Genomic DNA, 72,089 nt, shown 5'->3' with positions numbered 1-72,089 from the left:
GGTGGATCTTTTAGGTCTATTATAAGAGAAGCACAAAAAGAAAAAGTCTTTAGGAGATTTGCATATAGTACGTGTGTTGTCTTTATGTACCCATATTTGAGTGGGAAAGCTCCAACATGTTCCAGCTGATTCCTGTTGAGAATCTCGGTGTGTCTGCTAGTGCTGAATGTCTTCATACCTGCCAAGTTATAGTCACTGAGATACATGCAACATGTCATTTATGCTTCCACATATACATTGTGTTTTTGCCTATTTTTGGTATTTCATTATTGATTGACATGGCCCTCTACTGAAGTTCCTGTTGGTATTCCTGATTGTGATCCTTTGCTGTCTTAACACGAGACAGTTTCCTCATTTGCCATTAGCCTCAAGACTTGCTCTGAATTTTGAATCACTCATTAAAGCTGGTAAATGTCTATTTTGCAAGTTGAAAAGGATAACCATTATAACATTTAGTGGAATTCCCAATTCTCCCTAATAATACATTGCCTTACTATTTTATCTTTGTGCTTTTATTCTAAAGTAGAGTTAGCACAAACCCACACTGATGTGGCCACTGAGTGCCGCCCATGAGCAATCAGCCTATAAGCATTTCTACTATCAGTTGTGAACAAAAATATATTTCTTTAAATTTAAATATTGTTTATGCAAAATATTTTTAACATATTTAATTCATATGGAAATCATTTGTCTTTCAAATATAACTACTGTTATAAGATTACAAGAGACTGGAGAAGGGCTTTGCTAAATCACAGAAAAGCCAGGCAAATAAATGATAAATGTGTATTGCATTTTTTTAAACTATATTTCATTAAAAATTGTTTAATAGTTTAAATTTTGAGTCGGTCCATCCTTTTGATGTGTATGATGAACCAGCCTCTGGAATTCTGACCCTTTTACATACAATACTACTACCTATAAAGCAGCCATTGCCCGGCAAACAGGTGTGACTGTGTGCTTTCTCTGACCACACAGTAATTTGTATACCTGGACTCGCGGAGGGAAACCAGTCTTGTATGAGGAGTTGAATTTAATTTGTGTTGTTTTTTTTTTAGTACAGACTGGATCCTCCTCTACCAGGGAAACTCTGGATTATTTCTGTGGCGTTTTCTGCCGCTTGTTTAGCTTTAGACATTTTTTTAGATACTTATTTTTTACTTACATTCTTGCAAGTATGCAACAGGGTTAGTACTCCTTTATTGGTGTGGTATATCTTCAGATGTGCATGCGTTTATTAAGGATACTAGGAATTAAAGCAACATGAAACCCAAAATTGTTCTTTGTTTCATGATTCAAATAGTGCATATGATTTCAATCAACTTTCCAATTTTACTTATTTTATCCAATTCGCTTAATTCTCGTGGTATCCTTTTTTGAAGAAGCAGCTATGCACTACTGGGAGACTATCTGAAGACATCAGTTGAACCAATGAAAATAATTTTTGTGCAGCCACCAATTAGCAGCTACCTCCCAGTAATGCATTGCTGTTCATGAGCCTATCTAGATATGCTTTCTTTCATGTAATTGGCAAGAGTCCATGAGATAGTGACGTATGGGACATACAATCCTACCAGGAGGGGCAAAGTTTCCCAAACCTCAAAATGCCTATAAATACACCCCTCACCACACCCACAATTCAGTTTTACAAACTTTGCCTCCTATGGAGGTGGTGAAGTAAGTTTGTGCTAAGATTTCTACGTTGATATGCGCTTCTCAGCATTGTTGAAGCCCGATTCCTCTCAGAGTACAGCGAATGTCAGAGAGACGTGAAGGGAGTATCACTTATTGAATACGATGATTTCCCTAACGGGGGTCTATTTCATAGGTTCTCTGTTATCGGTCGTAGAGATTCATCTCCTACCTCCCTTTTCAGATAGACGATATACTCTCAATTTACCATTACCTCTACTGATAACTGTTTCAGAACTGGTTTGGCTATCTGCTATATGTGGATGGGTGTCTTTTGGTAAGTATGTTTTTTATTACTTAAGACACCTCAGCTATGGTTTGGCACTTTATGCATTTATATAAAGTTCTAAATATATGTGTTGTACTTATATTTGCCATGAGTCAGGTTCATGTATTTCCTTCTGAAGACTGTCAGTTTCATATTTGGGAAATATAAACATCTTTTAAAGAAATTTTTTTCTTACCTGGGGTTTAGTCTTTTTTCAATTGACTACTTCTTGCAAATTGCGGGCGGCATTAGGCCCGTGGGTGCGTCCAATGCTAAACTTTATTGCGTCATTCTTGGCGCGAAAATATTTTTGGCGCGGAAAAATATGTCTATGACGCAACTTCGTCATTTCCGGCGTCATACTTGATGCCGAGACCTTTCACACAGTTGCGTCATTAGTGACGCGAGTGTGTCATTTCCGGTTAACTTTTTCATTATTTCAATACCCCATTGATGTTTGCCTCTTGCTTTTTTCTCTATCAGAGGCCTATGCTATTTGCATTTTTTCCCATTCCTGAAACTGTCATATAAGGAAATAGATAATTTTGCTTTATATGTTGTTTTTTTCTCTTACATTTTGCAAGATGTCTCAATCTGATCCTGCCTCACAAGTTTCTGCTGGAACGTTGCTGCCTGACATCGGTTCTACCAAAGCTAAGTGCATTTGTTGTAAAATTGTAGAAATTATTTCGCCGAATGTCATTTGTAATAGTTGTCATGATAAACTTTTACATGCAGATAGTGTATCCATCAGTAATAGTACATTGCCAGTTGCAGTTCCTTCAACTTCTAATGTGCATGATATACCTGTAAATTTTAAATAATTTGTTTTTGATTCTATCTTGAAGGCTTTGTCTGCATTTCCACCTTCTAATAAACGTAAAAGGTCTTTTAAAACTTCTCATTTAGTTGATGAATTTTCAAATGACCAACAACATAATAATTTATCTTCTTCTGATGAGGATCTATCTGATACAGAAGATCCTTCCTCAGACATTGACACTGACAAATCTACTTTTTTATTTAAAATAGAGTATATGCGTTCTTTATTTAAAGAAGTGTTAATTACTTTGGATATTGAGGTAACCAGTCCTCTTGACGTTCAGTCTAATAAACGTTTAAATGCTGTTTTTAAACCTCCTGTGGTTTCTCCAGGGTTTTTTTCCTATTCCTGAGGCTATTTCTGATATGATTTCTAAGGAATGGAATAAGCCAGGTACTTCTTTTATTCCTTCTTCAAGGTTTAAAAAATGGTATCCTTTACCAGCAAAATCTATAGAGTTTTGGGAAAAAATCCCCAAAGTTGATGGGGCTATTTCTACTTTTGCTAAACGTACCACTATTGCTATGGAAGATAGTACTTCCTTTAAGGATCCTTTAGATAGGAAGCTTGAATCTTATCTAAGGAAGGCCTATTTATATTCAGGTAATTTTCTTAGACCTGCAATTTCTTTGGCTGATGTTGCAGCTGCATCAACTTTCTGGTTGGAGAATTTAGCGCAACAGGAATTGGATTCTGACTTATCTAGCATTATTCGCTTACTGCAATATGCTAATCATTTTATTTGTGATGCCATTTTTGATATTATCAAAATTGATGTTAGATCCATGTCTTTAGCTATATTAGCTAGAAGAGCTTTGTGGTTTAAATCTTGGAATGCTGATATGACATCTAAATCTAGATTACTATCTCTTTCTTTCCAAGGTAATAATTTATTTGGTTCTCAGTTGGATTCTATTATTTCAACTGTCACTGGGGGAAAGGGAGTTTTTCTGCCTCAGGATAAAAAACCTAAGGGTAAATCTAAGGCTTCTAACCGCTTTCGTTCCTTTCATCAGAATAAGGAACAAAAACTCAATCCTCCCCCAAGGAATCTGCTTCCAATTGGAAGCCTTCCTCAAATTGGAATAAATCCAAGCCATTTAGGAAACCAAAGTCAGCCTCTAAGTCCACATGAAGGTGCGGCCCTCATTCCAGCTCAGCTGGTAGGGGGCAGATTAAGGTTTTTCAAGGATATTTGGATAAAATCTGTCCAAAATCAATGGATTCAGAGCATTGTCTCTCAAGGGTATCGAATAGGATTCAGAGTAAGACCTCCTGTGAGAAGATTTTTTCTCTCACGTATCCCAGCAAATCCAGTAAAAGCTCAGGCTTTCCTGAAGTGTGTTTCAGACCTGGAGTCTTCAGGGGTAATCATGTCAGTTCCTCTTCAGGAACAAGGTTTGGGGTTTTATTCAAATCTATTCATTGTCCCAAAGAAGGAAAATTTATTCAGACCAGTTCTGGATCTGAAAATTTTGAATCATTATGTAAGAGTACCAACTTTCAAGATGGTGACTATAAGGACTATTCTGCCTTTTGTTCAGCGAGGACATTATATGTCCACAATAGACTTGCAGGATGCATACCTTCATATTCCGATTCATCCAGAACATTATCATTTTCTGAGATTCTCTTTTCTAAACAAGCATTACCAATTTGTTGCTCTTCCATTTGGCCTAGCAACAGCTCAAAGAATCTTTTTGAAGGTTCTGGGTGCCCTACTCTCTGTAATCAGAGAACAGGGTATTGCGGTGTTTCCTTATTTGGATGATATCTTGGTACTAGCTCAGTCTTTACATACTGAAGAATCTCACACAAATCAACTAGTGTTGTTTCTTCGGAAACATGGTTGGAGGATCAATTTACCAAAAAGTTTCTTGATTCCTCAGACAAGGGTCACCTTTTTAGGCTTCCAGATAGATTCAGTGTCCATGACTCTGTCTCTAACAGACAAGAGATGTTTAAAATTGGTTGCAGCCTGCTGGCACCTTCAGTCTCAGTCATTCCCTTCAGTGGCTATGTGCATGGAAGTTTTAGGTCTCATGACTGCAGCATTGGATGCAATCCCCTTTGCTCATTTTCACATGAGACCTCTACAGCTTTGTATGCTGAATCAATGGTGCAGGGATTATACAAAGATATCACAATTAATATCCTTAAATCCCAATGTACGACACTTTCTGACATGGTGGATAGATCACCATTGTTTAGTTCAAGGGGCTTCTTTTGTTCGGCCAACCTGGACTGTGATCACAACAGATGCGAGTCTTTCAGGTTGGGGAGCTGTTTGGGGATCTCTGACAGCACAAGGGGTTTGGAAATCTCAAGAGGCAAGATTACCAATAAATATTTTAGAACTCTGTGCAATTCTCAGAGCTCTTCAGTTTTGGCCTCTGTTAAAGAGAGAACCGTTAATTTGTTTTCAGACAGACAATATTACAACAGTGGCATATGTCAATCATCAGGGTGGGACTCCCAGTCTCCAAGCTATGAAAGAAGTATCTCTGATATTTACTAGGTGGAATCCAGCTCCTGTCTAATCTCTGTGGTACATATCCCAGGTGTAGACAATTGGGAGGCGGATTATCTCAGCCGCCAGACTTTACATCCAGGGGAGTGGTCTCTCCATCCAGAAGTATTTTCTCAGATTGTTCAGATGTGGGGTCTTCCAGAGATAGATCTCATGGCCTCTCATCTAAACAATAAACTTCCCAGATACCTGTCCAGGTCCAGGGATGTTCAGGCGGAAGTAGTGGATGCGCTGACACTTCCTTGGTGTTATCATCCTGCTTACATTTTCCCGCCTCTAGTTCTCCTTCCAAGAGTGATTTCCAAAATCATCATGGAACAATCATTTGTGTTGCTGGTGGCTCCAGCATGGCCACACAGGTTTTGATATGCGGATCTGGTTTGGATGTCCAGTTGCCCGCCTTGGCCACTTCCATTACGGCCAGACCTACTATCTCAAGGTCCGTTTTTCTATCAGGATCTCAAATCATTAAATTTGAAGGTATGGAAATTGAATGCTTAGTACTAAGTCATAGAGGTTTCTCTGACTCAGTGATTAATACTATGTTACAAGCTCGTAAATCTATCTCTAGAAAGATTTATTATAGAGTTTGGAAGACTTACATTTCATGGTGTTCTTCTCATAAATTCTCCTGGCATTCTTTTAGAATTCCTAGAATTTTACAGTTTCTTCAGGATGGTTTGGATAAGGGTTTGTCTGCAAGTTCCTTGAAAGGACAAATCTCCGCTCTTTCTGTTTTATTTCACAGAAAGATTGCTATACTTCCTGATATACACTGTTTTGTACATGCTTTAATTCGTATTAAGCCTGTTATTAAATCAATTTCTCCTCCTTGGAGTCTTAATTTGGTTCTGAAAGCTTTACAGGCTTCTCTATTTGAACCTATGCATTCTTTGGACATTAAACTACTTTCTTGGAAAGTGTTGTTCCTTTTGGCCATCTCTTCTGCTAGAAGAGTTTCTGAGCTATCTGCTCTTTCTTGTGAGTCTCCTTTTCTGATTTTTCATCAGGATAAGGCAGTTTTGCGGACTTCTTTTAAATTTTTACCTAAGGTTGTGAATTCTAACAACATTAGTAGAGAAATTGTTGTCCCTTCCTTGTGTCCTAATCCTAAGAATTCTTTGGAAAGATCCTTACATTCTTTGGATGTGGTAAGAGCTTTGAAATATTATGTGGAAGCTACTAAAGATTTCAGGAAGACTTCCAGTCTATTTGTTTTATTTTCTGGTCCTAGGAAAATGTCAGAAGGCTTCTGCTATTTCCTTGGCTTCTTGGTTGAAACTTTTGATTCATCAAGCTTATTTGGAGTCGGGTCAGGCCCCGCCTCAGAGAATTACAGCTCATTCTACTAGATCAGTCTCCACTTCGTGGGCTTTTAAGAATGAAGCTTCAGTTGATCAGATTTGCAAAGCGGCAACTTGGTCCTCTTTGCATACATTTACTATATTCTACCGTTTTGATGTATTTGCTTCTTCGGAAGCAGTTTTTGGTAGAAAAGTTCTTCAGGCAGCTGTTTCAGTTTGATTCTTCTGCTTTTGATTTAAGTTGTTTTCTTTCAATTATGAAAATAAACTTATTTTTGGTTTGTGGATTAATTTTTTCAGCGGAAAATGGCTGTTTTTATTTCATTCCCTCCCTCTCTAGTGACTCTTGAGTGGAGATCCACATCTTGGGTATTGCTATCCCATACGTCACTAGCTCATGGACTCTTGCCAATTACATGAAAGAAAACATAATTATGTAAGAACTTACCTAATAAATTAATTTCTTTCATATTGGCAAGAGTCCATGAGGCCCACCCTTTTTATGGTGGTTATGATTTTTTGTATAAAGCACAATTTTTTCCAAATTTCCTTTGTTGATGCTTTCTACTCCTTTCTTTATCACCCCACTGCTTGGCTATTCGTTAAACTGAATTGTGGGTGTGGTGAGGGGTGTATTTATAGGCATTTTGAGGTTTGGGAAACTTTGCCCCTCCTGGTAGGATTGTATATCCCATACGTCACTAGCTCATGGACTCTTGCCAATATGAAAGAAATAAATTTATCAGGTAAGTTCTTACATAAATTATGTTTTTCAACTAAGGATATAAAGAGAATGAAGCAATTTAGATAATAAGTAAACTGGAAAGTCTAAATCATGGGCCATAGCTGTTTGCAAGAACTTTAATCCCAGAGGGGGCTGCAATTTTTCCTTACTTTATAACTAAGGGGTGGTGCTTTACATTTAATAACTTGGAACCTGTATTCCACTTTTATTAAATTAATACTTCAATTTTATGGAAATAAGTACAATATAGGGATGTATGGTATATGCACAGCAGGAGGACCTGCTGTCTATGTGCTACATTCAACTAAAGAGGCTTGCGATTCCATTAACAGAACCTTACTGAGACCAAAAAAACTTGTACTCGTGCGCAAGCATATTCTCAAGTGATAAAAATATAAAAATATGAATATTTCACATTCCAATGTTCTTCACATAACAGAATATGTTCTATTTATTCTTAAATACTTATTTATATATACAGTATATCTGATTTTTTTTGCACAAATGCATATCTATAACTATATAGATGATTATATTTAGGTGTAGATATTTACAGATATACAGGAATATCTATTTAAAAATACATGATAGAACATATTCTTATATGTGCAGAACATTGGAATGTTAAATATTTACAGTAAATACACAATATAACACTTTATTTAATATGAATATTGCATAAATATGCTTTTTCATGTTTTCCTCTACTTAACTGCAAAGGGCTCCAGTGCAATTATATACAGTATATATATGTCTATAAATGTCTATAATAAATGTATACATAGTGTTCATGAGTTTATATACCCTGGCAGAATTTATGATTTCTTCGCCATTTTTCAGAGAATATGAATGATAACACAAAACAATTTCTTTCACTCATGGTTAGTGTTTGGCTGAAGCCATTTATTATCAATTAACTGTGTTTACTCTTTTTAAATCATAATAACAACATAAACTACCCAAATGACCCTTATCAAAAGTTTACATACCCCAGTTCTTAATACCGTGTATTGCCCCCTTTAACATCAATGACAGCTTGAAGTCTTTTGTGGTATTTGTGGATGAGGCTCTTTATCTTCTCAGATGGTAAAGCTGCCCATTCTTCCTGGCAAATAGGCTGAAATTTTAGTTGGTCTACCTGACCGTTGTTTGGTTTCAACAGAACCCTTCATTTTCCACTTCTTGATTAGAGTTTGAACACAGCTGATTTGCATTCTCAATTCCTTGGATATCTTTTTATATCCCTTTCCTGTTTTATACAGTTCAACTACCTTTTCCCGCAGATCCTTTGACAATTCATTTGCTTTCCCCATGACTCAGAATCCAGAAACGTCAGTGCAGCACTGGATGAAAGATGCAAGGGTCTGTCAGGAGTCCAGAAACTCATTGACCTTTTATACACACACACTAGTTACAAGCAATCAGATCACAGGTGAGGATGGTTACCTTTAATAGCCATTCAAACCCCTTTGTGTCAACTTGTGTGCATGTTATCAGGCCAAAATCACCAGGGTATGTAAACTTTTGATCAGGGTCATTTGGGTAGTTTCTGTTGTCATTATGATTTAAAAGAGTAAACACAGTTGATTGATAATAAATGGCTTCAGCCAAACACTTACCATGAGTGAAAGAAATATTTTTGTGTTATCATTCATATTCTCTGAAAAAATGGCCAAGAAATCATAAATTCTGCGAGGGTATATAAACTGTATGTATTTATGTGTTTATATATGTCTGTAAATACATATATATATATACACACATATAAATATATATAAATACATATGTACACACATATAAACATATATAAACTGGTAAACTGCTAATACATAGATATCTTTAGACATGTATATTTATGTATCTCAATGTTAAAGCCCTTTCCCTGTCTTTTTTTTTTACCCGAGACCTCATATCTTTAAACCCTCATAACTTTTTTTGTGCAATATTTTTTAAAAAAATATTTATTATCAGATTGTGTTATTATGTACTTTCTTTCCAATGGCATGGAGAGTCCACAAATCCATTCCAATTACTAGTGGGAATTCAACTCCTGGCCACCAGGAGGAGGCAAAGAACACCCCAGCAGAGCTGTTAAGTATCACTCCTACTTCCCATAAATCCCCATTCATTCTTTGCCTTGTACATCGGGAGGATTTGCGCAGAAAGTGTCTGAAGATATTTAATCCTTTAATGGGTACTTTTCCTTGCAAGCAAGGGATGGGGTCATGCTGTGTCCATGTGATCCTCTTTAGTAAGAGTAATAGTGGCTTTAGCAGTTAGAAGACAAGGAGGTAGTCCTTGCTTAACTTTTAACATTTATGCTACCCCTTGATAGAAAACCAGGGTTGGTTACTCTGTTTTTATTTTCCTACAGAGGTTGGCTGAGTCTGTCATACCTGAGGAGCTGTTCCTACCCTGCAGCTGGATCCACAGGTAAGTGCTCTTGCCTTCTAGTTTTAAAGGACAGCACTTTAGGGGTTAATTCCTCAGTGGACTTGGATTGGGACATATTTATCCCTTTATGTAGGGATTTAATTTAAGGGCAGCACTGCAGGCACTGTAGCTGTTAGGAGCATAAGGGGTTAATGTTATTTTCACTTGAGTTGAGGCTGGCTTATGAGAGGGGCTAAGTGTGAGGCAGAATGGGGCTCAAGACACTTTATTTAGCCCTATTGTTGTTTTGTGGAAATCATGAATATCATTTTAAATATTGTAAGCGCATCGACGGGTGGAAAGTAACTTGCACGCTTTTCCTTTTTATGGCAAGTTTACTTCTAAGTGCCGATCACGTGATATCGCTCCGCTCGTCTGCTTCAGCCTTTCATATGCCGGCTTGGACAGTGGAGCTTCGTCTAAGCTGCTTATTTTACGGAGAGGGTGTCTGACGATACAGATCGTCTATGGTCACTATTATTCAGCAATTACATCCGGAGTTACTAGTGGGACCTCCTGGTCACCGGAGCGGTATGTCTCCTCAGCTAGGCTGAGGATATAGCGGTGCAAGGGTCTGTTTCTTCTAGACTCTTTTTTTTTTGTTTTAGTACCTTTGACAAATTTATTTAGTCTTCATCTGCACTTTTGTGCAGTAGTTAATATATTGTTTTAGTCTAGTGGTAATTGCCTTTATCCGGTAATTCAGAGACTCTAGTTCAATCCCCAATAGGATTTTAAGGGCATATTATATTATATATTTTCCACATGCTTAACCCCTTAATGACAACTGACGTACCAGGTACGTCATGCATTAACAAGCAGTTAATGACAATGGACGTACCTGGTACGTCAGTTGTCTAACAGAGTGCTGGAAGTGATCACCATCACTTCCAGCAGCTCTGAGGGTATTGCAGTGATGCCTCGATATGGAGGCATCCTGCAATACCCCTTTACAAGACTCCGATGCAGAGAGAGCCACTCTGTGGCCCTCTCTGCACCGGTAGTGATGGTGCCGATGGTGCCTTTGACCGGTGGGAGGAGGGAGCGTGTGCGCGCGTGCACGATGCGCGCACGCGTGCACGATGCGCGCGTGCACATGCACGGGTGTGCGTGTGCATGTGGGCGCGCGTGCACGTGGGCGCGCGTGCACGTGGGCGCGCGTGCACGTGCACATGCGCACATTAGCCACACTGACACCAATGAAAAAGTAAGGGGAAAAAAAAGTTTTTTTTTTTTTTTTTATATTTAAAAGGATCTGTGAGGGGGAGGGGGTGGGGGTATTGTGGGGGGGCTGCTACACTACAGAAATAATTAAACACAAATAAAAAAATAAATACAATTAAAATAAGTTTGGTTTGTGGGACCAAACTGGGTACTGGCAGACAGCTGCCAGTACCCAAGATGGCGGTAATTAGGTAGGGGAGAGGGTTAGAGAGCTGGAGGGGGGGATCAGGGAGGTTGGTGCTAAGGCAGGGGTCCATCACAACTAAAATATTTTATAATTTTTATTTAAAAAAAAAAAAAAACCTCTTTTATTTAGTACTGGCAGACTTTCTGCCAGTACTTAAGATGGCGGTAACAATTGTGGGGTGGGGGAGGGAAGAGAGCTGTTTGGGAGGGATCAGGGGGTGGGATGTGTCAGGTGGGAGGCTGATCTCTAAAATTAACCCTGCAAGCTCCCTACAAGCTACCTAATTTAACCCCTTCACTGCTGGGCATAATTCACGTGTGGTGCGCAGCAGCATTTAGCGGCCTTCTAATTACCAAAAAGCAACGCCAAAGCCATATAAATCTGCTATTTCTGAACAAAGGGGATCCCAGAGAAGCTTTTACAACAATTTCTGCCATAATTGCACAAGCTGTTTGTAAATAATTTCAGTGAGAAACCTAAAATTGTGAAAAATGTAAAGTTTTTTTTTTTATTTGCTCGCATTTGGCGGTGAAATGGTGGCATAAAATATACCAAAATGGGCCTAGATCAATACTTGGGGTTGTCTACTACACTACACTAAAGCTAAAATTAACCCTACAAGCTCCCTACAAGCTCCCTAATTAACCCCTTCACTCCTGGGCATAAAACATGTGTGGTGCGCAGCGGCATTTAGCGGCCTTCTAATTACCAAAAAGCAACCACAAAGCCATATAAGTCTGTTATTTCTGAAAAAGGGGATCCCAGAGAAGCATTTACAACCATTTGTGCCATAATTGCAGAAGCTGTTTGTAAATAATTTCAGTGGGAAACCTAAAGTTTGTGACAAAATTTGTGAAAAAAGTGAACTTTTTTTTTTTTTTTTATCGCATTTGGCGGTGAAATGGTGGCATGAAATATACCAAAATGGGCCTAGATCAATACTTTGGGATGTCTTCTAAAAAAAAATATATACATATCAAGGGATATTCAGGGATTCCTGACAGATATCAGTGTTCTAATGTAACTAGCGCTAATTTTGAAAAAAAGTGGTTTGGAAATAGCAAAGTGCTACTTGTATTTATTGCCCTATAAATTGCAAAAAAAGCAAAGAACATGTAAACATTGGGTATTTCTAAACTCAGGACAAAATTTGGAAACTATTTAGCATGGGTGTTTTTTGGTGATTGTAGATGTGTAACAGATTTTGGGGGTCAAAGTTAGAAAAAGTGTGTTTTTTTCCATTTTTTCCTCATATTTTATCATTTTTTTTTTAGTAAATTATAAGATATGATGAAAATAATGGTATCTTTAGAAAGTCCATTTAATGACGAGAAAAACGGTATATAATATGTGTGGGTACAGTAAACGAGTAAGAGGAAAATTACAGCTAAACGCAAACACTGCAGAAATGTAAAAATAGCCATTGTCATTAAGGGTAAGAAAATTGAAAAATGGTCCGGTCATTAAGGGGTTAAAGGGACACTAAACCCAATTTTTTTCTTTCATGATTCAGATAGAGCATTCAATTTTAAACAACTTTCTAATTTACTCCTATTATCAATTTTTCTTTGTTCTCTTGCTATCTTTATTTAAAAAACAGTAATGTGATGCATAGGAGCCGGCCCACTTTTGGTTGAGAACCTGGGTTATGCTTTCTTATTGGTGGGTAAATGTAAGCCTCCAATAAGCAAGCACTATCCCTGGTGCTGAACCTAAAATGGGCTGGCTGCTAAGATTTACATTCCTGCTTTTAAAATAAAGATAGCAAGAGAACAAAGAAAATTTGATAATAGGAGTAAATTAGAAAGTTGCTTAAAATTGCATGCTCTATCTGAATCATGAAAGAAAATTTTTTGGGTTCAGTGTCCCTTTAAATAAAACGTTATTGTCTAGGGACAAAGATACCCCTTCTGAGCCATATGTCTCTCAGGATAATGTTGTCAGTTCCATGCCTCAACTTTCTCCTCAAACGTCCCAAGCTTTAGCAGTTTCACATGCAGTGTGCCCTGCGGTTCCTCTCAACAAGCTCCTGGGGGTGTTTATTTACCAGGAGGTTTTGCTGCGTGAAACAACTTCTGTGGTTTCTGCAGCCTTATCAACCTTCCCTATTGCTGGTAAGAGAAAGAGGAAATCTAAGAACATATCTCATACAAAGAGTTCTGACTCCACTAAGTCTGCGTTAGTCAGCCTCTCTCAGTTATCTGAGGAGGATCATTCCTCAGTGGCTTCTGAGGGAGTGATCTCTGACTCTGAGACTGCGGTGGCTAGTACAGCAGATCCAGAGGAGGTTAATTGTAGATTTAAGCTGGAGCACATCTGGTTACTTTTGAAGGAGGTCCTAGTTACCTTGGAGGACTGCGACTCTACTGTCGCTGAGGCTCCTAAGAAGTCTAATAAACTTAACAGAGTGTTTGATGTCATACCTTCATCTGTAGAGGTATTTCCAGTTCTAGATCGTATGTCATATTATAGCTCAAGAATGGGAGAAGCTGGGGATTCCTTTTTTCCCATCCCCTGTTTTTAAGAAAAACATAATTTATGTAAGAATTTACCTGATAAATTAATTTCATATTGGCAAGAGTCCATGAGCTAGTGACGTATGGGATATACATTCCTACCAGGAGGGGCAAAGTTTCCCAAACCTCAAATGCCTATAAATACACCCCCCACCAAACCCACAATTCAGTTTAACGAATAGCCAAGAAGTGGGGTGATAAGAAGGAGCGAAAGCATCAACAAGGAATTGGAATAATTGTGCTTTATACAAACAAATCATAACCACCACAAAAAGGGTGGACCTCATGGACTCTTGCCAATATGAAAGAAATTAATTTATCAGGTAAATTCTTACATAAATTATGTTTTCTTTCATGTAATTGGCAAGAGTCCATGAGCTAGTGACATATGGGATAGCAAATACCCAAGATGTGGAACTCCACGCAAGAGTCACTAGAGGGGGAGGGATAAAAATAAAGACAGCCAATTCCGCTGAAAAAAGAATCCACAACCCAAATCAAAAGTTTTAATCTTTATAATGAAAAAAACTGAAGAGCAGAAGAATCAAACTGAAACAGCTGCCTGAAGAACTTTTCTACCAAAAACTGCTTCTGAAGAAGAGAAAACATCAAAATGGTAGAATTTAGTAAAAGTATGCAAAGAAGACCAAGTTGCTGCTTTCCAAATCTGATCAACAGAAGCTTAATTCTTAAAAGCCCAGGAAGTGGAAACTGACCTAGTAGAATGAGCTGTAATCCTCTGAGGCGGGGATTTACCCGACTCCAAATAAGCATGATGAATGAAAAGCTTTAACCAAGACGCCAAAGAAATGGCAGAAGCCTTCTGACCTTTCCTAGAACCAGAAAAGATAACAAATAGACTTGAAGTCTTTCTGAAATCTTTAGTAGATTCAACATAGTATTTTAAAGCTCTTACCACATCCAAATAATGTAAAGATCTTTCCAAAGAATTCTTAGGATTAGGACACAACAAAGGGACAACAATTTCTCTACTAATGTTGTTGGAATTCACAACTTTAGGTAAAAATTTAAATAAAGTCTGCAAAACCGCCTTATCCTGATGAAAAATCAGAAAGGGAGACTCAAAAGAAAGATAATTCAGAAACTCTTCTAGCAGAAAAGAGAGATGGCCAAAAGGAACAATACTTTCCAAGAAAGTAATTTAATGTCCAGAGAATGCATAGGCTCAAATGGAGGAGCCTGTAAAGCCCTCAAAACCAAATTAAGACTTCAAGGTGGAGAAATTGGCTTAATGACAGGCTTGATACGAACCAAAGCATGTACAAAACAATAAATATCAGGAAGATTAGCAATTTTTCTGTGAAACAGAACAGAAAGAGCAGAGATTTGTCCTTTCAAGGAACTTGCAGACAAACCATCCTGAAGAAACTGTAAAATTCTAGGAATTCTAAAAGAATGCCAAGAGAATTTATGAGAACACCACGAAATGTAAGTCAACCAAACTTGGTAATAAATCTTTCTAGACAGAGATTTGCGAGCCTGCAACATAGTATTAATCACTGAGTCAGAGAAACCTCTATGACTAAGCGCTAGGCGTTCAATCTCCATACCTTCAAATTTAATGATTTGAGATCCTGATGGAAAAATGGACCTTGAGATAGAAGGTCTGGCCTTAACGTAAGTGGCCAAGGTTGGCAACTGGACATCCGAACAATATCCGCATACCAAAACCTGTGTAGCCATGCTGGAGCCACCAGCAGTACAAATGAACGCTCCATTATGATTTTGGAAATCACTCTTGGAAGAAGAACTAGAGGCGGAAAGATATAAGCAGGTTGATAATTCCAAGGAAGTGACAACGCATCCACTGCTTCCACCTGAGGATCCCTGGACAGATACCTGGGAAGTTTCTTGTTTAGATGAGAAGCCATCAGATCTATTTCTGGAAGCTCCCACATCTGAACAATCTGAAGAAACACATCTGGGTGAAGAGACCATTCTCCCGGATGTAAAGTCTGACGACTGAGATAATCCGCTTCCCAATTGTCTATACCTGGGATATGGACCACAGAGATTAGACAGGAGCTGGATTCCGCCCATGCAAGTATCAGAGATACTTCTTTCATAGCTTGAGGACTGTGAGTCACGGTTGTGACATTGTCTGTCTGAAAACAAATAAACGGTTCTCTCTTCAAAATTCCAAAATATTGATTGGTAATCTCGCCTCTTGAGATTTCCAAACCCCCTGCACTGTCAGAGATCCCCAGACAGCTCCCCAACCTGAAAGACTTGCATTTGTTGTAATCACAGTCGAGGTTGGACGAACAAAAGAGGCCCCCTGAACCAAACAATGGTGATCTAACCACCAAGTCAGATATAGTCGAATATTGGGATTTAAGGATATTAATTGTGATATCTTTGTATAATCCCTGCACCATTGGCGCAGCATACAAAGCTGAAGAGGTCTCATGTGAAAACGAGCAAACGGGATCGCGTCCGATGCTGCAGTCATGAGACCTAAAACCTCCATGCACATAGCTACTGAAGGGAATGACTGAGACTGAAGGTTCCAACAAGCTGAAACCAATTTCAGACGTCTTTTGTCTGTTAGAGACAAAGTCATGGATACTGAATCTATTTGGAATCCTAAAAAGGTTACCCTTGTCTGAGGAATCAATGAACTTTTTGGTAAATTGATCCTCCAACCATGTCTTTGAAGAAACAACACTAGTTGATTCTTGTGAGATTCTGCAGAATGTAAAGACTGAGCAAGTACCAAGATATCGTCCAAATAAGGAAACACCACAATACCCCGCTCTCTGATTACAGAGAGTAGGGCACCGAGAACCTTTGAAAAGATCCTTGGAGCTGTTGCTAGGCTTAAAGGAAGAGCAACAAATTGGTAATGCTTGTCTAGAAAAGAGAATCTCAGGAACTGATAGTGATATGGATGAATCGGAATATGAAGATATGCATCCTGTAAGTCTATTGTGGTCATATAATGCCCTTGCTGAACAAAAGGCAGAATAGTCCTTATAGTCACCATTTTGAATGTTGGTATTCTTACATAATGATTCAAAATTTTTAGATCCAGAACTGGTGTGAAAGAATTCTCTTTCTTTGGAACAATGAACAGATTTGAATAAAACCCCAGACCCCGTTCCGGATATGGAACTGGCACAATTACCCCAGAAAACTCCAGGTCTGAAACACACTTCAGGAAAGCCTGAGCCTTTACTGGGTTTACTGGAATGCGTGAGAGAAAGAAACTTCTCACAGGCGGTCTTACCTTGAAACCTATTCTGTACCCTTGAGAAACAATGTTCTGGAACCAATGATTTTGGATTGAATTGATCTAAACATCTTTGAAAAATCTTAGTCTGCCCCCTACCAGTTGCGCTGGAATGAGGGCTGCACCTTCATGAGGACTTGGGGGCTGATTTTGATTTTCTAAAAGGCTTGGATTTATTCCAGACTGGAGAAGGCTTCCAATTGGAAACCGTTCCTTTAGGGGAAGGGTCAGGTTTCTGTTCCTTATTCTGACGAAAGGAACGAAAACGGTTAGCAGCCCTAAATTTACCCTTAGATTTTTTATCCTGAGGCAAAAAGGCTCCCTTCCCCCCAGTGACAGTTGAAATAATAGAATCCAACTGAGAACCAAATAATGTATTACCTTGGAAAGAAAGAGATAGCAACGTTGACTTAGAAGTCATATCCGCATTCCAAGATTTAAGCCATAAAGCTCTTGTAGCTAAAATAACTAAAGACATATACCTGATATCAATTCTAATGATATCAAAAATGGCATCACAAATGAAATTATTAGCATGTTGAATTAGCTTAACAATGCTATACACATTAGGATCTGGTACTTGTTGCGCTAAAGTTTCCAACCAAAAAGTTGAAGCCGCAGCAACATCAGCCAAAGAAATAGCAGGCCTAAGAAGATGACCTGAACATAAATAAGCCTTCCTTAGATAAGATTCAAGCTTCCTATCTAAAGGATCTTTAAAAGAAGTACTATCTGCCGTAGGAATAGTAGTACGCTTTGCAAGAGTAGAGATAGCCCCATCAACTTTGGGGATCTTTTCCCAAAACTCCAATCTATCAGCCGGCAAAGGGTACAGTCTCTTAAACCTTGAAGAAGGAGTAAATGAAGTACCCAGACTATTCCATTCCCTAGAAATTACATCTGAAATAGCATCAGGAACTGGAAAAACCTCTGGAATAACTACATGAGGTTTAAAAACCGAATTTAAACAGAATTCGAAACAAATTCTCTCACATTAACAGGAATATCCTGAACATTAGATGTTGAAGGAACAACAATAGGTAATGGATTACTACTAATGGAAATATTGTCTGCTTTTAAAAGTTTATCATGACAACTAACACAAACTACAGCCGGAGGAACAGTTACCACAAGTTTACAACAAATGCACTTAGCTTTGGTAGAACCGACATCAGGCAGCAGCATTCCAGAAGTAGATTCTGAGACAGGGTCAGATTGAGACATCTTGCAATATGTAATAGAAAAAACAACATATAAAGCAAAATTATCAATTTCCTTATATGACAGTTTCAGGAATGGGAAAAAATGCAAACAGAATAAGCCTCTGGAAACCAGAAGCAAAAAGAAATAATGACTTAAATAATGTCAAAAATCTGGCGCCAAGTATGACGCCCACAACTGACAAAATATTTTTTTGTGCCAAAAACGTCTGCAACAAACACGAGCGTCATAGATGACGCAACTACGTGAAAACTCTCGGCGCCAACTAAGACGCTGGAAATTACATAATTACGTCAACAAACGTAATTCTCGCGCCAAAAATTACGCAATAAATTATAGCATTTTGCGCTCCCGCGAGCCTAACAGCCCGCAATTTAGAAAAGAAAGTCAATTTGAAAAATTTTCAGGTAAGAAATAATTTTTTCATATGCATTTCCCAAAATGAAACTGACAGTCTGTAAGAAGGAAATATACTGATTAACCTGAATCATATATTTAGAACTTTACATATAAAGTGCCAAACCATAGCTGAGAGTGTCATAAATAAAAGAAAACATACTTACCAAAAGACACTCATCTACATAAAGTAGATAGCCAAACCAGTACTGAAACGAGAATCAGTAGAGGTAATGGTATATAAGAGTCTATCGTCGATCTGAAAAGGGAGGTAGGAGATGAATCTCTACGACCTATAACAGAGAGCCTATGAAATAGATCCCCATTAGGATGACCATTGCATTCAATAGGTAATACTCCCTTCACATCCCTCTGTCATTCACTGCACTCTGAGAGGAACCGGGCTTCAGCATGCTGAGAAGCGCATATCTATGACATGAAGAGTCCACGAACTTGGAAAAAGTATGCAAGAGGACCATGTTGCTGCCTTGCAAATCTGTTCCACAGAAACTTAATTCTTGAAAACTCAAAATGAGGAGACAGACATAGTGGAATGAGCGGTAATTCTCTCAGGAGGCTGCTGTCCAGCAGTCTCACAAGCCAAACGAATCAAACTTCTCAACCAGAGGGACAGAGAAGTAGTAGTGGCCTTCTGACTCTTACGCTTTCCAGAGAAAACAACAAACAGGGCATAAGAAAGCCGAAAATAGCTTGAAAGTAAACTTTAGAGCCCGCACAACATCCAAGTTATGTAAAAGACTTTCCTTATGAGAAAAAGGATTAGGACGAAAAGAAGGAACAACAATTTCCTGATTAATGTTTCGATCTAACACTACCTTAGGGAGAAACCCCAAATTAGCACAAAGGAGCGCCTTATCTGCATGACAGATAAGGAACGGGAAATCACACTTCTGAGCTGAAAGCTCAGAACTCTGCGAGCGGAAGAAAAAGCAAGGAGAAACAAAAACCTTCCAAGATAACACTCTTATAGCAACAACATGCGTTGGCTCAAGCGGAGCCTGCTGCAAAACTTTAAGAACCAGATGAAAGCTCCAAGGAGGAGCAACAGGATTAAACACAGGCCTGAGTCTGACCAGGGCCTGAACAAAAACTGGAACATCTGGTAAATCTGCCAGACGTTTGTGCAAAAGAATAGACAGAGCAGAAATCTGACACTTCAGAGTACTGACTGACCAACCTTTCACCAGGCCATCCTGAGGAAAAGCAAATTTGGGGAATCCTCACCCGGCTCCAGGAGAAACCCTTAGATTCACACCAATAAGGTATTAACGCCATACCCTATGGTAAACCCTGCGAATAACTGGCTTGCTGACCTGAAGCATAGTATCAAAGACCGCCTCAGAAAAACCATGTCTAGACAGGACTAGGCGTGCAATATCCAAGCAGTCAGCTTCAGACAATCTAGATCTGGATGGAGGAAAGGATAACCTCCAAGGTGGAAGAGATGACAACTTCACCAGATCTGCGAACCAGTTCCTGCGAGTCCAGACAGGAGCTATAAGAATCACTGACGCTCTCTCCTGTTTAATACCAGCAATGACTCGAGGAAAGAGAGCAAACGGGGGAAAAAGGAATGCTAGACCAAAGTCAAAGGAACCACCCGAGCATCTATCAGAGCGGCCTGAGGATCTCTTGACCCTGACATGAACATTGGAAGCTTGGCGTTTTGTGAAAAAACAGAATTTATGTTTACCTGATAAATTTCTTTCTCCAACGGTGTGTCCGGTCCACGGCGTCATCCTTACTTGTGGGATATTCTCTTCCCCAACAGGAAATGGCAAAGAGCCCAGCAAAGCTGGTCACATGATCCCTCCTAGGCTCCGCCTACCCCAGTCATTCGACCGACGTTAAGGAGGAATAATAGCATAGGAGAAACCATATGGTACCGTGGTGACTGTAGTTAAAGAAAATAAATTATCAGACCTGATTAAAAAACCAGGGCGGGCCGTGGACCGGACACACCGTTGGAGAAAGAAATTTATCAGGTAAACATAAATTCTGTTTTCTCCAACATAGGTGTGTCCGGTCCACGGCGTCATCCTTACTTGTGGGAACCAATACCAAAGCTTTAGGACACGGATGAAGGGAGGGAGCAAATCAGGTCACCTAAATGGAAGGCACCACGGCTTGCAAAACCTTTCTCCCAAAAATAGCCTCAGAAGAAGCAAAAGTATCAAACTTGTAAAATTTGGTAAAAGTGTGCAGTGAAGACCAAGTCGCTGCCCTACATATCTGATCAACAGAAGCCTCGTTCTTGAAGGCCCATGTGGAAGCCACAGCCCTAGTGGAATGAGCCGTGATTCTTTCGGGAGGCTGCCGTCCGGCAGTCTCGTAAGCCAATCTGATGATGCTTTTAATCCAAAAAGAGAGAGAGGTAGAAGTTGCTTTTTGACCTCTCCTTTTACCTGAATAAACAACAAACAGGGAAGATGTTTGTCTAAAATCCTTTGTAGCATCTAAATAGAATTTTAGAGCGCGAACAACATCCAAATTGTGCAACAAGCGTTCCTTCTTTGAAACTGGTTTCGGACACAGAGAAGGTACGATAATCTCCTGGTTAATGTTTTTGTTAGAAACAACTTTTGGAAGAAAACCAGGTTTAGTACGTAAAACCACCTTATCTGCATGGAACACCAGATAAGGAGGAGAACACTGCAGAGCAGATAATTCTGAAACTCTTCTAGCAGAAGAAATTGCAACTAAAAACAAAACTTTCCAAGATAATAACTTAATATCAACGGAATGTAAGGGTTCAAACGGAACCCCCTGAAGAACTGAAAGAACTAGATTGAGACTCCAAGGAGGAGTCAAAGGTTTGTAAACAGGCTTGATTCTAACCAGAGCCTGAACAAAGGCTTGAACATCTGGCACAGCTGCCAGTTTTTTGTGAAGTAACACCGACAAGGCAGAAATCTGTCCCTTCAGGGAACTTGCCGATAATCCTTTTCCCAATCCTTCTTGAAGGAAGGATAGAATCCTAGGAATCTTAACCTTGTCCCAAGGGAATCCTTTAGATTCACACCAACAGATATATTTTTTCCAAATTTTGTGGTAAATCTTTCTAGTTACAGGCTTTCTGGCCTGAACAAGAGTATCGATAACAGAATCTGAGAAACCTCGCTTCGATAAAATCAAGCGTTCAATCTCCAAGCAGTCAGCTGGAGTGAAACCAGATTCGGATGTTCGAACGGACCCTGAACAAGAAGGTCTCGTCTCAAAGGTAGCTTCCAAGGTGGAGCCGATGACATATTCACCAGATCTGCATACCAAGTCCTGCGTGGCCACGCAGGAGCTATCAAGATCACCGACGCCCTCTCCTGATTGATCCTGGCTACCAGCCTGGGGATGAGAGGAAACGGCGGGAACACATAAGCTAGTTTGAAGGTCCAAGGTGCTACTAGTGCATCCACTAGAGCCGCCTTGGGATCCCTGGATCTGGACCCGTAGCAAGGAACTTTGAAGTTCTGACGAGAGGCCATCAGATCCATGTCTGGAATGCCCCAAAGTTGAGTGACTTGGGCAAAGATTTCCGGATGGAGTTCCCACTCCCCCGGATGCAATGTCTGACGACTCAGAAAATCCGCTTCCCAATTTTCCACTCCCGGGATGTGGATAGCAGACAGGTGGCAGGAGTGAGACTCCGCCCATAGAACAATCTTGGTCACTTCTTCCATCGCTAGGGAACTCCTTGTTCCCCCCTGATGGTTGATGTACGCAACAGTCGTCATGTTGTCTGATTGAAACCGTATGAACTTGGTCCTCGCTAGCTGAGGCCAAGCCTTGAGAGCATTGAATATCGCTCTCAGTTCCAGAATATTTATCGGTAGAAGAGATTCTTCCCGAGACCAAAGACCCTGAGCTTTCAGGGATCCCCAGACCGCGCCCCAGCCCATCAGACTGGCGTCGGTCGTGACAATGACCCACTCTGGTCTGTGGAATGTCATCCCTCGTGACAGGTTGTCCAGGGACAGCCACCAACGGAGTGAGTCTCTGGTCCTCTGATTTACTTGTATCTTTGGAGACAAGTCTGTATAGTCCCCATTCCACTGACTGAGCATGCACAGTTGTAATGGTCTTAGATGAATGCGCGCAAAAGGAACTATGTCCATTGTCGCTACCATCAACCCGATCACTTCCATGCACTGAGCTACGGAAGGAAGAGGAACGGAATGAAGTATTCGACAAGAGTCCAGAAGCTTTGTCTTTCTGGCCTCTGTTAGAAAAATCCTCATTTCTGAGGAGTCTATAATTGTTCCCAAGAAGGGAACCCTTGTTGACGGGGATAGAGAACTCTTTTCCACGTTCACTTTCCAGCCGTGCGATCTGAGAAAGGCCAGGACGATGTCCGTGTGAGCCTTTGCTCGAGGGAGGGACGACGCTTGAATCAGAATGTCGTCCAGGTAAGGTACAACTGCAATGCCCCTTGGTCTTAGCACAGCTAGAAGGGACCCTAGTACCTTTGTGAAAATCCTTGGAGCAGTGGCTAATCCGAAAGGAAGCGCCACGAACTGGTAATGTTTGTCCAGGAATGCAAACCTTAGGAACCGATGATGTTCCTTGTGGATAGGAATATGTAGATACGCATCCTTTAAATCCACCGTGGTCATGAATTGACCTTCCTGGATGGAAGGAAGGATAGTTCGAATGGTTTCCATCTTGAAAGATGGGACCTTGAGAAATTTGTTTAAGATCTTGAGATCTAGGATTGGTCTGAACGTTCCCTCTTTTTTGGGAACTATGAACAGATTGGAGTAGAACCCCATCCCTTGTTCTCTCAATGGAACAGGATGAATCACTCCCATTTTTAACAGGTCTTCTACACAATGTAAGAACGCCTGTCTTTTTATGTGGTCTGAAGACAACTGAGACCTGTGGAACCTTCCCCTTGGGGGAAGTCCCTTGAATTCCAGAAGATAACCCTGGGAGACTATTTCTAGCGCCCAAGGATCCAGAACATCTCTTGCCCAAGCCTGAGCGAAGAGAGAGAGTCTGCCCCCCACCAGATCCGGTCCCGGATCGGGGGCCGATATTTCATGCTGTCTTGGTAGCAGTGGCAGGTTTCTTTGCCTGCTTTCCCTTGTTCCAGCCTTGCATTGGTCTCCAAGCTGGCTTGGCCTGAGAAGTATTACCCTCTTGCTTAGAGGACGTAGCACCTTGGGCTGGTCCGTTTTTACGAAAGGGACGAAAATTAGGTCTATTTTTTGCCTTGAAAGGCCGATCCTGAGGAAGGGCATGGCCCTTACCCCCAGTGATATCAGAGATAATCTCTTTCAAGTCAGGACCAAACAGCGTTTTCCCCTTGAAAGGAATGTTTAGTAGCATGTTCTTGGAAGACGCATCAGCCGACCAAGATTTCAACCAAAGCGCTCTGCGCGCCACAATAGCAAACCCAGAATTCTTAGCCGCTAACTTAGCCAATTGCAAAGAGGCGTCTAGAGTGAAAGAATTAGCCAATTTGAGAGCATTGACTCTGTCCATAATCTCCTCATAAGGAGGAGAGTCACTATCGAGCACCTTAATCAGTTCATCAAACCAGAAATATGCGGCTGTAGTGACAGGGACAATGCATGAAATGGGTTGTAGAAGGTAACCCTGCTGAACAAACATCTTTTTAAGCAAACCTTCTAATTTTTTATCCATAGGATCTTTGAAAGCACAACTATCCTCTATGGGAATAGTGGTGCGTTTGTTTAAAGTAGAAACCGCTCCCTCGACCTTGGGGACTGACTGCCATAAGTCCTTTCTGGGGTCGACCATAGGAAACAATTTTTTAAATATGGGGGGAGGGACGAAAGGAATACCGGGCCTTTCCCATTCTTTATTAACAATGTCCGCCACCCGCTTGGGTATAGGAAAAGCTTCTGGGAGCCCCGGCACCTCTAGGAACTTGTCCATTTTACATAGTTTCTCTGGGATGACCAAATTTTCACAATCATCCAGAGTGGATAATACCTCCTTAAGCAAAATGCGGAGATGTTCCAATTTAAATTTAAAAGTAATCACATCAGATTCAGCCTGCTGAGAAATGTTCCCTAAATCAGTAATTTCTCCCTCAGACAAAACCTCCCTGGCTCCCTCAGATTGGGTTAGGGGCCCTTCAGAGATATTAATATCAGCGTCGTCATGCTCTTCAGTAACTAAAACAGAGCATCCACGCTTACGCTGACAAGGGTTCATTTTGGCTAAAATGTTTTTGACAGAATTATCCATTACAGCCGTTAATTGTTGCATAGTAAGGAGTATTGGCGCGCTAGATGTACTAGGGGCCTCCTGAGTGGGCAAGACTCGTGTAGACGAAGGAGGGAATGATGCAGTACCATGCTTACTCCGCTCACTTGAGGAATCATCTTGGGCATCATTGTCATTATCACATAAATCACATTTATTTAAATGAATAGGAATTCTGGCTTCCCCACATTCAGAACACAGTCTATCTGGTAGTTCAGACATGTTAAACAGGCATAAACTTGATAAGAAAGTACAAAAAACGTTTTGAAATAAAACCGTTACTGTCACTTTAAATTTTAAACTGAACACACTTTATTACTGCAATTGCGAAAAAACATGAAGGAATTGTTCAAAATTCACCAAACTTTCACCACAGTGTCTTAAAGCCTTGAAAATATTGCACACCAATTTTGGAAGCTTTAACCCTTAAAATAACGGAACCGGAGCCGTTTTAAGCTTTAACCCCTTTACAGTCCCTGGTATCTGCTTTGCTGAGACCCAACCAAACCCAAGGGGAATACGATACCAAATGATGCCTTCAGAAGTCTTTTATCAGTATCAGAGCTCCTCTCACATGCGACTGCATGCCATGCCTCTCAAAAACAAGTGCGCAACACCGGCGCGAAAATGAGACTCTGCCTATGCTTTGGGAAAGCCCCTAAAGAATAAGGTGTCTAAAACAGTGCCTGCCGATATAATTATATCAAAATACCCAGAATAAATGATTCCTCAAGGCTAAATAAGTGTTAATATCAATCGATTTAGCCCAAAAAATGTCTACAGTCTAAATAAGCCCTTGTGAAGCCCTTATTTACAATCGTAATAAACATGGCTTACCGGATCCCATAGGGAAAATGACAGCTTCCAGCATTACATCGTCTTGTTAGAATGTGTCATACCTCAAGCAGCAAAGGACTGCAAACTGTTCCCCCAACTGAAGTTAATGCTCTCAACAGTCCTGTGTGGAACAGCCATGGATTTTAGTTACGGTTGCTAAAATCATTTTCCTCATACAAACAGAATTCTTCATCTCTTTTCTGTTTCTGAGTAAATAGTACGTACCAGCACTATTTGAAAATAACAAACTCTTGATTGAATAATGAAAAACTACAGTTAAACACTAAAAAACTCTAAGCCATCTCCGTGGAGATGTTGCCTGTACAACGGCAAAGAGAATGACTGGGGTAGGCGGAGCCTAGGAGGGATCATGTGACCAGCTTTGCTGGGCTCTTTGCCATTTCCTGTTGGGGAAGAGAATATCCCACAAGTAAGGATGACGCCGTGGACCGGACACACCTATGTTGGAGAAATAGACTCCACTGCCCATAAAATCCCATACATGTGTCTATTGAAAGGGATAGGCACTAATCCCCACTAGAGATCTTTACCTTAATCTATAAGTGCTGTCCTCCCGCCTGGAAGGTAAAAAGGCACTTACCTGTTCTGTAGTAGGGCAGGAGCACTTCTAGGTGTGATAGATTTCCACATCTATCAGGGACCTGTAGTGAAAAAAACCCTCTGGTTTTCTGTAATAGGGGTAGCAAAATGTTAGAAGTTTAAGCAAAGACTACCTCGCCGTCTTCTAACTGCTAAAAGCCACCACTAGTCTTACTAAAGAGATTGACGTGGACACAGCTAGACCTCAATCCTTGCTTACAGGGAAGAGTACCCATAAAATGATAAATATCTTCAGACACCAACTTCGCACAACCTCCATTGACAGAGGCAAAGAGAATGACTAGGGATTATGGGTAAGGGAAGTTACACTTAACAGCTTTGCTGGGGTGCTCTTTGCCACCTCCTGCTAGCCAGGAGATTAATATCCCACTAGTAATTGGAATGACGTTGTGGGCTCTCCATGTCATAGGAAATAAATTGAGTTTGAAATAAAAAAAACACCTATTTTTTTTTAGCAGACTGGGTACTGGCAGACAGCTGCCAGTACCCATAATCGTGGCAAATATGTAGAGGGGGAGGGTTAGAGAGCTGTTTGGGGGGATCAGGGAGGTTGGGGCTGAGGAGGAGATCCAGCACTGCATTATATATATAAAAAAAACAAAATATGTAAAACCCCCCCCCCCCATTTATTTTAGTACTGGCAGACTTAAGAGGGCGGTGACAATTGTGAGGTGGGGGGTGGAAGAGCTGTTTGAGGGGGGTCAGGACGGGATCAGGGGGTGGGATGTGTCAGGTGGGAGGCTTATTTCTACACTAAAGCTAAAATTAACCCTACAAGCTACCTAATTAACCCCTTCACTGCTGGGCATAATACAAGTGTGGTGCGCAGCAGCATTTAGCGGACTTCTAATTACCAAAAAGCAATGCCAAAGCCATATATGTCTGCTATTTCTGAACAAAAGGGATCTCAGAGAAGCATTTACAACCATTTGTGTCATAATTGCACAAGCTGTTTGTAAATAATTTTAGTGAGAAACCCAAAGTTAGTGAAAAAGTTAAAGATTTTTTTTTATTTGATCAAATTTGGCGGTGAAAAGGTGACATGAAATATACCAAAATGAGCCTAGATCAATACTTCCGGTTGTCTACTAAAAAAAAGAATATATACTTTTTAAGTGTTATTCCGGGATTCCTGACAGATATCAGTGTTCCAATATAACTATCGCTAATTTTTTTTTAAAAATGGTTTGGAAATAGCAAAGTGCTACTTGTACTTATTGTCCTATAACTTGCAGAAAAAGCAAAGAACATGTAAATATTAGGTATTTCTAAACTCAGGACAAAATGTAGAAACTATTTAGCATGTGTGTTTTTTGGTGGTTGTAGATGTGTAACAGATTTTGAGGGTCCAAGTTAGAAAAAGTGTGTTTTTTTTAATTGTTTCATCATATTTTATAATTAGTAAATGATAAGATACTAGTCCTAAAGCCCGTTTACACTGGCCATTTTTTGCAGTAGAGGTCCCACCCCTTGCTCTCTCCCTCTTTTGCTCTCCCTCTCTCTTTTTTTCTCTCTATTCCTCTCTTTTGCGCTCTCTCTCCCCCTCTCTTTTGTTCTCTCTCTCCCCCCTCTCTTTTGCGCTCTCTCTCCCCCCTCGGCTCTCTCTCCCCCCTCTTTTGCTCTCTCTCCCCCTCTCCCCTGTTGCTTTCTCTTCCCCTCTCTTTTGCTCTCTCTCTCCCCCCTCTTTTACTCTCTCTCCCCTCTTGCTTTCTCTCCCTCTCTCTTTTGCATCCTCCCCCCCCTCTCTTTTGCGCTCTCTCTCCCCCCTCTTTTGCGCTCTCTCTCCCTCTTTTGCTCTCTCTCCCCCCTCTTTTGCTCTCTCTCCCCCCTCTTTTGCTCTCTCTCCCCCCCTCTTTTGCTCTCACTCCCCCCTCTTTTGCTCTCACTCCCCCCTCTTTTGCTCTCACTCCCCCCTCTTTTGCTCTCACTCCCCTCTCTTTTGCTCTCACTCCCCTCTCTTTTGCTCTCACTCCCCTCTCTTTCTCCTCTTTTGTTCTCTATCCCCCCTCTTTTGCTCTCCTTCCCCTCTCTTTTGTTCTCTCTCTCCTCTCTTTTGCTCTTTCACCCACCTCTTTTTCTTCCCCCCTCTCTCTGTTGCTCTCTCTCTCTCACGGCCATGGCCGCTCCCGACGGCCCCCGCCGCGCCCGCCCCCATCCCAGTCACGCCCAGCCCTGCCATACCCGGTTGCCCCACCCCCATCATGCCTACAGTTCTCGCAGCAGACAGGTTCATTTGTTGAAGGCCAGGTGTGTTTGTCCTCACGCAGTCTCTACTGCGCATGGCAGCTTTGGACAAACACACTTGGCCTTTTATATTATACGATGATGAAAATAATGGTATCTTTACCATTTAATGGCAAGAAAAACGGTATAAACTCCCCCCTCTCTTTTGCTCTCTCTCTCTCCCCCTCTCTTTTGCGCTCTCTCCACCCTCTCTTTTGCTCTCTCCCCCCCCCTCTATTTTGCGCGCTCTCCCCCCTCTCTTTTGCTCTCTCCCCCCTTTTTTACTCTCTCTCTCCCCCCTCTTTTGCTCTCTCCCTTCTGTTGCTTTCTCTCCCCCTCTCTTTTGCTTTCTCTCCCCTCTCTTTTGCACTCTCTCTCTCCCCCCTCTTTTGCTCTCTCTCCCCCCTCTTTTGCACTCTCTCTCTCCCTCCTCTTTTGCTCTCTCTCCCCTCTCTTTTGCTCTCTCTCCCCCCTCTCTTTTGCTCTCTCCCCCCCTCTTTTGCTCTCACTCCCCTCTCTTTTGCTCTCTCCCTCTCTCTTTTGCTCTCTCTCGCCTCTCTTTTGCTCTCTCTCTCTCCCCTCTTTTGCTCTCCTTCCCCTATCTTTTGCTCTCTCTCCCTTCTCTTTTGTTCTCTCTCCCTTCTCTTTTGCTCTCTCTCCCATCTCTTTTTCTCTCTTCCCCCTCTCTGTTGCTCTTTCTCTTACGGCCATGGCCGCTCCCGCCCGGCCCCAGCCACGTCCGCCCCCGTCACGCCCGGTCGGCCCTGCCCCCATCATGCCTACAGTTCTCACAGCGGACAGGTTCGTTTGTTGAAGGCCAGGTGTGTTTGTCCTTGCGCAGTCTCTACTGCGCCTGACAGCTTTGGACAAACACACTTGGCCTTTTATATTATACGATGAAGAAAATAATGGTATCTTTACCATTTAATGGCAAGAGAAACGGTATATAATATGTGTGGGTACAGTAAATGAGTAAGACGAAAATTACAGCTAAAGACAAACACCGCAGAAATGTAAAAATAGCCCTATTGAAAAATGGTCTGGTCACTAAAGGGTTAAAAGGATACTAAACCAATTTTTTTCTTTCTTGATTCAGATAGAGCGTGTCATTTTAAGCAGCTTTCTAGTTTACTCCTATTATCAAATTTTCTTCGTTCTCTTGTGATCTTTATTTGAAAAGCACAAATGTAAAGCTTAGGAGCCGGCCCAATTTAGGTTCAGCAAGAGAACTGTTAAGGGACAGAGAGCTCTAAAGAGGGGGGGGGCTAGAGAGAGCAGAAGAGGTGGGATAGAGAGAGACAGCAAAAGAGACAGAGGGAGAGAGACAGCAAAAGAGAGGGGGGAGAGACAGCAAAAGAGAGGGGGGGAGAGAGACAGCAAAAGAGACAGAGGGAGAGATACAGCAAAAGAGACAGAGGGAGAGAGACAGCAAAAGAGAGGGGGGAGAGAGACAGCAAAAGAGAGGGGGGAGAGAGACAGCAAAAGAGAGGGGGGAGAGAGACAGCAAAAGAGAGGGGGGAGAGAGACAGCAAAAGAGAGGGGGGAGAGAGACAGCAAAAGAGAGGAGGGAGAGATACAGCAAAAGAGAGGGGGGAGAGACAGCAAAAGAGAGGGGGGAGAGAGACAGCAAAAGAGAGGGGGAGAGAGACAGCAAAAGAGAGGAGGGGGAGAGAGACAGCAAAAGAGAGGGGGGAGAAAGACAGCAAAAGAGAGGGGAGAGAGAGACAGCAAAAGAGAGGGGGGAGAGAGCACACAAGAGAGGGGGGAGAGAGACGGCTAAAGAGAGGGGGGAGAGAGACGGCTAAAGAGAGGGGGGAGAGAGACGGCTAAAGAGAGGGGGGGGAGAGACAGCTAAAGAGAGGGGGGAGAGAGACAGCTAAAGAGAGGGGGGAGAGAGACAGCTAAAGAGAGGGGGAGAGAGACAGCTAAAGAGAGGGGGGAGAGAGACAGCTAAAGAGAGGGGGAGAGAGACAGCTAAAGAGAGGGGGGAGAGAGACAGCTAAAGAGAGGGGGAGAGAGACAGCTAAAGAGAGGGGGGAGAGAGAGAGCAAAAGAGAGAGGGGAGAGAGAGAGAGAGCAAAAGAGAGGGGGAAGAGAGAGCAAAAGAGAGGGGGGAGAGAGAGAGCAAAAGAGAGGGTGGAGAGAGAGAGCAAAAGAGAGGGGGAGAGAGAGAGCAAAAGAGAGGGAGGAGAGAGAGAGTAAAAGAGAGGGAGGAGAGAGTAAAAGAGAGGGGAGAAAGAGAGAGCAAAAGAGAGCAAAGAGAGGGGGGATAGAGAGAAAGCAAGGGGTGGGACCGCTGTACTGCAAAAAATGGCCAGTATACACGGGCTTTAGGACTAGTACATTAATAAAATAAAGGGAAAAAAAGCTGCTTTAGTCTCTTCGATTTTCTATGTGATCTTAGAGCTTATATTGGCGCTGATTAGTGCACTGGCTTGCTTTTTGTATCAGGATAGCGTAAAAGAGTATACAAACTATTCACACTCTGAGATCGGCACCTGGTGTAATTTATAGGTACTGATCTCAGTGTTTTTATAATTATAAAAATAATAATACACAGTAATAATAATAATATTGACTTTCATGCCCCTTTAATTCTCAATTGAAATGGCATGTCAATTGTAAGCATTAAGGCGAGCAGGTCCAGTAATCCCTTCGTATATGTCTGTATAATTATGTCCTGTTTTTTTACGTCAGCAGAAAACATTGGGTTATTATAAAGCATAATAATAACAATAATAATAATCATAATGAGATCTCTTCTATTGATAATTCATGCTATGGGCCTATGAACTAAAATATAGAGATCTTGTTCTAAATCATGGATACAACTTAGATAAACTCACAAATACTTATTTATATACAGGCCTATGCAGAGGCTTCAGTGAGCCAAGAATATTATTTAAAATATCAAGAGATATCTTCCCCTTTGACTGTTTTGAAGATGCATAAAATAAAATCAGAATTGAAAAATTGTTTATCTTTACATAGAATGTATACATATACAATGACTTCTGCATTGCCACCCAAGTGATAAATTATACATATAGTGCAACAAGTATCTGGCATCAAGACTCAAAATCCAGTTTCAAAAAGGGATTTATTGGCAATATATAAAATAAAATAGAGCTTCTATCAAACATACATTATATACACTTAAAGGGATGATAAGTTCCAGTTCTCTTTCACCTGCAACAGGTTGGATTTTCCCGATCTACTACAGAAATATCCAGCTAGCGGTTCCTGAGGACTGGAATAAGCCTCCCAGTTATACAGCAATAAATTACCACCATTAACACCTCTTCTGTTAAATGCAATAATTTAGCAATAAATAAGAGTCCTGTTTTACTGTGATACATCACTCACAACGAGAAGAAACTCCTCTAGACAACATCAGGCAAGAAGCAGACAAAGACTTCTCCAACCTCACTGTCCAATGAGGTGGAACATGAAAGGCTGTACCAAAGGGTTATGCTGAGGTATTGATACTGTAGCTTTCAATCAGATACGTTAGAACATTTACTTCACTAATATGTTAGAACACTGTCCAGAGAATTAAAAGATTGATTGGAAAAACACTTTTGCTTGTCAGAAAATGTTTCCCCAGGAATTAAGTATTTTGCAAAAAAAAAGCAAACAGAAAAAAATAATAAATAAATAAATAGGGGGGCTGTTTTTGTCTTCCCACTCACATCACTCTTTCTTGGATGTTCCTGCCTCATTGCCTCAAAGTCCTGGCTCAGAGTGTTCCCCAACCCCTTATCCTTGCATTGTGTATGTGTGCATGAATCCAGTTTACCTACAAACCCCAGCTAGAACCATCACTGGTCCCATTCACATACATGAAAAGTGCTAACCTTCTACTTTAAAATATCCCTAAATAAAGATTAACAACAAATCAGTACAGATCATTTACAACTTGGTGTAAATGTGGAACGTTTGATTATTGTATATTATTTTTGGGAGTTTGCAATATCCCTATCCATGTATGCACAGTGTGTCTTAGGTCACTATTACAGATAGGGACACTACTACTACTTTTACGTTTTCAAATAAAACAATAAAAGAAAAAAAAATACCTATTATTTTTACAGAAACAGCACATGTACAAAAAAGAGGTTTGGCTAGAGAAGCCGTATTGGAATCTGATAAGCGTACAATGTAATGTTTGGCACAAAGGTACACAGAAGCGGTCAAAGAGGTAAAAAGAGTCACAACACAACACAGTGACCCACAATTAGGATATCAACCTGAAGTTATCACATTTTACACTGGACCACGACAAGCAGCAACTCCAGACATCACAACACTACACACACTGAGCAACAAGTGGCACAATCTGATGTCACCAAGATACTCACACTGACCCACAGCAAGCAGAAAACTTGGACATACAGACCATAAGAAGGACCATTGCCTGACATCACAATACCACATACATTGACCCCTGACAAGCAGCACCGACTGATGTCACAAGAGTATGCACAGTCCCACAACAAGCAGCATAACTTAACACACTTGATCATCAAAAGCAGCAACTCCTCACATCACAACACTGCACATGGTGACCCACAGTAAACATCGCACAACACTACACACCCCAATTCACTATATGTAGCTCAGTCTGCTATCACAACACCACACACTGATCCAAATTAAGGAGTAGCCGCTGACGTTACTGCACACACTGTTTCACAACAAAGAGCTCCACATAAAAGGAGACTCCCAGTTCATTCACTATGGAGCCTTTAAAGGAAGAAGCCAGTGGTGGTGGAGAAAGTCACATACATTCCTTCCTTTTACAAGTTATTAAGCCTTCCCTGAATGACTCACAGTGGTGTAACCCAGAATAATCTTAAACACCAAGCAGAAGACCCAAAGTTCATAAATCCTATCACTGGTGGCAAAGGTGGTCTTTCCATAAGCTGAGGAACCTCAAACCAGGCTAATGCTCATGATCTTGGTTGCTTGTGTTTTTGGGATGTTTTAAAGTTGTTTCCAGTCTATCACCACACTATGTATGAGTGTCTGTTTTGGATTTGACTATTGTTATGACACTGGTAGCAGCCACCTTGCCTGGGGTGAGCGGTCCAAAACCAGGTGTGTAGGGTCCTCGCTGAGGAGCTATAGGGCTGCGTGCTACAGTCCTGGCAAAGTTCTGCAGTGCCTCATACTTTGAGCGGAGGGAGTCCAGTTCTAGTCGCATGTTGGCGTTCTCAGATGCAAGTTTCTCTACTTCCTGCTGCAGCTCCACTTTTTGCTTCTCCAGCTCCTCTTTTTGCGTCACACGTTTTACACGGCAGCTAGCTGCATAACCACGATTTTTTAGTGTTCGCCGACGTTGCTTGAGCTGAATTATCTCTTCTTTGGAAAGTCCACGGAGATGCTGGTTTAGCTCCCGCACAGACATGGTGACCAGTTCGTCATCAGTAAGACTTGTGCCATTCTCCCCCGGTTCCCTCTTTACCTATAAAAAGTAGAGAAAGTGTGAAAGAGTATGGTTCCAGAAAGGTCCTAAACCACAAACACAGCTATAAATAAAATCAATGCTTTGGGTGAATGCATTACAATTCAAAGGACCTCATTGTGGAGTGATGTTTTTGTTGACATAAAGAAAATAAAAGAAATTGGGTACGAAAAAGAAAAACCTGTAGGAATGCAGGTTTTAAAATGGAAGAGTGCCGCAAGCCTCGGTATGGTATTTGTCCTCAGAAATAAAGAGTAGGCTGTAGAATTTAGGGTGATGTCATGTTTGACACATTCCAAATAAGGTCTGATCTAATCTAAGCAATCGCTGTGTACCATGTTGCAAGGTTACTAAAGCTATAAAAAATGCAGTATGCAATAACATCCTTTTAAAGGTAAGAGGGGCTTTAGTGGGCTATGAATTCAAAATTAAATGATAAAGAAAAACAGTTTAAGGTGCACTCTCTCATTTTAACGTCTTGCTCTCTTTACTGATAATGAGCCAGATTACAAACATAGCGCTATTTAACGCTCCAGCTCGAGCATTAACTCTGCTACAAGTAAGCTTTTTTGCGCGCGTCATGTTGCACTTGTATTATGAGTTGAAAGTAAACCGTTTTTCGCTCGCGCGCTAATCCAACGCATGTAAAAAGCCGAACTTACAATATCGCGCACATGATGACCTATTCCCCCTACTTGCGCACAAACTCGATCTCATATTCTCAAGGGAGCTTACCCAACATAAAAATTTGAATAGTTTACATTCCAATGTCCTTCACATAAAATATATGTTCTATTTATTCATAAATAAATATTTCTACAGATATCAGATGTTTTTTGGTACAATATATATCTATACATGAGCATATATAGGTATAGATATATACAGATATATAGGAATATCCATTTAGAAATACTTTGACATTCCAATGTTCTGCACATATTCTAATATTTACAGTAAATACACATTATAACCTGAGACCTCATATTTTTGAGCTGTTATAATTTTTTTGTGCAATATTTTTTTTAAATAATTTTTATTACATGGTGTTATTATGAGTGTAACTATACTTTGTAGTGTATTTTTAAAGTCTTGTGTGACACTATTTGTTTCGTGTAACAGTTAACCAGAGCTCTGAGGATGCGCTAAACCGACACACGTTAACTTCAATTGAAAACAAAAGGGTTTGCAGCCTATATAGAGAAGTGCGGGGTTTATACACTGTTGCAGTAAGTTCAATTGAGCTCAAGCGATCACACCAGTGATAAACCCCTTATCGGTCACGCATAACTTAGCACTCCACTCGTAATCTAGCCCAATATGTACTATAACTATTTAATGTTGCTTTGGTGCTACAGGGGCAGATGGGTGATAGCCTATGTGCTTCAAGGGGAGATGTAATGGCCTACGTTCTGCAAGGGGAGAGGTGATGGCCTACGTGCTGCAGGGGGAGAGGTGATGGCCTAAATACTGCAGGGGGAGAGTCGATGGCCTACGTGCTGCAGGGGGAGAGATGATGACCTACGTGCTGCAGGGGGAGAGATGATGGCCTATGTGCCTCAAGGGGAGAGGTGATGACCTATGTGCTGCAGGGGGAGAGATGATGACCTACGTGCTGCAGAGGGAGAGATGATGGCCTACGTGCTGCAGAGGGAGAGAGGCTACGTGCTGCAGGGGGAGAGATGATGGCCTACGTGCTGCAGGGGGAGAGATGATGGCCTATGTGCCTCAAGGGGAGAGGTAATAACCTACGCGCTGCAGGGGGAGAGATGATGACCTATGTGCTGCAGGGGGAGAGGTGATGGCCAACGTGCTGCAGGGGGAGAGGTTATGGCCTACATGCTGCAGGGGGAGAGGTTATGACCTACATGCTGCAGGGGGAGAGTGGATGGCCTACATACTGCAGGGGGAGAGATGATGACCTACGTGCTGCAGGGGGAGAGATGATGGCCTATGTGCCTCAAGGGGAGAGTTGATGACCTACGTGCTCCAGGGGGAGAGATGATGAACTACGTGCTGCAAAAGGAGAGATGATGGCCTACATGCTGCAAAGGGAGAGATGATGGCCTACGTGCTGCAAAGGGAGAGATGATGGCCTACGTGCTGCAGGGGGAGAGATGATGGCCTATGTGCCTCAAGGGGAGAGGTAATGACCTACGTGCTGCAGGGGGAGAGATGATGACCTACGTGCTGCAGAGGGAGAGATCATGGCCTACGTGCTGTAGGGGGAGAGATGATGGCCTATGTGCTGCAGGGGAAGAGATGATGGCCTACGTGCTGCAGGGGAAGAGATGATGGCCTACGTGCTGCAGGGGAAGAGATGATGGCCTACGTGCTGCAGGGGAAGAGATGATGGCCTACGTGCTGCAGGGGGAGAGATGATGGCCTATGTGCCTCAAGGGGAGAGGTGATGACCTACGTGCTGCAGGGGGAGAGATGATGGCCTATGTGCCTCAAGGGGAGAGGTGATGACCTACGTGCTGCAGGGGGAGAGATGATGACCTACGTGCTGCAGAGGGAGAGATGATGGCCTACGTGCTGCAGGGGGAGAGATGATGGCCTATGTGCCTCAAGGGGAGAGGTAATAACCTACGTGCTGCAGGGGGAGAGATGATGACCTACGTGCTGTAGGGGGAGAGATGATGGCCTATGTGCTGTAGGGGAAGAGATGATGGCCTATGTGCTGTAGGGGAAGAGATGATGGCCTACGTGCTGCAGGGGAAGAGATGATGGCCTACGTGCTGCAGGGGGAGAGGTGATGGCCTACGTGCTGCAGGGGGAGAGGTGATGGCCTACATGCTGCAGGGGGAGAGTGGGTGGCCTACGTGCTGCATGGGGAGAAGTGATGGCCTACGTGCTGTAGGGGGAGAGATGATGGCCTACATGCTGCAGGGGGAGAGGTGATGGCCTACGTGCTGTAGGGGGAGAGATGATGGCCTACGTGCTGTAGGGGGAGAGATGATGGCCTACGTGCTGCAGGGGGAGAGGTTATGACCTACGTGCTGCAGGGAGAGAGGTTATGGCCTACATGCTGAAGGGGGAAAGGTTATGGCCTACGTGCTGTAGGGTGAGAGATGATGGCCTACATGCTGTAGGGGGAGAGATGATGGCCTACATGCTGCAGGGGGAGAGGTGATGGCCTACATGCTGTATGGGGAGAGATGATGGCCTACGTGCTGTAGGGGGAGAGATGATGGCCTACGTGCTGCAGGGAGAGAGGTTATGACCTACGTGCTGCAGGGGGAGAGGTTATGGCTTACATGCTGAAGGGGGAGAGGTTATGGCCTACGTGCTGTAGGGGGAGAGATGATGGCCTACGTGCTGTAGGGGGAGAGATGATGGCCTACGTGCTGTAGAGGGAGAGGTTATGGCCTACATGCTGCAGGGGAAAGTGGATGGCCTCTGTGCTGCATGGGGAGAGGTGATGGGCTACGTGCTGATGCAAAGTGAGGGACAATAGCCTAGAAGTTTCAGAGTGAGAGGGGATGGCCTAGGTGCTGTGGGATATGGGATGATAGCCTAGGTGCTATAAAGTGAGAGGTGATAACCTAGGTGCTGCAGAGTATGGGGTGGTGGCCTAGGTGCTGTAAAGTGAAAGGTGAAGGCCTAGGTGCTGTAGGGTGAGGGGTGATGGCCTAGGTACTGCAGTGTGAGAAGTGATAGCCTAGGTGCTACAGGGTTTGAGGTAATGGCCTAGGTTCTGCAGGGTGAGAAGTGATAGCCTAGGTGCTAAAGGGTTTGAGGTAATGGCCTAGGTTCTGCAGGGTAAGAATTGATAGCCTAGGTGCTACTGGGTTTGAGGTAATGGCCTAGGTTCTGCAGGGTAAGAAGTGATAGCCTAGGTGCTACTGTGTTTGAGGTAATTGCCTAGGTTCTGCAGGGTGAGAAGTGATATCCTAGGTGCTACTGGGTTTGAGGTAATGGCCTAGGTTCTGCAGGGTAAGAAGTGATAGTGTAGGTGCTACTGGGTTTGAGGTAATGGCCTAGGTTCCGCAGGGCAAGAAGTGATAGCCTAGGTGCTACTGGGTTTGAGGTAATGGCCTAGGTTCTGCAGGGTAAGAAGTGATAGCCTAGGTGCTACTGGGTTTGAGGTAATGGCCTAGGTTCTGCAGGGTAAGAAGTGATAGCCTAGGTGCTACTGGGTTTGAGGTAATGGCCTAGGTTCTGCAGGGTGAGAAGTGATAGCCTAGGTGCTACTGGGTTTTGGGTTCTTGCCTAGTTCTCCTTGGGAAGAATCACCCTCTTTATCTATACAAGTAGAGAAAGAGTGAAAGAGAATGGTTCCAGAAAGGTGCTGAACCACAAACACAACTATCAATGGAATCTATGCTTTGGGTGAATTAATGGCCTATGTTCCACGGGGTGAGAGGTGATAACCTAGGTGCTACTGGGTTTGGGGTGATGCCCTAAGTTATGTGAGTTGATGACCTATGGGCTGTAGGGTAAGGGGTGATGGCCTAGATGCTGCAGAGTGAGGGACAATGGCCTAGGTCCTATAGAGGGAGGGGTGATGGCCTCTGTACTGCAGGGTGAAGGGTGATGGCCTAGGTGCAGCTTGAGGGGTGGTGGTCTAGATGCTGCAGAGTGAGGGACAAAAGCCTATGTGCTACTGTAGGGTAAAAGGGATGGGCCAAGGCACCATGGGAGTGATGGCCTAGATGCTGCAGGGTGAGAAATTATGGGTTTAGTACTGCAGCATTAGAGGTGATGGCATGAGTGCTACAGAGTAAGGGGTAATGGCCTAGGTGCTTCAAGGTAAGGGATTATAGCCTAGATGCTATAGGGTTAAGGGTAATAGTTTAGGAGCTACAGAGTGAGAGGTAATTGCCTTGGTGCTACAGGCTAAGAGATAATGGCCTACATACTGCAGGGTGAGTGTTAATAGTCTAGGTGCTATAGGGTAAAGGGTAATAGCCTAGGTGCTGCAGTGTGAGGGACAACGGCCTAGGTGCTATAGAGGGAGGGGTGATGGCTTAGGCTCTGTAGGGTGAGAGGTTATGGGCCAGGTTCTGCAGGGTGAAGGGTAATGGCCTAGGTGCTGCAGAGTGAGGGACAATAGCTTACATGCTACTGCAGGGTAAAGGGTGATAGCCTAGGTGCTGCAGAGTGATGGACAACGGCCTAGGTGCTGTAAGGTGATAGGTGATTGCCTAGGTGCTACTGGGAATGTGGTGATGGCCTAGGTGCTGCAGGATGAGAGTGCTGCAGCGTGAGGAGTGATGGCCTATGTGCTGCAGGGTAAGGGACAACCACTTGCAGGGTGAGAGGTGATAGCCTAAGTGCTACAGAGGATGGGGGTCATGGCCTAGTTTCTGCAGCTTGAGAGATGATGGGCTAGATGCTACAAGGGTAGAGGTAATGGCCTGAGTGTTACAGAGAGAGGGTAATGGTCTAGGTGAAGCTTGACAAAGGCTCAGTGTGAACTGAAATGCGTTGCCGGATCTACTTTCTGCGTGTCTAGTGAGAGACACCATACTTTGGAGAATGTTCACACAGCTGAGGGCTGATTCCAGGAAGTGCAGGAGAGCGGAGCTCGGTGGCTTTCTCCCGTGCACACACCATCTGGATCCCAGAGCTGTTCTTTAGAGGTATATACACTCCCTCGTTTACGATACACATAACTCGGAGCTCCTGAGTATAAACAGAAGGTACAAGTAACTGTTCTGTTTTGCGCTGCATATACTACCCTCTCAATCCTTGGGAGTATATATCTTTTGTGCTTTGAAGATTGTTCATTTGATCATTGTTACATTGTGGGACTGGCACATATTTGCACATTTATGTTGCCTGGAAACTAATTTGGGACTTTATTACTATTTACTCTGGCTGCAGCAGAGTTCAAATAGTAGTTTGAATTTATGCTACTCTGATTTTTATCTCTTTTGTACTCCCTTATTCTGCTCATGTAATACTACTGCTACATTCAAAGTGTGTGACATTTAAAAGTGTGTGATATTTAAAAGTGTGTGATATTTTTAGATACACTTTATGTCTTCACTATTTTAAATAAATATATACTTTTTATATAATTATATGTATCTTTTATCTCTATACATAACAATTGTTTTATACATATATATGCACATATAGAGACATTACTTTCTTTAGACTAGCCTTTTAGGCGCCCACTTTCTTTGATTTATCTTGTTCTGTTTTGTAAGGTTTTAGGGACCTTACAGATTGTGGTGCAGGTCTCTAATATATATTTGTAGCACAAGTGGTGCAACTTCTTTATCCTAATGGCCTAGGTACTGCAGGGTAAGGGATAATAGCCTAGGTGCTATAGGGTAAAGTGTAGTAGCTTAGGAGCTGCAGGGTGAGGGTTGATGGCCTATGTGCTACAGGGTGAGAGGTAATTACCTTGGTGCTATAGGGTAAAGGCATACATACTGCAGGGTAAGTGGGCCTAGCCTAGGTGCTTTAGGGTATAGGTAAATAGCCTAGGTGCTGCAGAGTGATAGACAACGGCTTAGGTGCTACAGAGGGAGGGGTGATGGCCTAGGTACTGCAGGATGAAGGGTGATGGCCTAGGTGCAGCTTCAGGGGGAGTAGTGGTGGCCTAGGTGCGGCAGAAAGATGGACAATAGCCTGCGTGCTGCTGCAGGGTGAAAGGTGATGGCCTAGGTGCTGGAGAATGAGGTACAATAGCCTATGTGCTACTGCAGGATAAATGTTGATGGCAAGACTACTGGGTGAAAAGTGAAAGTCTGGGTGCTGAAGAGTGAGGATCAATGGCCTAGGTGCTGTAAGGTGAGAGGTGATGGCCTAGGTGCTGTAAGGTGAGAGGTGATGGCCTAGGTGCTGTAAGGTGAGAGGTGATGGCCTAGGTGCTGTAAGGTGAGAGGTGATGGCCTAGGTGCTGTAAGGTGAGAGGTGATGGCCTAGGTGCTGTAAGGTGAGAGGTGATGGCCTAGGTGCTGTAAGGTGAGAGGTGATGTCCTAGGTGCTGTAAGGTGAGAGGTGATGTCCTAGGTGCTGTAAGGTGAGAGGTGATGGCCTAGGTGCTGTAAGGTGAGAGGTGATGGCCTAGGTGCTGTAAGGTGAGAGGTGATGGCCTAGGTGCTGTAAGGTGAGAGGTGATGGCCTAGGTGCTGTAAGGTGAGAGGTGATGGCCTAGGTGCTGTAAGGTGAGAGGTGATGGCCTAGGTGCTGTAAGGTGAGAGGTGATGGCCTAGGTGCTGTAAGGTGAGAGGTGATGGCCTAGGTGCTGCAGGGTAAGGGACAACCACCTGCAGGGTGAGAGGTGATAGCCTAGGTGCTACAGAGGATGGGGGTGATGCCTAGGTGCTTCAGGGTAAGGGACAATAGCCTAGGTGCTATAGGAAAAAGGGAAGTAGCTTAGGAGCTGCAGGGTGAGGGCCTAGGTGTTACTGGGTGAGAGGTAATGCCCTACAATCTGCAAGGAAAGTAGAAATAGCCAAGGTGCAATAAGATGAGGGGTGATGGCCTAGGTGCTAAAGGCTGAGAGGTAATTGCCTTGGTGCTACAGGGTAAGAGGTGATGACCTATGTGCTGCAGGGTAAGAGGTGATGACCTATGTGATACAGGGTAAGAGGTGATGACCTATGTGATACAGGGTAAGAGGTGATGACCTATGTGATACAGGGTAAGAGGTGATGACCTATGTGATACAGGGTAAGAGGTGATGACCTATGTGATACAGGGTAAGAGGTGATGACCTATGTGCTGCAGGGTAAGAGGTGATGACCTATGTGCTGCAGGGTAAGAGGTGATGACCTATGTGCTGCAGGGGAAGAGGTGATGACCTATGTGCTGCAGGGGAAGAGGTGATGACCTATGTGCTGCAGGGGAAGAGGTGATGACCTATGTGCTGCAGGGGAAGAGGTGATGACCTATGTGCTACAGGGCAAGAGGTGATGACCTATGTGCTACAGGGTAAGAGGTAATAGCCTAGGTGCTGCAGGGGAAAAGGTAATAGCCTAGGTCTGCAGGGGAAGAGGTAATAGCCTAGGTGAAGCAGAGTGATGATCTGGGGTTGCATAAATGGAGTTAACTGCCTGGGAACCACAGAATGGAATATGGCTCTTTACCTTCAAAGCTTTGCTGTTTCCTTTACTGAGAGTCGTCATAACCCGAGAGCCTTGAGTTAGCAAGCTGTAGAGAGGGAAAGAAATTCAGTGTCAGAGTATCTCCCACACCACGACACTTAGGGCTTCCCAGGAACAGCTATTTCCTTTAGCACTCAAACTGATAATACACACTGAACTAACCTCACACTCTATAGCAGCAGCCCAATCACAAGCTACAGGGACACAACTTTAAAAATAATCTGGGAGGGGAAGAAGAGCAAACCAGACGAGTCATGCTGAGTCAGCAGAGAGTGTATCAGAGAGCAGCATACGGCATCCTAACTGTTTGTGTGTGTAACAATACTGATCTATATATAATCTGAAAAAAAGAGTTCTGACTGGGCATATCTCATTTCTAAACACATTATTTATATATATTTATATATACATACACACACACATATATATATATATAAATACACACACACATACACAAAAATACATACAGACCTATAAAGAAAGAAATTATTGCTGTTATGCATCCACAAAACAGTAGATAAAATATAAAGTAAACAAAATAGTAATTTACTAGCACTGCATATAAAGAGCTAGGTCTTAATCAGCACTAGGATACTTTAGCCAACGTGGTAAATGTAAGTGCACATAGATGTATGATATATTTCTGATCGTGCATGTGAAGCATAACTAGATATTCTCAATGCACCAGCACTGAGCAAGTGCTGTGTTTAAAATGCTGGTGCATGGTGCATACTTAAATACACTTTTGAAACAGCTATAACTTTTATTAGAAGCATTTTCGCTAATGCATGTATATTACAAAAATGCTTCTATTCAAAACTGAAATACATCTATGTGGATTCCAGTTTTGGCTGGAATGTCCCTTTAAATACTAACCTATTATCATGTAAAAAATCATTCAGTAAAGGTTCCCTTACTGGGGATATACCTTGTCACCCAGTACTACCATTGCAGCAATACAATCTGATTCAGCACTGTGACGTGCTGTGTATGCATTTTAACCTAAACACTGTGCTACTGAGGTTGCACCTCATCATCTATCACAAATACTACACCACAACAAAAATACACATAAACACTAGCGCAGGTGTGTTAATGCTATTTATGTCTACATAACAAAGTAATATAAGAGGTCAGGCACTGCATAAGAAGGTCTAACAACACATCTTTTTACCCAGCACTTTTTTGATCTTGCGATGTAACAATTATTTGTTGTATACAGTATGTGGCAATGCTGCTTAAAGGCACAGTAAACTTTTTTTTTTCTGCAAAGCAATTACAAATTCCTACCAGCAACTTTTCCAGAACTCTTTCTAAATTATGTTTTTACATAATACATAAGCTACCTTGCCCCCCTTAAGAAATCCTTTATAATTTTTTTTTTTTCTTTTCAGTTTGAAACAGGTGGACGGTACATTCAATCAGAGGCCGTTTTGCCTACCCCTTAAAGGGACATGATACCCAAATGTTGAAGCACTTGAAAGTTATGCAGAACATCTGTAAGGAAGATAATTACCTCAAAATGTCCTAAGTATTCACACCGCATTGTAAAGGGACTTTAAGCAGCCAACCAATATACTAGTCCCAGGACTTGCAAAGGAGTTTAAAGGGACATTCTAGTCAAAATTAAACTTACATGATTCAGATAGGGTATGCAATTTAAAACAACTTTCCAATTTACTTTTATAATCAAATTTGCTTTCTTCTCTTGGTGGTCTTTTTGAAAAGCTAAACCTAGCTAGGCTCAAACTGATTTCTAAACCGTTCAAACCTGCCTCGTAGCTCAGAGCATTTTAAAAGTTTTTCAGTTAGACAGTACTAGCTCATGTGTGTCATATAAATAACATTGTGCTAACTCCTGTGAAGTTATTTAGGAGTCTGCACTGATTGGCTAAACGGCATGTCTGTCAAAAGCACTGAGATAAGGGGGCAGTCTGCAGAGGCTTAGATACAAGGTAATCACAGAGGTAAAAAGTGTATTTATATAACTGTGTTTGTGCAAAACTGGGTAATAGGTAATAAAGGGATTATCTATCTTTTTAAACAATAACATTTTTCAAGTAGACTGTCCCTTTAAGGAAGTTTACTATGAAATCTCACACGATTTCAGTGAAACCTCATGAGATCACAGCGAAGCTTAGCATGACCTCAGCACTGCTGATGCTGGTTGGTTATTTTTTTTTTTTTTTTTTTTTCAACTTGCAGCTGGACAGCAGCTGAAGTATAACTGTTAAGTGAGCACTTGTACTTGTAAGCTGAAGAAACTGTGAGGTAAAATATCTTCCTTTTTTACATAGAGATGCTCAGGTGAAATTTTCTCGTCAGCTTTTTACAGCTATGCTGCATCACTTTCAAGTGATTTAGCATATGCGTATTATGTCCCTTTAAAGTGAAGGTAAAGTTTTTCGTTTTTGCAGCCTGTATTCTATTCCTCATCTAATATATAGTATGATCGCAACTTTTTTCAAATTTTTTTTTATATATATTATTGTTATAAATACACTTTATATTTACATTCCCGGCCGTTCCTAGCTCCGCCCTCCATGTATTCCCGGATAATAGCCTTTATTACGTACAGAGCGGTCCCACCCGCTCTGTACGTACTTCAAATGCGCGTTCCCGATTGCCGGAACAATTGCGCATGCGCACCATTCTCCATACAATCGATTTGCGCCTGCGTGACCCAAAAAATGTTATGCGTCAATCGTTACAACATAGTATTCAATGACTAGCTATTCATTCATTACTATGTTGTAAGCGAATTGTGAACGCTGCAAGGGCCCGATCCGATATGCAGCGTCGCCCGCAAATGCCGGCGACGCTGAAATTTGCGCTGGTTTGGTATCCTATATACGGCGTAACCTAGAAGTTACGCTCGTATATTTCTGCCGTCGCCCGTAGTTTTTTTGGGCCATAGGCAGGTATACCAAACCAGCGCAGTTTGGTATCCAATATACAGCGTAAGGACTTAAAGGCGAAAATGGAGAAATCTTACTCCATTTTCACCTCGCCACAAAAAGCAGCCGTAGTAAGCCTTACGCTGTCTATTGGAGCCCCGTAACTCCCTAAACTAGCTACAAAATAAACCTAACACCTAACGCATGCGCAATGTCTATCTACCTGTCAACCGCGATCCCCCACCGCAATCCCTAATAAAATATTTAACCCCTAAACCGCCGCTCCCGGACCCCGCCGCCACCTACATTAACTACCCCTAATGTGATCCCCCTACACCGTCGCCAACAATATTAAACTACCCCCTAAAGTGAGCCCCTTACACCGCCGCCATCTACCTTACCTACCCACTAAAGTGAGCCCCTTACACCGCCGCCATCTACCTTACCTACCCCCTAATGTGAGCTCCTACCCCGCCGCCATCTATTTTAAAATTATTAACCCCTAATTTAATCCCCCTACCCCGCCGCCACCTATATTAAATTAATTAACCCCTAATCTAATCCCCCTACCCCGCCGCCAGCTATATTAAATTATTTAACCCCTAAAATACTAAACTATCCCTACCACTAAACCCAAGTCTAACCCTAAAAATAGCCCTGAAAAGGGCCTTTTGCGTGGCATTACCCCAAAGTAACAGCTCTATTGCCAGCCCTTAAAAGGGCTTTTGCGGGGCTTTGCCCCAAAGAATTCAGCTCTTTTACCAGCCCTTAAAAGGGCTTTTGGCGGGGCTTTGTCACAAAGTAAACTGCTCTTTTGCATCTAATCTAAATCCCCCTACACCGCGGCCACCTATAATAAATGTATTACCCCCTAATCTAATCCCCCTACACCGGCCCTACCTATAATAAATGTATTAACCCCTAATTTAATCCCCCTACACCGCCGCCGCCTATATTAAACACATTAACCCCTAATCTAATCACCCTACACCAAACGCCAGCTACATTAACTATATTAACCCTAATTATATTAGGGTTAATATAGTTAATATCGTTATTATATTATCTATATATTAAGTATAATAACCCTATCTAACTCTAACATCCCTAACTAAACTCTTATTAAAATAAATCTAATATTAATATTATTAATGAAAATATTCCTATTTAAATCTAAATACTTACCTATAAAATAAACCCTAAGATAGCTACAATGTAATTAAAGGGCTATAATACCCAAATGTTTAAACACTTGAAAGTGATGCAGTATAGCTGTAAAAAGCTGACTAGAAAATATCACCTGAACATCTCTATGTAAAAAAGAAAGATATTTTACCTCAAAAGTTCCTCAGTAGCCACCTCCCATTGTAAAGGATTTCTAAGCAGCATTTTAGTGTGTCTGTCCTAGGACAGCAGAAGGGATGAACATTGTGCACTCTCATATTATTTCACCAATCAGGTAAAGGAAGCTTACTATGAAATCTCATGAGAGTTAAGTCAAATCTCATGAGATCACAGTAAGAGTTCATGACCTCAGCACTGCTGATGCTGATTGGCTGCTGTTCATTTCTTCATATATATTTTTTTTTTTTACCTGCAGCTGGGAGCAGCTGAGTATAACTTTTTACACAGAACTTACTCTGCTGAGATGAGGAGATTGTGAGGTAAAATATCTTCCTTTTTTACATAGAGATGCTCAGGTGATATTTTCCTGTCAGCTTTTTACAGTTATACTGCATCAGATTCAAGTGATTTAGCATATGAGTATTATGTCCCTTTAATAATTAGATTGTAGCTATTTTAGGGTTTATATTTATTTTAAAGGTAACTTGGTATTTATTTTAACTAGGTACAATAGCTATTAAATAGTTAATAACTATTTAATAGCTACCTAGTTAAAATAATTACCAATTTACCTGTAAAATAAATCCTAACCTAAGTTACAAATACACCTACACTATCAATAAATTAAATAAACTACAAATATCTAAACTAAAATACAATAAAATAATCTAAACTAAATTACACAAAAAAACAAACACTAATTTACAAAAAATTAAAAAAAATTACAAGATTTTTAAGCTAATTACACCTATTCTAAGCCCCCTAATAAAATAATAAAGCTCCCAAAATAAAAAAATTTCCCTGCCCTATTCTAAATTAAAAAAAGTTAGCTCTTTTACCTTACCAGCCCTTAAAAGGGCCTTTTGCGGGGCATGCCCCAAAGAAAACTGCTCTTTTGCCTGAAAAAAAACCCACAATACCACCCCCCAACATTACAACCCACCACCCACATACCCCTAATCTAACCCAAACCCCCCCTTAAATAAACCTAACACTACCCCCCTGAAGATCTCCCTACCTTGTATTCACCCAGCCGAGCAGAACTCTTCATCCAATCCGGGCGATGTCTTCAATCAAGCTGCAGAGAAGTCTTCTTCCATCCGGCGATGTCTTCAAGCAAGCGGCAGAGAGTCTTCTTCCATCCGGTGATGTCTTCAAGCAAAGCAGCATCTTCAATCTTCTTTCTTCGCTCCTCCGCCGCGGAGCATCCATCCGGCATGACGACTTCCCGACGAATGAGGTTCCTTTAAATGACGTCATCCAAGATGGCGTCCGTCGAATTCCGATTGGCTGATAGGATTCTATCAGCCAATCGGAATTAAGGTAGAGAAATCTGATTGGCTGATTGAATCAGCCAATCAGATTCACTTGAATCTGACTGGCTGATTCAATCAGATTTCTCTACCTTAATTCCGATTGGCTGATAGAATCCTATCAGCCAATCGGCATTCGACGGACGCCATCTTGGATGATGTCATTTAAAGGTACCTCATTCCTCGTTTAGTCTTCGTGCCGGATGGATGCTCCGCGGCGGAGGAGCGAAGAAAGAAGATTGAAGATGCCGCTTTGCTTGAAGACATCGCCGGATGGAAGAAGAGTTCACTGCCGCTTGATTGGACATCGTCCGGATCAGATGAAGAGTTCTGCCCGGCTGGGTGAATACAAGGTAGGGAGATCTTCAGGGGGGTAGTGTTAGGTTTATTTAAGGGGGGTTTGGGTGGGTTTAGAATAGGGGTATGTGGGTGGTGGGTTGTAATGTTGGGGGGTGGTATTGTGTTTATCTTTACAGGCAAAAGAGCAGTTTTCTTTGGGGGGGCTTTATTATTTTATTAGGGGGCTTAGAATAGGTGTAATTAGCTTAAAAATCTTGTAATATTTTTTTTATTTTTTGTAATTTAGTGTTTGTTTTTTTGGTAATTTAGTTTAGTTTAATTTATTGTATTTTAGTTTAGATATTTGTAGTTTATTTAATTTATTGATAGCATAGGTGTATTTGTAACTTAGGTTAGGATTTATTTTACAGGTACATTAGTAATTATTTTAACTAGGTAGCGATTAAATAGTAAATAACTATTTAATAGCTATTGTACCTAGTTAAAATAAATACAAAGTTGCCTGTAAAATAAATATAAACCCTAAAATCGCTACAATGTAATTATTCGTTATATTGTAGCTATATTAGGGTTTATTTTATAGGTAAGTATTTAGATTTAAATAGGAATATTTTAATTAATAATATTAATATTAATTAGATCTATTTTAATAAGAATTTAGTTAGGGATGTTAGAGTTAGATAGGGTTATTATACTTAATATATATATAATATAATAACTATATTAACCCTAATATAATTAGGGTTAATATAGTTAGTATAGCTGGCGGCGGTGTAGGGGGATTAAATTAGGGGTTAATATTTTTAAAATAGATGGCGACGGGGTAGGTAAGATAGATGGCGGCGGGGTAGATGGGGTAGATGTCGGCGGGGTAGATGGGGTAGATGTCGGCGGGGTAGATGGGGTAGATGTCGGCGGGGTAGATGTCGGCGGGGTAGATGGCGGCGGGGTAGCTAAGGTAGATGGCGGCGGTTTAGGGGTTAATAACTTTATTAGGTAGCGGCGGGGTCCGGGAGCGGCGGTTTAGGGGTTAAACACTTTATTAGGGATCGCGGACCGCGGTTGACAGGTAGATAGACATTGCGCATGCGTTAGGTGTTCGGAATTGTTTGCGCATGCGCTACATGTGAACGAGCATGGATTGTCAATGACGATTTGTTAGGGAACGCATGCGCAGTTTGATCGCGTTACGTGTGCAAAAAGGGGCTGGACGCCACGGGGTATGAGCTAAAATTCGTTAAGGGCAATGTCAATCAAATTAGATACGAGGGACAAGATGGCGGGCGGAGGAAGAAAGTAAGCGAAGTAGGGTTTTAAATCCTTCGATTATGGTTTTAGTCTTTAATTATAAAAAATGATGAATTAAACTAACGTTTATTTTAGGTAATTAACAAGATGAGGAAGAGTGGTGAACGTGACTTGACATTCACTTTAACTAGAGCTCTCTCCTGCTGCTCCGCTTTACGTGCAACTAATCCTCAAAGACAGGGTAACTCGGGGCTGCAGCAGCGCACGCTAGTTACAGTCAGTCAAACTTATGGGAGTCGGAAGCTGGATACAGGTAAGAATATGTGATAGCTTCCTACATTGCATAAAATGAAATAAAATAAGTTTAATTTGCCTTTAAAAGTGTATTTAAAGGGAGACTGAAAACATTTTTTTTCTTTAATGATTCAGATAGAGCATGAAATTTTAATCAACTTTCTAATTTACTCCTATTATCAATTTTTCTTCGTTCTCTTGCTATCTTTATTTTAAAAGCAGGAATGTAAATCTTAGCAGCTAGCCCATTTTAGGTTCAGCACCATGGATAGCACTTGCTTATTGGAGGCTTACATTTACCCACCAATAAGCAAGCATAACCCAGGTTCTCAACCAAAAATGGGCCGGCTCCTATGCATCACATTTCTGTTTTTTAAATAAAGATAGCAAGAGAACGAAGAAAAATTGATAATAGGAGTAAATTAGAAAGTTGCTTAAAATGGCATGCTCTATCTGAATCATGAAATAAAAAAAATTGTGTTTAGTGTCCCTTTAAGTCAATTGTGATTTAATTGATATACTAATTTATATGGTTATCAGGCCAGCATCATAAAATGAAGAGGTAAAAAAAGAAATGGGAGGATGTAGATGAAGTGGAATAAAAAGGTGAAATGACATTGGGAATGGATAAGAGGGTTAAATTGGAAGTTAGAGAAAAACAAGAGAATAGTAAAATGAGTAATAATGAAGTAAACGATACAGACAATGCTGGGAATATAGAGAAAGGTAGGACAAAAGAGAGACTGAAATGGATTTGAATAGCACTTACAAACATATGAGCTGCATAAATACTCAGTAGCGCGAGCTGATTAACCTTAGGCCTGCATGTGGAAATTCCTCACTGTATTTGTCATTGTCCTTGCCACTTATGTTTCTAAAGTTATACAAAGTGTGCATGTGTGTTAAAATGATATACATTGCTATTAATTCTGGTCTCTAATTTCAAATTATTGATCTCTTGTTCTAGTATTCCTTTCACTATCAACTTTATAACATTCCTTAAAGGGACACTTTACGGTAAAATGTTCTCTCATTTAAAGGGACAGTGTACTCAGGCAAGCAGCTAATAAAGTTCATTGTATTTAAAGCAGCCTTAGAACACACTTTCAAACGGGCTGGGGTACCCACACAAATTATACTTTGTTATTTTTCTTCAGGACAAGCATTTTTAGAAAATAACTTATGAGAACTTTCATTTATAAATGGATAATCCCCTATTTTATATGAGTGGTATTATTTGTTTGTTGTATGCTTTATTTAAGGCATAGGGGCCCCATTTGGAGCCACTGTCCCTATACAATAAACACATTACTTAGGTGATAGCCATTTTTATAGCAATCCCCTACTAATGACAGTTATGAGATCCCACATAGGAAAGAGAAGGAATAAAAGGGCAATGACATGCAGCAAACTAAGTGATGTTTACCCATAAGGGAGCCTAATGGAACCCCTATTTCTTCTCTTTTATGCTGGATAAACTAGGGATCCCTAATTTGAAAGAGAGGAGTCTGCCTTTCAAATTAGAGGTCACTTGTCCCTCTAGAACAAACAAGGGGGATACCGTTTTAAGTGCTGCTGCAGCTTATTGACGATTTAAGAATGATCACCTGCATATTACAGGGGCATGCAGACTCTGCTCTTTTAAATGAGGGTTCTTGTAAGTGCTCTGGGGTTGAGATATTGTCTCTTAAAGCGCCCCCCCTTCCCAATGGCTTACAACCAGGAATTCCATTAGTCAGGTTTCTAGTTGTCTGTGCAGGGGATGATGAAAATTCAGAAGTCATTTCAAACTCAGTGTTTATTTAAAGGGACACTCAATGTTTTTATATTGAAAATAACAAAACGGAGGTCCGCCTACACTATACCCCTCCTGCCTTGCTTCTGTCCTAATCAGCGACGCTAACTACTCTAATACCCGGTAAATATGGATGCCGGACTCCCCCCACCATTACGTAGCTGCCTTCTTCTTCAACTGATAAGCAAATCAGAATCCAGTCCTCGGACAGAAATTGCATGCGCGTGCAATTTCTGTCCGAGGACTTGATTCTGATTTGCTTATCAAATGAAGAAGAAGGCAGCTACGTAATGGTGGGGGAGTCCGGCATCCATATTTACCGGGTATTAGAGTAGTTAGCGCCGCTGATTAAGACAGAAGCAAGGCGGCAAGGCAGGAGGGGTATAGTGTAGGCGGACCTCCGTTTTGTTATTTTCAATATAAAAACATGTTAAAGTAAGTGTTGACTGTCCCTTTAAAGCAATGTAAAGTTGTATTGGTGAAGTCCATATATCATCAGCCCCAGCACTTAAAGGGACAATGAATCCAAATGTTTTCTTTTGTGATTCAGATAGAGCATGAAATTTTAAGCAACTTTCTAATTTACTCCTATTATCACATTGTCTTCATTCTCTTGGTATCTTTATTTGAAATGCAAGACTTTAAGTTTAGATGCAGGCCCATTTTTTTGTAAACAACCTGGGTTGTTTTTGCTGATTGGTGGATAAATGCATCCACCTATAAAAAAGTGCTGTCCAGAGTTCTGAACCAAACAAAAAGCTTAGATGCCTTCTTTTTCAAATAAAGATAGCAAGAGAACGAAAAAATGTTATAATAGGAGTAAATTAGAAAGTTGCTTAAAATTTCATGCTCTATGCGAATCACGAAAAAAAAACAATTTGGGTTCAGTGTCCCTTTAAAGCATTCTAAGGGGCTTGATACACATGCATACAGCCTTCCCGTGTAGGCTTGGAGAGTGCATTTTGAATAATTTTCACAAAAGCTGTGATAACGTTTCATAAAAACAATTTTTGCAAATACAAGCATATTGCAAAATGCATTCAAATTAAAGGGACAGTATTCACCTTGAAATTACAAGACATTTGTTTTGTGTTTCTATATAATAGCATATCAGCCATTTGTTTATGTTTTTAAAACACATTAAAGTGGATGTAAAGTCACTGATAGTAGACAATCAGAACTGCTTTATCTCTAAAAATTAGCTTAAGTTTAAGTCATCGTTTTTTTTTTAAACATTCAATTAGATCGATGTATATACTTATTTATTTCTAATCGTCTTGCTCTCTTCCTCCGCCCGCCATTTTGGTCCGCGTTTAGTAGTTTGATTAACACTTTACTAAACTAATAATCTGTCATACCCCGTGGCGTCCAGCCCCTTTTGGTAAACGTCACTATTACTTTATGCGCATGCGTATTTTTGTATGCGCATACGTAAACAAACTGCTATTGGATTTCGAAGCGCTGCACGTACACGCTTTAAGATCCATTTAAGATCGCGATTACACAATAGTTGAGTAACGCATGCGCAAATTCGGCAGTAGATTGTAAAACGCATGTGCAAATTCGGCAGTCGATTTTAAACGCATGCGCACAAAAACAAGAGATTGTGAACGCGCTTTGCTAATATGTTATAGAGCGGGTGGGACCGCTCTATACGTTATGAGAAGGAAATAAGGGAAGTAATGGATGGGAGGAGCTCTAACTGAAAACGGAGCTAAGTTTCAAACTATATTATAATGTTATATTTTGCCAATTTGAAGAAAATAATAATGCGTTTTCAATAAGACACTTAATAAGAAGCGATATATATTGTTAAGAAATGAAAAATTTACATTCACTTTAACATCATTTTTACTGCAATTAGTTTCCAATAGCCAAACTCCATTCATCATTTGCCTCATGTGGAGGAGCCACATACAACAAGGCTAACCACTGTCATAAACTTAGTATCTGATAAAACCAGTTAGGGACAGATATGTAGCAAAATAAGCTTTGAGAAGTCAGAAGGGTGCAATGCAAAGTTGTTTCTTTATGCATCTATACTATAATCGAGTTTGTAACGCGTTCTTCTGTGTCGCCAGTTGCGCACGCATCCTCAAAGGAATGTTGGCTGCACGAGGCAGCCAAAAAAATGTTGGCTGCGTGCGCAGCCAAAATAATCCACCTGGATATAGCGAAGCTGCATCCAGGTGGATTCCGAATATGGCAGGGTAGTGAAAGAATCCACATTTGGTGGATTCTTTCACCACCCTGCCATTTTCGGAATCCACCTGGATGCAGAGTAGGCAAACCCAAAGCCTTAAAAAACAAACACCCAACCGCCTGCATGAAATAACTAAAAAACACGTAACCGCCCGCAAGAAATAAAAATAAAAACACGTAACCGCCCGCACGAAGTATAACAAAAAAAACCTAACCTCCCACACAAAGTATTAACAAACACCTAAACCGTCAACCCCCATATCGCAAAATAATAAAGTTATTAAACCCTAAACCGCAAATAACATAATTAAAATATTAACCCCTAAACCGCCAACCCCCCACATCACAGTAAACCTATGTAACCTATTAACTCTTAAACTGCCAACCCCCACATCGTAATAAACCTAATTAACCCCTAAACTGCCAAACCCCCACATCGCAATAACCCTAATTAATATATTAACCCCTATACCGCTAACCCCCCACAACGCAAATAACTAATTTAATTACTAAGCCCCCTAACCTAACACCCCCTAAATTAACCCAAATTACTACTAAATTACAATTAAAATAAAAACTAACATTAAATTACAAAAAAATAAAAAAAGTCTAACATTACAGAAAAAAATAAACAAAATTATCAAAAATATAAATAATCCCTATGAAAATATGAGCCCCCCCCAAAATAAAAACACCCCCTAAGATAAACTACCAATAGCCCTTAAAAGGTCCTTTTGTAGGGCATTGCCCTAAGTTAAACAGTTCTTTTACCTCTAAAAAATACTAAGTCCCCCCTAACTGTAAAAAAACCCCACCCACCTAACCCCCAAAAATAAAAAAACCTAACACTAAAAAAAACAAAACTACCTATTGCCCCTAAAGGGTCATTTGTATGGGCATTGACCTTAAAAGGGCAATCTTTTTCAAGCCCAAAAAGACCCTAATCTAAAAAAATAAAAAAAAACACCCCAAAAATAAAAAAGCCTAAACCTAAGCCCCAAATAGGTACTCACTGTTGCTGAAGTCCAGCGGAGGTCTTCCTCCAGAAGGATCCATCATCTTCCATCGTCATCCTGAGTGAAGGCGGCGCGGAGCCGAGGTGCAGAGCTGTGTTCCTGATGCCTGGATCCTCAGCGGCGGTCCTCAACGGTGGTGGTCCTCGGAGGCGTGGAGGCTCCTCTTCATGCGATCGTCTGTCGCACACTGAAGATTGAATGCAAGGTACCCCATATATATAATTGGGGTACCTTGCATTCCTATTGGCTGATATTTTGAAAGCATTCAATAGGATGATAGCTACTGAAATCTTATTGGCTGATTTGAAAAGCCAATAGGATTTCTGTAGCTCTAAAATCCTATTGGGTGATTTCAAAATTTCAGCCAATAGGAATGCAAGGTACCCCAAATTGATTGCGGTACCTTGCATTCAATCTTCAGTCTACAACGGACATCGGCTGAAGAGGAGCCTCCATGCCGCTGAGGAACGCCGCTGAGGATTCAGGCACCGGAAACACAGCTCTGAACCTCAGCTCTGCGCCCTCTTCACTCCAAGTGAAGATAGAAGATGATGGATCCGTCTGGAAGACCTTCTCTGCCGGACTTCAGGAACAGTGAGTACCTATTTGGGGCTTAGGTTTAGGCTTTTTTATTTTAATTTTTGAGGGTTTTTTTTTTTTTTAGATTCAGGTTTTTTTGGGGTTTGAAAACGAGCCGATTGTCCTTTTAAGGGAAGTAAAAGGGCTGACTGCCCTTTTAAGAGCAATGCCCATAGCCTTCTTAAAGGGACAGTAAACCTTAAAAATAATGTTATATAATTCTGCACATAGTGCAGAATTATATAACATTATTTAAGTGCTATAGTTCTAAAAGCCTTTTTTACCTTTTAATATGTAAAAACTATGGCGCTTTTACAGACCCGCTCTCTGCTGAGCGGGTCTGTTATATTTAGTCAGCGCATCGGGCCAGCTGTATAGTCACAGCCCGGCCCGACTGCGCCATAAGACTAAGTGCAGCTCGCTGTTATATTTAGTCAGCGCATCGGGCCAGCTGTATAGTCACAGCCCGGCCCGACTGCGCCATAAGACTAAGTGCAGCTCGCTCCTGTGACAGGAGCAAGCTGCACTTAGTGCTATGGCGCGGTCGGGCCGGGCTGTGACTATACAGCTGGCCCGATGCGCTGACTAAATATAACAGACCCGCTCAGCAGAGAGCAGAGAGCGGGTCTGTAAAAGCGCCATAGTTTTTACATATTAAAAGGTAAAAAAGGCTTTTAGAACTATAGCACTTAAATAATGTTATATAATTCTGCACTATGTGCAGAATTATATAACATTATTTTTAAGGTTTACTGTCCCTTTAAGGGCTAATGGTAGATTAGTATTAGGGGGTGTTTTTATTTTGGGGGCGGATTTTTTATTTTTATAGGGGTATGAGTTTAGGTTTAATTTTTTTTGGATAGCTTTGTTTTTTTCTGTAATTTTACTTTTTTTTATTTTTTGTAACTTTATCTTGGGGGTTTATAATTTTTAAACATAGACTGTCCTCTGGGCAGGCTTATCGCCTAGTAAGTAAATATTTTAGATACAAATTTTAAGCCGTTTACTGTCCCTTCACTGCTGTGTAACTGACATCTATCATTGTGTCCCCATCATTATAGGAGAATTTGCATCTGGGATATAAAGGCTGACAGCGAATCTAGAGCCTGCTCATGAGCAGTGCATGGGTTTTATACATAAAGAAATATACTAGGAGTAACATGGGAACTTTTCATTCTCAGCACTACTGCTGCTACAGTTAAAAGAGGTTTTGGAGTCCCCATCTATTTCAGCACCAGAGCTAAAGCAACCTCTTTGCTTTCATACGTTTCATTTGTTTCATTTATCCAAGAGCAGCACATGAGCTTTGTAACAATAAAGTATCTATATATAGCTGCAACTGGACTTGTGTAGTTACGTCATTTTAGAACTTGATTGTTGGGGTGAATGGGAGAACGATAGCTTGCGGGGAGGGGGGCAGCACAGGGTTCGTATATGGGGTAATTATCACATAACCGGGACATATAGACGTAGGGGGGTACTGATAGTTAATTAAAGGGTCATCAGCTGTCAACTAAAACCACACCCCCAATGTTGCCTCATTACATCACTCTTACCGTGACGTCACGCAGCACACCACACATTGGGCGGGGTCACGGCCGCCGGTACCGGAAGTCGCTGACCTTATTGTGGGCCCAGGCGCCCTGTCCTCGCGCCGCCGCAGACGTCGTCAACTGGTGTTTGGTCATGTGATTCCATTCACGGAGCTGTGAAGTGGGCGGTCCACGTGACGAATATTGAGGGTGCGGCGATATTGGAAGCTTAGCTTAACGGGCCGCGCATGCGCGTTTTTTTAAAAGTGTCTTCAATGTCTTGTCCCTGCCTGACATCCCATCAAATCAGCAATCACATGACTTTTAATATCACCACGAATATAAATAATGTGACTATTACAAAGTCAATAATTATACAAAACATCACATCCCAAATCTAGAATCATAACAGTCAGAGGAAGAATCACATCAACTGCTTGGTTTGATATTCTTCTTTGAGATAAAATTACCAGGCATCACATTTCTTAGTGGACACACATCACCGCTCAAAATAGGATCATATCTACTACTACTACTACTACACATCTACTACATACACCTAGTGAAAAGTGGTCTAAAACGTAGCTTGGGTGCTGCTTTCTACAACTTTTAATAAATAATTTATGATTTCAAAATTAAAACTGTACAAGAAGTACAGAGTAAATGCATACAGTTGAGATGTTATATCTATATTAGGCTGTCCAGATTTAATAAAATAAATAAATCAGGACATTGGAATAAAATGCAAAACTAAAAGGAAAAAGAGGAAGGCAATTTTAATATAACTAATGATTAGGAACGTGATACTAAACCCAATTTTTTTTATTCAGATAGAGGATGCTATTTTAAGCAACTTTCTAATTTACTCTTATCAATAATAATAATAATAATAATAATTGATAATAGAAGTAAATTAGAAAGTTGCTTTAAAAAAATGCATGCTCTATCTGAATCATGAAAAAGAAAAAAAAAATTTTTTATTCTTACCTGATAAATGTATTTATTTCTTGACACGGTGAGTCCACGGATCATCTTAATTACTGTTGGGAATATCACTCCTGACCAGCAGGAGGAGGCAAAGAGCACCACCGCAAAAGCTGTTAAATACCATTTCCCCTACCCACAATCCCCAGTCATTCGACCAAAGGGAAAGGAGAAAGAAAGTAATCTAAGGTGCAGAGGTGCCTGAAGTTTATATTAAAGCAAACTGTCTGAAAAACAGGGCGGGCCGTGGACTCACCGCGTTAATAAATAAATAAATTTATCAGGTAAGAATAAATTATGTTTTCTTTCTAATGACAGTCCACGGATCATCTTAATTACCGCTGGGAACCAATACCCAAGCTAGAGGACACGGATGATAAGGGAGGGACAAGACAGCTAACCTAAACAGAAGGCACCACTGCTTGAAGAACCTTTCTCCCAAAAGAAGCCTCTGCTGAAGCAAAAGTATCAAATTTGTGAAATTTAGAAAAATTATGCAAAGATGACCAAGTCGCAGCCTTGCAAAGCTCATCTACAGAAGCTCCATTTTTGAAAGCCCAAGAAGATGAAACAGCCCTCGTAGAATGAGCCGTGATTCTCTCAGGAGGTTGCTGACCTGCAGTCTCATATGCCAAGCGAATAACACTCCTCAATCAACAAGAAAGAGACGTAGCCGTAGCTTTCTTACCCTTACGCTTCCCAGAAAAGACAACAAATAAAGAAGAAGACTGGCGAAAATCCTTAGTCGCCTGCAAAATAATATTTCAATGCATGAACCACATCCAGGTTGTGCAATGAGAAGAAGGATTAGGACACAAAGAAGGAACAACAATCTCTTGATTAATATTCTTATCAGAAACAACCTTGGGAAGAAAACCCAAGGCAGTACGCAGAACTACCTTATCAGAGTGAAAAATAAGAAAAGGTGATTCGTACTGTAAGGCTGAAAGCTCCAAAACTCTTTGAGCTGAAGAAATAGCCACCAGAAACAAAACCTTCCAAGATAACATCTTAATATCCAAATAATGCATAGGTTCAGGGCCTGTTGAAGGACACTAAGAACCAAATTAAAGGGACACTAAACACCCCAAAAAAGTTATCAGTAATCTCAAAATGAATACATTTTATAACAGTTTGTGATTTACATTCCATTTAAAATTTCTACCATTTAGTAGTAATCATACTCTTAAAATTAGCCAATTTCCAAACCCACCGCTGGGTATGCATTAACCCAGGTTCTGAAAATGGCGGAAGATTGCCGCAATGCGCATGCGCTACCTCCCACCACCGGATATACATTGACCTAGGTGAATACACTGATAACCCAGGTTCTGAAAATGGCGGAAGATTGTCGCAATGCGCATGCGCTAGCCTTCTGAACCGTCATCCTTTACGTCACTTGCAAGATTCCATTGACATTATGTGGGTAATCTCGGCATCAAGGGCTGGATATGCGCTTGCGTGAGGTTCACAATCGGAGTACGCATGCGCAGTGGGAAAAAATTATTACATAATCATATGCATAAAATCGGCATCTGATTGGAGATTGCTTTTCCTCTTGTACAGCCCATATTTGAGGGTTGGATTGAGTGAGATAATCATCGAAAATAAAAATGATATTTTAAAATGTATTGCTGCTTCGTTGGAGTGTAAAAGTAGGTGATTAATGATATGATATTGATTGCTATATGAAATTTGTATTCCGGTTCTACAAAAAAAACAAAAAGTTTTGGAATCCTTTAAGACTCCAAAGTGGAGTAGTAGACTTAAACACAGGCCGAATTCTAACCAAGGCCTGACAAAAAGAATGAACATCTGGCACATCCGCCAGGCGCTTGTGCAATAAAATAGATAAAGCAGAAATTTGACCCTTCAGGGTACTAGCAGATAAACCTCTCTCTAAACCCTCCTGGAGAAAAGACAAAATCCTAGGAATCCTAACTCTACTCCACGAGTAGCCTTTGGATTCACACCAATTCAAATATTTACCCCAAGTCTTATAATAAATCTTCCTAGTCACAGGCTTACGAGCCTGAATCATAATCTCAATGACTGACTCAGAAAAACCACGCTTAGAAAGACTCAAGCGTTCAATCTCCAAGCAGTCAGCTTCAGAGAAAAGAGATTTGGATGAAGGAAGGGACCCTGCAGAAGCAGGTCCTTCCTTAATGGAAGACGCCAAGGTGGATGGGAAGACATCTCCACCAGATCTGCAAACCATATTCTGGCAGGCCACGCCAGAGCAATGAGAATCACTGATGCCCTCTCTTGTTTGACCCGAGCAATGACCCAAGGAAGAAGAGCAAACGGAGGGAACACATATGCCAGACTGAAAGTCCAAGGAACTGCCAGAGCATCTATTAGAATAGCCTGAGGATCCTTTGACCTCGACCCGTACCTCGGGAGCTTGGCAAACAAAGTCAGAAAATGATCCGGACCCCCATACAGCCGCACTGGAGAGAACGCTGAACCACCTCTGAGGAGCTATACAACAGAGCTGCAACATCCAGGAACAACAGAAAACAGCTAAAAGGGCTACCTCAGTTAAGCCCACCTATTGTGGGCGTGGCCTAACAAAACTCCCGGTAGCCATTAATACACAAACAAAAAACATGTACACCAAAGTGAAAACATAATAAACTGAGCCAAACATCCCCAGTGCCTGCAAAACTGCCATACAATAAACCGTTAACCTAGAAGGCTGATTCTATATTAAGACAGAATTAACTGTCAAAGTGCCAAATTCTCCTATATCAAAACAGGGAAAGAAATAGACACTTACCAATCTGTCTGGCAGCAGGACAGTTCACTTGGTATGAGAGGGGCTTCCTACCTCACATGGACCTGTGGATAAAAGAAAAGGCTGAGTAAACTTACTCAAACTTTCAACCAAGGGCAGCATGAAATTACTTGGGAGGCCAAGTGGGGATTATACCCCACAAGTTCCCAGATGCTTAAAATCCACCACTTGCTCTACTGAAGAGACTGACATGGACTACGGCTAAACCCCAAAAGAAAACCAGAGCAAACTTGCTATGCTTAAAAAAATAACAAACAGTAATTAAGATGATCCCTGGACTCACTGTGTCATTAGAAAAAAAACAAAATTTATGCTTACCTGATAAATTTCTTTCTCTTGTGGTGTATCCAGTCCACAGGTTCATCCATTACTTGTGGGATGATATTCTCCTTCCCAACAGGAAGTTGCAAGAGGACACCCACAGCAGAGCCATCTATATAGCTCCTCCCCTAACCCCCACCTCCAGTCATTCGACCGAAGACAAGTAAGAAAAAGGAGAAACTATAGGGTGCAGTGGTGACTGTAGTTTAAAATATAAAAACACCTGCCTTAAAGTGACAGGGCGGGCAGTGGACTGGATACACCACAAGAGAAGGAAATTTATCAGGTAAGCATAAATTTTGTTTTCTCTTGTAAGGTGTATCCAGTCCACGGGTTCATCCATTACTTGCGGGATACCAATACCAAAGCTTTAGGACACGGATGAAGGGAGGGACAAGGCAGGTACTTAAACAGAACGCACCACTGCCTGTAAGACCTTTCTCCCAAAAATAGCCTCAGAGGAAGCAAAAGTATCAAATTTTTAGAATTTAGAAAAAGTATGAAACGAAGACCAAGTCGCCGCCTTACAAATCTGTTCAACAGAGGCCTCATGTTTAAAAGCCCATGTGGAAGCTACCGCTCTAGTAGAATGAGCTGTAATTCTTTCAGGAGGCTGCTGGCCAGCAGTCTCATAGGCTAAACAAATTATGCTTCTTAGCCAAAAAGAAAGAGAAGTTGTCAAAGCCTTTTGGCCTCTCCTCTTTCCAGAGTAGACAACAAACAATGCAGATGTTTGACGAAAATCCTTAGTAGCTTGCAAATAAAACTTAAAGCATGAACCACATCAAGATTGTGTAACAGACGTTCCTTCTTTGAAGATGGATTAGGACACAGTGACGGAACAACAATTTCCTGATTGATATTCCTATTAGATACTACCTTAGGAAGAAACCCAGGTTTGGTACGCAAAACTACCTTATCTGCATGGAAGATCAGATAAGGGGAATCACACTGCAAGGCAGATAACTCTGAAACTCTTCGAGACGAAGAGATAGCTACTAAAAACAGAACTTTCCAAGATAAAAGCTTGATATCTATGGAATGCAAGGGTTCAAACGGAATCCCTTGAAGAACCTTAAGAACTAAATTTAAACTCCATGGTGGAGCAACAGGTTTAAACACAGGCCTGATTCTAACCAAAGCCTGACAAAACGCCTGAACGTCTGGAACATCAGCCAGGCGCTTGTGCAAAAGAATAGACAGAGCAGAAATCTGTCCCTTTAAGGAACTAGCCGATAATACCTTTTCCAATCCTTCTTGGAGAAAAGATAATATCCTGGGAATCCTGACCTTACTCCACGAGTAACCCTTGGATTCACACCAATGAAGATATTTACACCATATCTTATGATAGATTTTCCTGGTGACAGGCTTTCGAGCCTGAATCAAGGTATCAATGACCGACTCGGAGAAAGCACATTTTGATAAAATCAAGCGTTCAATCTCCAAGCAGTCAGACGCAGAGAAACTAGATTTGGATGCTTGAATGGACCTTGGAGTAGAAGGTCCTGCCTCAGCGGCAGAGTCCATGGTGGAAAGGATGACATGTCCACCAGATCTGCATACCAAGTCCTGCGTGGCCACGCAGGTACTATCAAAATCACTGAAGCTCTCTCCTGCTTGATCTTGTCAATCAGACGAGGGAGGAGAGGAAACGGTGGAAACACATAAGCCAGGCTGAAGGACCAGGGCACTGCTAGAGCATCTATCAGCGTCGCCTGGGGATCCCTCGACCTGGACCCGTAACGAGGAAGCTTGGCGTTCTGACGAGACGCCATCAGATCCAGTTCTGGTTTGCCCCATAATTGAATCAGCTGGGCAAATACCTCCGGATGGAGCTCCCACTCCCCCGGATGAAAAGTCTGCCGACTTAGAAAGTCCGCCTCCCAGTTCTGTACTCCTGGGATATGGATAGCAGATAGATGGCAAGAGTGAACCTCCGCCCATAGAATTATCTTTGAAACTTCCATCATTGCCAGGGGACTCCTTGTTCCCCCCTGATGGTTGATGTAGGCTACAGTGGTGATATTGTCCGACTGAAATCTGATGAACTTGACCACAGCTAGCTGAGGCCAAGCCTGAAGAGCATTGAATATCGCTCTGAGTTCCAGAATGTTTATCGGAAGGAGGGCTTCCTCCTGAGTCCACGAACCCTGAGCCTTCAGGGCGTTCCAGACCGCACCCCAGCCCAGAAGGCTGGCATCTGTTGTCACTATAGTCCACTCTGGCCTGCGGAAACTCATTCCCCTGGACAGGTGGACCCGAGATAACCACCAGAGAAGAGAATCCCTGGTCTTTTGATCCAGCTTTAACAGAGGAGACAAATCTGTGTAGTCCCCATTCCACTGATTGAGCATACAAAGTTGCAGTGGTCTGAGATGTAGGCGGGCAAACGGAAATATGTCCATTGCCGCTACCATTAGGCCAATCATTTCCATACACTGAGCCACTGACGGCCGAGAAGTGGAATGAAGAACACGGCAGGAAGTTAGAAGCTTTGATATCTTGACTTCCGTCAGAAAAATCTTAATTTATACTGAATCTATCAGAGTTCCTAGGAAGGAAACTCTTGTGAAGGGAGAAAGAGAACTCTTTTCTCTGTTCACTTTCCACCCGTGAGACCTCAGAAAGGCCAGAACAATGTCCGTATGAGACTTGGCGATTTGAAAAGTCGACGCCTGAATCAGAATGTCGTCTAGGTAAGGAGCCACCGCTATGCCCCGCGGCCTTAGGACCGCCAGAAAAGACCCTAGAACCTTCGTACAGACTCTTGGAGCCATGGCTAACCCGAAGGGAAGAGCCACAAACTGGTAATGCCTGTCTAGGAAGGCGAACCTTAGGAACTGATGATGCTCTCTGTGAATCGGAATGTGGAGATAAGCATCCTTTAAGTCCACGATAGTCATATATTGACCCTCCTGGATCATAGGGAGGATGGTTCGGATTGTCTCCATTTTGAAGGATGGGACCCTGAGAAATTTGTTTAGGATCTTGAGATCCAAGATAGGTCTGAAAGTTCCCTCTCTTTTGGGAACTATAAACAGGTTTGAATAGAACCCCTGTCCCTGTTCCTCTCTTGGAACTGGGTGGATCACTCCCATAACCAGTAGGTCTTGAATGCAACGTAAGAATGCCTCTCTCTTTATCTGGTTTGCAGATAATTGAGAGAGATGAAATCTCCCCTTTGGAGATGAACCTTTGAATTCCAGAAGATAACCCTGGGAGACAATCTCTAGTGCCCAGGGATCCTGGACGTCTCTTGCCCAAGCCTGGGCGAAGAGAGAAAGTCTGCCCCCTACTAGATCCGGTCCCGGATCGGGGGCTACCCCTTCATGCTGTCTTAGAGGCAGCAGCAGGCTTTTTGGCCTGCTTCCCTTTGTTCCAAGTCTGGTTAGGTCTCCAGACTGGTTTGGACTAGGTGAAATTTCCCTCTTGTTTTGCATTAGAGGAAACCGAAGCTGTGCCACCCTTGAAGTTTCGAAAGGAACGAAAATTATTCTGTTTGGTCCTTAATTTATTGGACCTATCCTGAGGAAGGGCGTGACCTTTTCCTCCGGTAATGTCAGAGATCATCTCCTTCAGGCCGGGCCCGAATAGGGTCTGTCCTTTGAAGGGGATGTTAAGAAGCTTAGACTTTGAAGTAACGTCTGCTGACCAGGACTTAAGCCATAGCGCCCTACGCGCCAGAATGGCAAAACCTGAATTCTTAGCTGTTAGCTTGGTTAAATGAAAAACTGCGTCAGAAATAAAGGAATTAGCTAACTTAAGAGCTTTAATCCTGTCTAAGATATCATCTAACGGGGTCTCCACCTGTAGAGCCTCCTCAAGAGACTCGAACCAAAAAGCCACTGCAGCAGTAACTGGAGCAATGCATGCAAGAGGCTGGAGAATAAAACCTTAATGTATAAAAAATTTCTTAAGGAGACCCTCCAATTTTTTATCCATAGGATCTAGGAAAGCACAACTGTCCTCGACGGGGATAGTTGTACGCTTAGCTAGGGTAGAGACTGCTCCCTCCACCTTAGAGACCGTCTGCCACGAGTCCCGTATGGCGGCATCTATGGGAAACATCTTTTTAAACGCAGGAGGGGGAGAGAACGGCACACCTGGTCTATCCCATTCCTTAGTAATAATTTCCGAAAACCTCTTAGGGACTGGAAAAACATCAGTGTAAACAGGCACTGTAAAGTATTTGTCCATCTTACACAATTTCTCTGGAACTACAATGGGGTCACAGTCATCCAGAGTCGCTAAAACCTCCCTAAGCAATAAGCGGAGGTGTTCAAGCTTAAATTTAAACGCTGTCATTTCAGAATCAGACTGAAGCAACGCCTTCCCTGAATCTGAAATGTCACCCACAGATAGAAGCTCTCCTGCCTCAGCTTCTGAGCATTGTGAGGGTATATCGGACACAGGTATTAAAGCGTCAGAAAGCTCTGCATTAGTTCTAGCCCCATAGCTGTCTCGCTTTCCCTGTAACCCTGGCAGTTTGGACAATACCTCTGAGAGGGTAGCATTCATAACTGCCGCCATGTCCTGTAAGGTAAATGTATTAGACGCGCTAGATGTACTTGGCGTCACTTGAGCGGGAGTTATAGGTTCTGACACATGGGGAGAGCTAGATGGCATAATCTCCCTTTTTTTAGTCAGAGAATCCTCTGGAGATAAATCTTTAAGTACCATAATATGGTCTTTATAGTTTATAGAAATTTCAGTACATTTGGTACACATTCTAAGAGGGGGTTCAACAATGGCTTCCAAACATATTGAACAAGGAGTTTCCTCTATGTCAGACATGTTTAACATACTAGTAATGAGACAAGCAAGCTTGGAAAACACTTTAATAAAGGTGAAACAGCAATTAAACAAAAACGTTACTGTGCCTTTAAGAGAAAAAAACTAGCACTTAAACTGCAAAACAGTGTAAAAATAAGTCTTCGAAATTTTTACAGTGTGTGTAAGGGACTAAAGCAACATTGCACACACTTGCAAATGGATGATTAACCCCTTAGCCCCCAAACCGGATTTAAAAACGTCAACCACCTGTAAAAAACAGTTGAGCACCTTGCCACAGCTCTGCTGAGGCTCCTACCTGCCCTCAAATACGATTTGGTGAAGGAATAAACCCTTTATAATGCTCCTCAGATGCCAAAGGACTCCTCTAGGGAAGCTGGATGTCTCAGTCTGACCTAAAACTGCGCAGCAATATCGCTAAAATAGGCCCCTCCCACCATGTACTGGATGTCAGAGGGGCCTTAAGAAAATACTCCTAGGAGTATCTGACTAGCCATGTGGAAAACTAGGCCCCAAATAAAGATTTATCTCCCTCAGAGAAAAAACGTTCTATTTATGAAAACATGCAAACGTTTTGACACTAGATGTGAAATCTCCCCCTTGGAAGGGAGCCCTTGAATTCCAGAAGATATCCCTGGGACACAATTTCTAAAGCCCAGGGATCCTTAACATCTCTCGCCCAAGCCTGAGCGAAGAGAGTCTGCCCCCTACTAGATCCGGTCCCGGATCGGGGGCTACCCCTTCATGCTGTCTTAGAGGCAGCTGCAGGCTTCTTGGCCTGTTTACCCTTGTTCCAAGCCTGGTTAGGTCTCCAGACTGACTTGGATTGGGCAAAATTCCCCTCTTGCTTTGTAGCAGAGGAAGCTGAAGTGGAACTACTTTTAAAGTTCCGAAAGGAACGAAAATTATTTTGTTTGGCCCTCATCTTATTTGATCTATCCTGAGGGAGGGCATGACCTTTCCCTCCAGTAATGTCTGAAATAATCTCCTTCAGTTCAGGCCCGAATAGGGTCTTACCTTTGAAAGGAATGTTCAAAAGTTTAGATTTAGATGACAAATCAGCAGACCAGGACTTAAGACATAACGCCCTGCGTGCTAAAATGGCAAAACCTGAATTCTTTGCCGCTAATTTAGCCAGTTGAAAAGTGGCATCTGTAATAAAAGAATTAGCCAACTTAAGTGCCTTAATTCTGTCCATAATTTCCTCTAATGGAGTCTCCATTTGAAGAGCCTCTTCTAGAGCCTCAAACCAGAAAGCAGCTGCAGTCGTTACAGGAACAATGCACGCAATAGGTTGGAGAGAAAAACCTTGATGAACAAAAATTTTCTTCAGGAGACCCTCTAATTTTTTATCCATAGGATCTTTGAAAGCACAACTGTCCTCGATAGGTTTAGTTGTACGCTTAGACAGAGTAGAAATAGCTCCCTCCACCTTAGGAACTGTCTGCCATGAGTCCCTTATGGTATCAGATATGGGAAACATTTTCTTAAAAACAGGAGGGGGAGTGAACGGAATACCTGGTCTATCCCACTCCTTAGCAATAATATTGACAATCCTCTTAGGGACTGGAAAAACATCAGTGTAAACAGGAACCTCTAAGAATCTATCCATTTTACACAATTTCTCTGGGACCACTATAGGGTCATAATCATCTAGAGTTGCTAATACCTCCCTAAGCAATAAGCGGAGGTGTTCAAGCTTAAATTTAAAGGCCGTCATATCAGAATCTGTCTGAGGAAGCGTCTTTCCTGAATCAGAAATTTCTCCCTCAGATTACAAATCCCTCGCCCCTTCAGAGCATTGTGAGGGCATATCAGAAACGGCTACTAAAGCATGAGACGGCTCAGCATTTTTCCTTAACTGTCCCGCTTTCCTTGTAAACCAGGCAGTTTGGATAAAACCTCAGTGAGGGTTGTATTCATAACTGTGGCCATGTCTTGTAAAGTAAATGAATGTGACGCACTAGAGGTACTTTGCGTCACTTGTGCGGGCGTTACTGGTTGTGACACTTGGGGAGAGCTAGATGGCGAACCCTCATTTACTTCTGACTGAGAATCATCTATTGCTCTATATTTAAGTGCTAATATATGTTCTTTATAATTTATAGACATATCAGTACATTTGGGACACATTCTAAGAGGGGGTTCCACAATGGCTTCCAAACATATTGAACAAGGATTTTCCTTGGTATCAGACATGTTAAACAGGCTAGTAATGTAACAAGCAAGCTTGGAAAACACTGTAATCAAAGTAAATAACACTTAGAAATAAAACGGTACTGTGCCTTTAAGAGAAAAAAAGCTGCACAAGTTCTGCAAAACAGTGTAAAAAAGTAGTAAACTTAACAAAATTTTTACAGTAGTATCTTACAGTCTTAGTAACTTTGCACAACTATGCAAATAAACAATTAACCCCTTAATGGCAAAACCGGATTGAAAAAACTTCAAAACCGGTAAAAAAGACTTTCAGCACCTTGCCACAGCTCTGCTGTGGCGCCTACCTGCCCTTCAGAACGATTTGTGGGGAAAAAACCTCCTTTACAGCCCTCAAACACAGCAGGAACCTCTAGAAAAGCAGTTGGATGACTCTGAAGGAAAAGAAACTGCGCAACTGAGGCGCGAAAATAGGCTCCTCCCAACTCACTCGATGTTTTGAGGCCTATTAGAAGAACACCTGAGTGTCTCTTAATTAACCATGTGGGTTAAAAAACCCTAACACAAGTCACAATGACCCCTTCAGTCCCTTCACAAAACGTGTTATATCTCCTCTTACTTAAGTGATAGTTCAGCTTTGTTACTAAACTATATTTGTAGCTATTTTGTCAATCCTGAACTCTAATATCTGTAGAGCTAGGAATCAGGGTAAATAGCTGATTTTATCAACATTAAATTCTAGAATAAATTATAAAACTCACAGTTAACTTTCACTGTGGTTGCTTTGAGAGAATAGTAGAAGAATACTTTTGATTATCAAACAAAATCAGTTTGCGTTAGCGGCTGTAAAATTACAGGCAAGTATATGAGAGCAACAATAGGCAAAGTCTGTTTATAATGAATATCGCAGAGTCATGCAAAAAAGCTGTTAGAAAAGAAACAATGCTCTAATACTTGCGGTATGCCGATTCATATAGAAAAGAGATCCCCAAATTGAAGTGAAGTCCAGCTGCTTATCGAGGTAAGGATACCCCAAGGAGTTGTCTTGAGGGAAGTTATGAGGATCCAAAGTCAGGTAGTTAGAAGCGGTAATCAGGAGGAGTTGCGATGAATGCCTGAGGGCTGCCGAAATGAGCTGCGCTGCTGTCGGCTTGGTGACATCACAGCTCAGCGTGTGGAGACGGAGCTTTTGCTGACAGTCTCTGCAGTGAGGGAGACGAGTAGAAAATTCTCTTTAGAAGCTGCAGTTTGCAGGTTAGTGAGAGCAAAAGAGATTAGTATAAAGTCCAAATGAGGTTTAGCTTTAGAGCTTAAAGGTTGAACTATATCAACACCGGAGATGAAGGATAACAGGATAACAGAAACTAGTCCTAACAACTAACTGTCCCTGTTACTCTAAATAATCAAGAACTCAAATAGGGTTCAGATGATCCTTTTAAAGGCAGTGGAAAAGGAGGCGTCAAAAAGGATTTAAAGGGGAAGCAAACCCTAACAGATCCCCCTGCTCAAGACCGCATCCCAGGGAGTCCTGGACCAGGCTTCAAGGGATGATGAGAGTGAAAAGCAGCTATCAAACGCGGAGCGTTTAAGTCAGAAACAGGAACCCACGAATCCTCAGAGGTAGCGTATCCTCTCCAGTGAACCAAATATTCAAGAGTTCGACGTCGAACTCTGGAATCCAGGATACGTCCCACTTCATATTCCACGTCTGTTTCAATCAATGAAGTACTGGTAGAATCATCCGTGTCCACAGCACTCATATCACCCTTGAATGGCTTTAATAAAGACACATGAAAAGAGGGGTGAATATGAAGTGAAGCAGGTAACTTCAGAACCACAGCGTTCTCATTAATGACTTTCAAGATCGGGAATGGACCAAGAAATTGGGAAGCCAGTTTCTTACTAGGGACTTTCAGTTTAATATTCTTGGTTGACAACCAAACCATATCTCCTGTTTTATATGTGGGTGGAGTAGTATGTTTCCTGTTGTAGTATAGCTTTTGAGTTTCCTTTGCCGTTTGTAGATGGTTCTGTAGAACAGTAAAATTGTCTCTCAATCTAGCGGAGTAGTCCAAGACTGATGGTGAATTTGAACAGAAACCCATATTCGGAAAAGTAGAAGGGTGATACCCATAGGTGGCATAAAAGGGGGAGAGTCCAGTTGAGCTGTTAACTTGAGATATTGTTCAAGGGTTTGGTTTAATCTCTCAGTCAACCCATTTGTTTGTGGATGAAAGGCTGTGGAATATTTTGGGGTTATTTTTAATTGTATGCATAAATTTCTCCAAAATTTAGATGTAAATTGTGATCCCCTATCACTTACAATGGATGTTGGTAGTCCATGTAGTTTCACAATGTGATTAAGGAACAATTTAACATTGGTTGGAGCAGATGGTGTTTGTTTTATGGGTATAAAGTGGGCCAATTTGGTCAAATGATCTATAACTACGAGAATGGTTGTGTATCCATTGGATGGAGGTAGTTCTACTATGAAATCCATACCTACCATTGACCATGGCTTATCAGGTATGGGTAATGGAGATAATAAACCAAATGGTTTGTTATTATCTTTCTTCTTCGTTGAACAAATCCGACAATGTGATATGTAAAGTAAGAGATCTTCTTTTAATCGAGGCCACCAAAAGTAGCGTTTTATGAGATCATAAGTCTTACTGATCCCAGGATGTCCAGAGAGAGGTAGATGATACTGGTACATAATCTGTTTCCTTAAATCAGCTGGTATAAATATAAGATTATTGAAAGTGAAGAGACCAGTATTAGGATCCTGTTGACAACATTCAGGGATCGAGGGATCTGTCTGCTGACTGGATAATATTTCAGTCTGAAGAGTAGATATTATTCCAAGGATTTTGTGAGGAGGTATAATACATAATTTCTCTTCCTCTTCAGTAGGTGCTTGTAGAGATCTAGAGAGCGCATCTGCTTTTGAGTTATTTTTTCCTGGTCTGTATTGTAAGAAAAAGTTAAATCGGTCAAGGAAAAGTGCCCATCTAACTTGACGGGATGAAAGTGTCTTATTTTTCTTTAAATATTGAAGGTTGCGATGATCCGTATAGATTGTGCATGGAATTGTAGTACCTTCCAAAAGGTGACGCCAGTGCTCTAATGAAGATTTAATTGCGAGCAACTCCTTGTCTCCTATCGAATAGTTTTTTTCGGCTGAGGTAAGTAAGCGAGAGTAGAAGGCCACAGGATGTAATTCCATAGTATTGTTATCAGGTTGAGAGAGTATTGCTCCTAAGGCCACATTGGATGCGTCTACTTCCAAGGTAAATGGCCGAGAGGGATCAGGTAACTTTAAAATGGGAGCTTTGATGAACTTTTCTTTTAAGTGTTGAAAAGCTTTTTCTGCGTCATCATCCCATTTAAACTTTTGTTTACCAGTTAAACGTGTTAGTGGTTGAACAATTGCTGAATAATCTGAAATAAATTTTCGATAGAAATTAGAGAATCCTAAAAATCTCTGTAGAGATTTAGTTGTATGTGGGGTAGGCCAGTGTAGTATTGCATTGACTTTTTCCTGATCCATCAATATTCCTGTTGGCGTGATTATATATCAAAGAAATTTTATGGTGTTTTTATGAAATTCACATTTCTCCATTTTGGCATAAAGGTGATGTTCACGTAAAGTAGATAGAACCCACCGTACATGCTTTAATGTGTTCAGTGACATTGCGGGAATAAATGAGAATATCATTGATATAAACTACCACACAAATGTCCATAAGGTCTTTAAATATTGTGTTAATTAAATGTTGGAAGGTTGCTGGAGCGTTGGTTAATCCGAATGGCATAACATTGTATTGTAATAACCCATATCTTGTCTTAAATGCAGTTTTCCATTCGTCTCCTGATTTCATCCAAATAAAGTTGTAAGCACCCTTTAGATCGAGTTTGGTGAATATATTGGCACCATTCAATCTTTCCAGTAGTTCTGGTATTAATGGTAATGGATACCGATTTTTAATGGTGATAGCATTTAAGGCTCGATAGTCAATAATAGGTCTTAAAGTGCCATCTTTATTTGTGACAAAAAATATGGCTGAAGCAGCAGGAGATGAGGAGGGTGAAATAAAACCTTTACGTAAGTTTTCATCAAGATAATCTCTGAGGAATTGTAACTCTTTTTGTGAAAGAGGAAAAATACGGTTGGTAGGTAGAACAGCCCCTGGTTTAGTGTCAATAGGACAATCGAATTGCCTATGTGGGGGTAGGGTTTCGGCCTTTTTAAGATTAAATACATCTGAGAAGTCTTTATATTCATTGGGAAGTAGAGGGTCTAAATGATTAATAGTTATGTATGGATGGCAAGTTTCAATACAAAATGTGGAATCGAATATGATTTCATTCGTAGACCAGTTTATGGTGGGATTGTGTTTCTGAAGCCAGGGGTACCCGAGTATAATTGGATGAACTGATCTAGGAATAATATCATATGTA

The 72,089-nt window shown here is 41.6% G+C and overlaps 1 protein-coding gene across 2 annotated transcripts; it reads right to left on the bottom strand.

The window, feature by feature from the left end:
• Nucleotides 1-31,600: 31,600 nt before the first annotated feature.
• MAFG (MAF bZIP transcription factor G) lies at nt 31,601-56,732 on the bottom strand. 2 transcript variants are annotated; one of them, XM_053705772.1, is made up of 3 exons: nt 56,600-56,722; nt 42,038-42,101; nt 31,601-33,986 (listed from the first exon to the last, which is right to left on the bottom strand). In XM_053705772.1, the coding sequence occupies exons 2-3, from the start codon at nt 42,074-42,076 to the stop codon at nt 33,534-33,536; spliced, it is 492 nt and encodes a 163-aa protein (XP_053561747.1). In that variant the 5' UTR covers nt 42,077-42,101; nt 56,600-56,722; the 3' UTR covers nt 31,601-33,533. The 2 variants fall into 2 exon arrangements, with proteins under 2 accessions (XP_053561747.1, XP_053561755.1); XM_053705780.1 differs by lacking the exon at nt 42,038-42,101 and having other exon boundaries at nt 56,600-56,732.
• Between the last annotated feature and the right edge of the window lie 15,357 nt (nt 56,733-72,089).

The sequence above is a fragment of the Bombina bombina genome, chromosome 1 (genome assembly GCF_027579735.1).
Source record: "Bombina bombina isolate aBomBom1 chromosome 1, aBomBom1.pri, whole genome shotgun sequence".
NCBI lineage: Eukaryota > Metazoa > Chordata > Amphibia > Anura > Bombinatoridae > Bombina > Bombina bombina.
This window is presented reverse-complemented; position numbering and strand designations above follow the sequence as displayed.

What these genes read in the sequence shown, in the direction of transcription:
- MAFG (XM_053705772.1), bottom strand. Translation starts at nt 42,076, where the DNA reads ATGACGACTCTCAGTAAAGGAAACAGCAAAGCTTTGAAG. An exon ending in GAAACAGCAAAGCTTTGAAG is followed by an intron (nt 33,987 to 42,037) that starts GTAAAGAGCCAT and finishes TACTTTTTATAG; the next exon opens with GTAAAGAGGGAACCGGGGGA.